This window comes from Lytechinus pictus, chromosome 2, assembly GCF_037042905.1.
Source record: "Lytechinus pictus isolate F3 Inbred chromosome 2, Lp3.0, whole genome shotgun sequence".
Taxonomy (NCBI): domain Eukaryota; kingdom Metazoa; phylum Echinodermata; class Echinoidea; order Temnopleuroida; family Toxopneustidae; genus Lytechinus; species Lytechinus pictus.
In genome coordinates, this window is record NC_087246.1 from 29,940,966 (window position 1) to 30,013,054 (window position 72,089).

A 72,089-nucleotide genomic window follows, 5' to 3' on the forward strand; every position below is an offset into this window, starting at 1 on the left:
GACCTCAAGTTCGTGAGGCGGGTGCTCCACTGAGCAACCATGTCCGGTTAACCTATCAATCTTTACAAATCTACCTATTCTCTCCATCTATTTATCACTATATATTTATCTATATATTTTTATATCAACCTATTTGTTTTGTTTTTTGTATGAATGTTGTCTGTCCAAATTCTATTCAAATACACATTTTTTTCCCCATAAGATATCATCTATTTATCTTTCTACTTGTAAATGTCTATGTAGGTCACTCTCTATTATATATATATTTATCTTTATTTCAAAATAACTTTCTGCCCATATCTTTTTTAAAATAATTTCACCTATTTTTCTTCCATCTCTTTATTCTATACTCACATCTTGCCCTCATTGTTACTGTTCGTATAATTTTTTTTTTTAACCCGTACCCCATTCCCTGACTCCCTCCCCCTACTCCCTCCACCCCCCACACACACACACTTTCACCCCCGCGTCTCTCTGCCAGTGGTTTCCTACAGACTGAAACTGCTGTGGGTCTGGTAATAATAAAAACGACAGGAACTGGAAAGAGGGCATTGGGTCATTATAATGCATGACAAAACCGTCTTCTCAACAACCCTCTCCTATATTCCACATACTATTAATACACCGATTCTTCTGAGTCTGCGCTTCCTCCAAATTTCAACTCGGAAGCCATGCAATGCATTCTTACCTCCTGCTCTATGACTCTCTCCACAATACCTCACATCATACTCCAACACAAAATAAAACACAGTACAGTAGAATCACAATAGGAGGAAGAGATGCTAAGGAATGATGGAGGGAAATTGCTTTATTATATGTCTTTGTTTTTTATCTTCGTTTCGGGCAATGTGAGGCGAGATATTTTCAGATGGATATCTCCCATCCGATTGGAGTGACAACTCATAATTTGACCGAATTTCGCAGTGTGAATATTCGGTTAACACTAACATCTTGTCCTATAGCGTATTGCCCTCAGATGGTGATGAAAATTGAAATTTTCGAACATGTTCATATATTGCAGAACAATTGCTTTTTCTTTATTTTTGTCAATCGCTTTGAATAAAGAAATGACATTGATTGATTTATTCCTATATTATTCTATGTTACATCTTCTTATCACACATCCATTAATCTTTTAAACTATTTTCTTATTTCAGTAATTCTATTCGATCATTCTTTCATTCAATCATTTAATTTGTTCGTTACCTTGTGGGGTAATTTCACTTTCTAATTCATCCTACATTTAACAGCTTAAATCTATATTTAAATCGGGGGAGGGGTCATTCCCCATCTAGCAGAAACATTCACCTTCTTTTCATTTCAATATTTAACGTATTTAAATCGTATTTTCTTGTAGTTTTATCTTTCAGTATATAAATATCTTTGTATTTTGATCAGTAGTGTTATTAATAATTAATGTTGCATTCATTTTTATGTGCAGTTTAAGTTCAGTTGCATATAAAGTGATGTCCACATGTTGCAACTAAATTGATTTCGTCTGTTATGTTTATGTACCGCAACCATTTTCCCATTATATCTTCATTAAACGAGAGTTGTTCTAATTTCTGTGTAAGAATAATAATAATAAAAAATCTAATTATTTGTATAATTCATGCCATCCAGTTAGAAAGAGAAAATAAATAAGGAACTTGATTTATATCTCGTAGCTATTCTACACCCTTAAAAAGGACTGGTCAGAAGAATCACTTTTTTATTTAAAATCTTTAAAATACAAGAATATCTGTGATATTGACCACTTTTATCGGTCGGTTACATATTCAATAACAGATTGGTTACTCTAAACAATCCTTTTTTCAGGGTGTATGAATAACATAAATGATTATTTTTTTAGACTTCATCAATCGTTGAATTTCATATCTAGGAGAAAAAAAGGGATGAGGTTAATTCTACATTACATAAATATTGCTTTGTCATCATAATTCCCCTGCGTCAGAATAAGCCTACATTTTATTAGAGAAGCTCGCGGACACCCTACTTCATTAACCTCTTGTAGGTTCTCTTTGGATGAACATAATTGATTAATTTCTTCCTTTCACATAGCCCAACATAATTCATCTGCCTTTATAAAACCATGTTCCTTGCTTGTGGAGAGGAAGGGCCTGGAAATTAAAGATGTCAATGTTTGGACTACATTATGTCCAGTTATTTCCGTCTTTTCGGTTATAGGCCGTGTCAATGGGTAAGACTATAGCATGACTTGCGCCCCGTATATTACCTTCATCACTTCCGTTTCGGGCGAGCCCTTTATACTTAAAAGGAAGTCAAAAGATGCGTCTTTCATCTTTTATACATTAAATATATTCGTTCTGATATTTTTCATGTATTGCTTTGAACGCCTAAGATATCATGAGGGTTTGCTCGTTTGAAGATTCTACCGAATCCCGATCGACTCTTTAAAAAGTGTTTTACTCATAAGTTGTATTTAAGAAAAATGTATTGTGTATATTTATCCTTACGAACGTTCCTCTAAATTTGCTATTAATTTGCTTATTATTCAACGGATCTTTGGCTGATAATGTGCATTAAAAATCCATGCTATTTAGCATAAGATATATAACAAACAATGTGTTTTTAATGAGATAATTCTGTTCGATTAAACAAAAAAACTTCGCCACCTGACACCGGTACTGTATCAGAGTTGAACCAATAAAGATTAATGCTTTGTGAGTCTTTTTTTACACATAGCTTCACCCTAAGAGGAACAGTTGTAGGAAAAGGTTACCACGAATAAAAAACTAAAAGTAGAATAAGAAAAAAAAAAAATTGAAATGTTATTCATCGCACACACTGTATATTATTATGACAAATATGCTTATTCAAGTGAAAAATTAAATAGGAAAGAGATTAAGGTAAAATTTGCAACATCGATATTTTGGTAAAGCTTATCTCGCACGTGTTTTAAGTGAAACAAAGATAGAAAGCTTTAAAATAATTTCAATAAGGCAGTTAAATGTTTTTTTTTATCTGCGCGTATATAACAAGTGTGTGGACAATTACATTCAGTGGTAACGCACCCTCCCTGTCTCCCAGTGATGACGCACCCTTCCCATCATATCCCAGAGTGCTCATTTCTCGCCTGTTGTGCGTGTTTGACCCTCTTGCAGTGACCCGACAAATTACTTCCTGTGTGCCCGAATGTGCATGTGACCTAGTAGGAGCGAGATCCCGGATGCCTTTATGATATCATAACCTCATTGTCTATAATCCCATAAAACATTACGAGTGATGTACTGGAAAGGGCCTTTGGAATCGAAATAACAATAATACGGTGAAAGTAAAACGTATAGGAAGGACGAAATGACAATCAATTCATTTTCTAGAAAACATTACAAATCTGACATGAAAGATTGATGTGTCTGTTTAATTGTTCAACATTGTTAGGTTTTGTCGAGAAAGAAACAATTTGGAAGGCATTTCGAACGATTGCAAAACCAAACCGTTGATTGGCATGAAGTTACTGCTAAAAATGACAAGCTATTTTGTAATGAATATTTACTTGATTTCTCGAACAAAGACGTTGCTACTAAAAATTACAATCTATTTTATAATGAATATTTACTTGATTTCTCGAACAAAGAAGATTTTCTTCAAAATAATCACAAATATTCTTTATCATAAGCTCAATTTATATTTTATGTAGAGAATGAACCACATTACCATTTATTGAACATTTTAAAGAAACTTTTTCAATGATTGACATGTTATTTTATATATATTGTTTAAGAACCCTATTTAAGATGCACTCTAAAAACAGAGAGTAAAAATTTACCCAATATTGGGTAGAAAGGGAACATGCATGTTTGCTGGGTATTTTCCCCCAATATTGGGCAAAATCCATGTTTGAAGGGCAAATTTCAACGCAACAAACATGCGTTTTCCCATTTTACCCAATATCGGGTAAACTTTTTTGAGAGTGTGATGACTAGATAGGATTTTAAGAACCAAGATTTAGATTTTCATTGCATTTTATCACGTAATTATGATAATACATGAAATTATTAGAATTAAAGTGAAGTCGCGAATATTTGTTTGGATAATGGCCAACATGTCTGAGCTTTCAAGGAAGCGATGAGGTCCTGTGAAAGGGGTGAAAAGGGCATCGAAATCGGTTCAGATCGCATACTGATTTGTCACAAATATGAATTATACAGAATTGGGGACAATACATTAAAACATAACTTTGCATCGGCCTATCCTGCCTCACTATTATATTCTTTCTTTCATACTCTTTCTTCTGGTTCTTTTTTTTTTTTTTTCTTTTTCTTCTTCTTTCTTAATCTGTCGAAAATTGGTGAACCGGAACAGCAGGCTCGTCCAAAGTTTCGGATCTGACGAAAATTTGCAAATGTGTCGTTTTCCCATAGTCCATGGCGAAACTGCTGTTTTGATTCGCTAATTGCGACAAAGACTTCTCTGTTGTGCTTTGTCATGAAGAGCATTTGACAGTACATTGTCTATGTTCTTGAATCTGTCGAGCGTCGTGAAGCGAACACTCGGTAGATTATCGCACCTTTACACTGTAAAAACGATGTTTAAAATTTTTAAACAACTGTAACAACTTTTCAAACAACTGTTTAAACAACTACAAACAGTTTTAAATTTTAAGCACGTTGTTTAAGCCCGGCACTCTAACAAGTATTGTTTAAACTTTTTAAACAACTGTTTAATCTTTTTAAACAACTGTTCAAACTGTTTAAACAAGTTGTTTACAAATTTTAAACAATTACAACAAGTTTAAACAACTTGTTGTTAGAATGACAGGCTTTTTTTTTTACTGTGTAATGCAGTTAAAATGGGCTATCATTCTCTCACTAACTTCTTTTGAAAAAAAAAAAAAAGAATTAAGACATGATGCCTATAAGCTGCTGGGCAGATACTACACTTTCAAATGCAATCACGTGATTAAGTGAAAATTACTTAATATAAAATCATCATTAGTGCTCTATATCTCCGCACACGAGGTGTCCAACTTTCGGGTATATTGATTTATTTACAAGATGTAAATCTCAATTACTCGTCTGGTTAAACATTAAAACGGTTAACAAACAAGGTTAAATAACTTATTTTTCACAAATTAATCAAATGATATACATGTAAATAAATTGCTAAATGACCAAATAAGTTAATTGATAAATGAATATATTGCATACATAGGGAAATAGAGGAAACATATATGCATAAATTAACAAACGGATATAGGTAGATAGATAGGTAAAAAAAAATGTGTATTAATTGATAAATGAATAGATACTGTTGACTGGACGTTGAGGATTTCATTACTGATTAAAAAACACCAATACAGTTTTATAGACCTTCTAAATGGCGTTGTATATTTTTAATACATTCGTCATATCTATGATTGAATGAATCAATAAACGATTATTTTCCAGAAGTTGCATATTCGAGTTAAAATTGTTCCTCATCCGAACAGAAAATGAAACAGATTGTATACGCATGCTCTTAAATTGGTACCATTGTTTGCTGAGATATATAGCACTGATGATGTTTAATTTGTTATTCTTCAATGTCATCACCTTTGGTTAATCTCGTAGAATGTACAAGGAAAGAGGACCCTAAGCAAATGGCGCCAGTGCTATCGTTTTTTATCACACCCTAAGCGACACCATAAGATAGTCCCAAGTAGTGTTGTTTCTTTTTATCACATTAGTTGTTTTACCACTCCGATAACCTTCTCAATGTTGATCTTCAAACAAAGCCGCACAAATCATCCTCTTTCAGAAACGAATTACGTCATCACCAGTGGAAACAGAAACATGCATTTACCTGAAAAGAAATTTCATAATTCTGTTTCATGGAACCCCCTTTCTACCACCACCTCCCCCCCCCCCAAAAAAAAAAAAATAATAATAAATAAATAAATAACAAATCTCACGATTTCCAAATGATCAAACACTTCAGACATATGGCGGTTTATTGTCATTAAAGGAGAATGAAACTCTTGGAGCAGGTTAGCTTTTGTGAAAGCAGACAAATCAAAGAATAAGATCAACAAAAGTTTGAGTAAAATAGGACTAGCAATAGAAGAGTTATGAGCATTTGAATATTGAGATCACTAATACTATGGAGATCCTCCCATTGGCAATGCGACCAAGATCTATGATGTCACAGATGAACAACTCTCCCCTTTTGGACACTAAAAATATACCCCAAAACATCTCATTTTGCTTATTCTAATCATATGACAAACGATTCATCAATGATATAATGTTGTGAAACCTCTGTACTTGTCCTCTCATAAAGAGAACACCTCACCTTGTGATAGACTCTATAAAAGTGAGAATATAAGTGAAATAAGTACTAAAGTAATGAGGGAGTTGTACGTGTGTGACATCACAGATCTTGGTCGCATTGCCAATTGGAGGATCTACATTGCATTAGTGATCTCAATATTCAAATGCTCATAACTTTCTTATTATTCATTCAATCTTCCTCAAATTTTCAACAATATGTTTTTTTGATTTTTCTCTTTTATATGGATTCAGCTGGTTTCAAGGGTTTCATTCTCCTTTAAATGATTAATGTTTTCCATAAACGTCATAAACATGATGAAAAAAAAGAAAGAAATTTTCTAGTCTCCCAGAACTTTTTATTATGATACTCGTACGACGATTTAAAACTTTTGAAGATCATATTGTTTCTTAATTGTTCATGTTTTAACGTTCTAAGCAAGAATCATAACATAGTTTTAACATCTGAACACAGATTTTAGCATTTAATGGGTTTCAAACCAATCATGTCTGATTCGTCAAATGTTTAAACAGTCACGGAGAATTATCATTTAACTTGCTCTGTTTGTTTTTTTCCTGTTCATTTCGATATATTCATTCCAGATAACGTAGTCGATTTAATCGGTCTGTGGTCGACTAAGTTGATGTGACTAGGGCTCAAGCTGTGGCGGTCTATGCATGTGGTATAATTTGCAAATAAAATGTTACTAGAACAATACTTTTTTTCTTATCGACGAAAGTACAAAGGGACATAACATTTATCTTCAAAGATATATAATACCCTTTTTACACAGGATTTTCTTAGCTCCGGACTATCGCTAACCCCGTACTATCCTTAACCCCGTACTATTTTTTTTCCTTTTTACACATGCCAAATTGTGATTGCTAACCCCGGATAAGGAATGCTTGCTTTTCACACACGAAACTCGCTAACCCCGGACTAGTGGTTTTTGTCGATCATTCGTAGTACAAGTACTTCACTCGTACCTTTTTACACACGCTACAATTTCCTTAACCCCGTACTATAGGTGGGGCCAAATTGCCATTTAGCCCCACCTATAGTACGGGGTTAAGCTTAGCCCACTTTCGTTTTACACTAGCGATCTTAACCCCGTACTATCGCTCTTAGCACCGCAATTGCTGGGATAACCCTGCTTTTTTGCAGGGCCAAATAATCCCGTACTAAAGGTGGGGTTAGCCCACTTTGCAAAAATGCTGTGTAAAAAGAAAGTGGGCTAAGCTTAACCCCGTACTATAGGTGGGGCTAAAAGGCAATTTAGCCCCACCTATAGTACGGGGTTAAGGAAATTTTAGCGTGTGTAAAAAGGGTATAAGATAAAGGCGTTGAGAGGCTTCTTTATCTATTTTTCTCGTTCATACTATGGACGAGCACTCATCATATTTTGTTTATCATCTTCATATTTAGTGGGATTTAAGAGGTAACGACTTAATAACCTCTGAATGATGATGCATTGTTTGTTTCTTTTTGATATATAGAAGAAGTGTGACCATTCTTCTTGTTTCTTCTCCTTGTCATTTCTTACTCTCAGAGCTTAATTCTTACACTCTAAATAATATTGAGTAAAAATTTACCCAATATTGGGTAGAAAGGGAACAAGCATTTTTGCTGCGTAATTTCACCCTCATATTGGGTAAAATGCACGTTTAAAGGGTAAATTTCAAAGCAACATTATTGCGTAAAATTTACAAAGTATTTGGTATCTTTTTACCCTACAAACATGCATGTTCCCGTTTTACCCAATATTGGGTAATTTTTTTAAGTGTGTAATTCTGAAACTGTATATTCTGAAAGGGATGATAACTTGTGACTCACAAGTGGTGAGCATTTGCAGTTTTTTCTCACATGCTAACTTCCTTATCAATCACAATATCGATAGCAAATCATCATGCTGGCCCTAGGAAGCGGGGGTGCTGAGGGTTCTGGGGTTGGTGCGTATGAGCAGCACCCCTTGGAAAATTAGGTTGGTATGCTATAATTTGACCAAAGTCTCTATTATGGGGGGAGGGGGTTGGTGATTTTTTGCCGATCAAACTCGCCTTCCTTTAGCAGCAAATTTCTCAGTGATAAAGCCCTGCTGAAACGATAAACGAATTCCTTTTCTGTGTATGTACGTGCAATGTTATCTCATCAGAATTATGTTGCATTAAGCCAACTTTCCACACACAAAAATGATGGAATAAAAACATGCAAACTTGTGGGATGAAACAGTAGAAACGCCATGTCGAGAAACCTCCATATAAGCTTATTTCTAATTATATCAAACGTAATTACACCTCGAAATATCACAAGTGTTTTACAGTGACGCCAATTGCTCTTTTCTCTGTGATAGTTTTGGAATATGGGTAAGAAAATGTTCCGAAATGGTAGATTGAGGAACTTTTGAACGGCATTGTTCAAAGTGTAGCCTTAATTATCGCATGTGCCACCTGGGTTGTTCTTGAGACAGGTTACACAAACCACCAGCGTGTTTGTAAGCCACCTGCTTCCAGCGCGCCAAGTGTCCCTTTACTTCGTTTCGCAGCTGAACAGCAACGCTTCGAAGTTTAACGTGGTACCCGGCTTTTAGGTGAAGTGAATCATACTTCACTGATCCCAAATCGTGAACAGTCCGGAAATATAGTTTTATACTTACAAAATATTAGACATTTATTTTGTTTTCTCGTGGTATTATAACGTTTTTGGGATTTCACGTCATCCGCAAACCTTTTTTTTTTTCTTATGGATGGAAACAGATCCAAAGAGATGAGTTCATAGCAGACCTTTGGCATGTTTTGCGGGCATATTTTTCAAATTAGCGTGCAATGAGATTTCCGAAGCGAATGAGATAGGCGGAAACCTAATACTGACACAAGAAGATCTTTACCAGTCCAAAACAACACATGGTAAAGAAATCGGATATCATAATATAATCTCAACTCCCGCTAAAATCCAGTAAATGTCGTCGTTTAAAACGAATTATTTCATTCTGTCAACTTCGATGATTTCGAACTTGAATGTTTGGATGGATCTGTAAGCCGATATCCCAAGAAGTTTACATTCATGTCTGGGACACGGTAGCTTAATACCAGGGGATCGAAGACTATGGAGCATGTGGCACAATGACTGGAATCGTGTCATCTGAACCAGAATGTGTCTATAGAAGACATTGCATACGACAACTGGTTGGATCTTTGTACATGAGGGAACACAGAAACGAGAAACCAAAGGGGGTATTTTACAGAGGGGCAGTGGTCCACCGTGACAGGGGCGGCCACTCTCCAGTGATTTTATTTCAAGTAGTAAACAAGAAAAATAAGAGGAGAAAAAGCAGAAAAGAAAGAATAAAAGGAAGAAAGAAGAATAATAATAGAAAGATCTGGTTAGTATAAATCTATATTACTCAGGTTATTTCCAAATCCAAAGAGTCAAATATATTATACATATATATGAAGAGCTTGATTCTAAAACGGTCTAAATCCACTTGTGACCAAATTGATTTTGTTTAATATATGCGTGGGAATTAAATGCACCATATCGCATTTGATTTTTTTTTTTTGGGGGGGTGGTAAAAAATGTATTGCAAATTTTAATTTTATTCCAAAAGGAGCTAAATCCACTATGTGTTTATCTAAAAAAAAAAATTTTTGCTACTTTACATAAGGTAATGCATTCATTTTTAGGTACATGTTGTGGATAGAAGTTCACACCATTAGTGCAAATTTTGATGAAAATAACAGAATTTACAATTCTTATGAATATTTTTGGATTTAGCTCCTTTTGGAATTAGATATTTAAAAAAGTCTCCATTCTTAGACAAGATGAAAAAATAACTTTTTTTTTTTTTTATTATTTTCAATGGACAAACGCCAGGAAAAAATGTGAAATGTACTCTGCTAGCAATTTTATGTGTTCCGTGTTCGATTTCCAATATCAAGCATGCCTAAATTGGCAAGAATTGACATTCTATTAAGGTTTGTTCCAAAAGAAGCTATACCCTTGAAAGATGAAATTTTTAAAAATTCTTTAAAAATGAAAATGAATGCTAGATTGTTGAAAGCATGATTTGATCAATCTAAGATCATAGCACTATCGTATATATCAAAATAAATCAGCAGTGGATAAGGAGAAGTGGTGAATTAAAACCTTAGTTTACAGAAAAATGCCGAAAATTGATTTAGCCCCTTTTGGAATAAAACTCTTCATTATGTAAAGATAAATAAAATTCCATATAATAAAATACAAAAGAATAATTCGTGATATGACAGGATCTGGTTGCTCATTGCATATTCATAAAAACATGCATGGAACTGTTTCAGCGAAATAGTGCATAACTTTAAAATGTCATAACTTTGTTATTCCGCGTGTCCGATGTTAATGAATTTTTTATTGTTTGTCGGATTATACTTTTACTGTTCAAATCATATGATGTTTAGCTTGGAGTACCCTCTTTAAGCTAATGTTTTTCTGTTCTTTCAATTGTGTTATGTTCACAAGCAGGCTTTGAACAAAAGATTTACACCTTTTTAAAGATGATTTTAATGTTGCCACTCGTACGACTTTTGACCTATCACAAGTAAATCATACCTCCGCGCAAAAACAATCGTCAACAAGTTTATCTTCCTCCTCGCCCCCCCTCATACCCACCTCATTATAATTTATATACATATTTGTGTATTTTGACCTTTCTAGTTTATTTCTTTATTTAACCATCTCTTTCTCTTATCTTCTCTCTCACTCTCCCTCTCTCCCTCTCTCTCACCTTTACTTCCCCTTATCTCTCTCTAGTTTTTTAAAATTGGTTAATGCCCTATTAAAATTTTGTCTTTCACATATCTTCTTTGATATTCCAGTTTTAATAAACCAATGTTTACCTTTTTTTCTACTTCACTATTCTTATCATCTCGTATTTTTTCTTCTATCTTTCTTCAATTCCTTCTTCTCCTTCTTTTTCTTCCAACTTGTCCTTCTCTTTCCCATTCATGCCTAACATTTTCTGTATCTTCAAAGCACCTTCATATTAGTCTCTATCACTCTTACATAAACTTACACACATAAACTTTCTCTGTCTGCCTGCCTATCTCCTATCTCTCTCTCTCTCTCGCTTACTCTCTGCCTTCTTCACATCTCTTTATCTCATGTGTATGGAACACTAAACAAATTATCATGTAAAACAGAAAGAAGTTCATTTTTTGCTGTAGTTGAACACATTCTTGGGAGATCATCCCGAGAGTTGGACTTTATTTCTTCATTGCAACATTTCATTTCTTTTTCTCTCAAATTTCAACCAAGACACAAACTCAGTTACTATTGACGGATCACTGAAATACATTTTGTTCGAAATTTACATCCATATTCCCTATGAATTCTAAAAACCTAAAATAATTGCATAATTCAGAAATAATTATTACACTGGATCATACACGTTGGTACAACTTTTTGAAATTAGATTTAAAAGCGAGTGGAGACGTTTTAAGAAATGATAGAAAAATGGATGAGAGTAAAACATCAGAAATGACCCATGATGGTGTGCTTTTCTTATTTCCCCCCATATTTTTAGATTGTTGTATTTCATTCAATTATTGACGGCCCATGCACAGGTATAGTATTCGAACAAAATCCATTTATCTTTTCTTAAGGTCGCTGTTCATTGAAAAATCTAGCAACACCCCCATATAAAGGCTGTTGAAATGCACAATGTACGAAGAATATAAGTCAAATGTTATATTCAATATTTCATATAAATAAGTATCAATTTACAGTACATAATGTATTCTTTTAAAAAACAAATAACTTTCTTTTCTACATCCACAATCTTTGAGCGCATATTAATCCTGCAGATACAACTAGCGCTGCACAGATAGAGGAGAACATAAATAAGCTCGAGTTTTCAAAAAACTCGACTCTAATTTTGTACAAATCGACAAACACTTATTCTATATTAGGGAGAGAAGCTCACTGACAAACACAATCTTCTTCTAAAGACAAGATAAATTGGCCAAAATTTACAAACTGCTATCAACTTTCTTTAACAAACGGAAATCTTTTACAGCAGAGCCACTGTGATAAAGATTTCCAATTATTTACCTTTTTACATGAAATAAAAATTTTCAGGAGAGATAAAAATGACAACATAAGTTGTCAGGTAGAATTTAATCCAACCCGATACTTGGAAGTTTTTCTCATGTTGTTGTTACGTCATCAATCCGACAAGTTTTCGTTTCGATTTGAAAGCTTCCAATGGAACACACACAAAACACCAATACAAAAAACAGATGAACAGAATACAGATTTGAAGATGAAAATATTGTCAAAAAGACATGTTTCTCCATCCAAATATACATCTATATCTCCTTAATGTTTTGAATATTTCTCTTTTCCATATTTGAACAATGGTGTTCATCATTTCGAAATATTAATCAAAATAATTTTCTTGAAAATGTGAACAATATTGTTCTCTAAAATATTTAAATGTCAATTGTGACTTAAAGACAATAAACTGTAGAGTCCAATTGACAACTGTCAGGAATTACAAATGATGAAACTTGATATGAAAATTTAAACACTGTATCAAATTGGCAACATCAAAATGTAATCCTATCACGCTTGTCTTGACGCTCCAAAGTCCCACTGCCTTATAGGGGCTGACGAGTCGTCAAAATCAAACAAGTATATGGACTACTTTGAAATCGCAAGATACACATACCATTGTCAATCATGGTTAATATCTTAGATATTTCACAGGAATGAAACTTCATTATCATACAATACATTATGATGACTATGTGCCCACTTTTTTATATTTAGATTGTGGATTAAGCATTTTATTTCAAAAGAATGCTTGTGATGCAATTGTATACCCTGTTTTACTGAATACTTCCACAACTGTTGAATTAATAAATTATATTTTTCTCAGAATGATATCAGTTGAATTTAAAGGAGAATATCTTGTAATATAATAATTGAAGATGAAAATGTTTTGATGATATCTGACCACCGGGTCAGCGCTTCCAACCATGGATCAGGGGTAGACACAGAAGAGAGATAATTTACTGCCTCTAATATAGGACTTAAATCGGATGCATGTAATTCAGAGGGCCCTTGATAGTTCATCGTGTGTGTGGTAACAACTCCCCGTATTTTAAGATTGCCCGAACACATGTTCTTCTCAATCCAGATATATTATATATTAAATCGGGATTGAAAACTTTAAAGAGGACACTGATTGTTTGCACGGGGGCATGTATTCATAGAGACTACCCAGATTGGTGTTACATATCATGGCAGCGGATTCAACCCCACCCACAACCAATGATTTTTTAGCACATGGACTTCCATACATACAGCACGGAGCTATTCATACAGTGTTCTGAATACACAGCTTTCAAAAGGATTGTGAGCTTTCTCCTCATAAATGCTTGGGTCACGTGACCACACGGCTGGCGTCGCCCTGTCAGTTTGACGGCGTACATCTCGTAATTCTCTTACACACGTCAGCTGTCTCTCTCACCGCCTCCGTGTAGGCAACTCTTTTGCCTTTTAGGCTTGCACCAAGAAAAGAAGAAAAAATAACCCTGAGTTTTTAATGCAGAAAGGTTGATTAAAACATCGATGAAATGTATAAATCACTACTGCTCACACGCGGCAAACGTCATAATACCTTCTTTCACCTACAGATGACATTTTGCGATAACAAACAATTGCAACGTATGAAATATCGATTAGCCGCGTTACAATATTTTGTCTTTGATACATAAAGTCTATATATTGTCCATCATGACGCATCTGGCAGTCATTTTTGTGATTTATCGAGTCCACTGACCATCTTTTGTATGCTTTGGAGTTCGTTCGTGGCAGCGCTGACCGACCTCGCAGGCGACGTCGGCACGTCTTTACTGGCTGGAAGTGAAGATGACGACGATGTCGGTGAAGTGGATGCCGAGGCCGCCGTGAGCAGTGATGGCCCACCGAACGCTGAGAGCGATGAATGTAACGCGCTTTCGTATGGGATAGGTGTGGCTAGAGGGTTAGCAGTGGTGACCATAGTCGTGCTGGTGACTGGTAGGTGATAAGGAGAGAACCTTAATCTTGGATGTCCATTTAATATTGCACTAGTACACGGGTTGCTGGCATACATTGAGCTAAGGGCGGCGGCCTCTGAATAGAGACTGCCAAAGCTGGCGGCGCCACCTTGCGAGGAAAGGAGTCCTGAAGCATGCGCTGCTCCAAACGCGAAAGGATGGGCGTCTAAATAACTAGGGTGTCCTGAAGGGGAATGAGAGGAGCTACTTGGGAGGGGTAACATGTGATGCATTGCTCCAAGTCCTGGTACAGCACCATGTAGCGCATGGGGATTGAGAAATAACTGCTGAGGTGTAGGGTAGATTGGCGTCACAACAGGTGGATGGGAACCGTGTAATGACGAGAAGGATGAGCCGGCAGAACCAAGGTGTAGACTTGGAGGAGAAAGTCTTGAACTGGGTCCGTCACTTTTCCGCGAATCTGATCGCTCATTGTGATCGGTTTTCTTGTCAATTGAACTGTCATCCTGACTTAATCTATGTTTACTCTCCATCCTCCTCTCGTGGTCTTTACAGCTCACATCCCTCATCTCCACGTCATCTTTGGAGCTTGAACTTCCATGTGGCCCTTCCTTCATGTCCGAGGGTTTACACTTGTTCAGGCCAGGTCCGTTCAAGCGGCCCTCGCTGGCTAGCCTTGCAAGCTCGTGTGACGAATGACCTGTCATGGCACAGAAAGAAAAACAAAAGAAGGAAAAGAAAAACCCGTTATAAATCATATATCCTGTGAATTCTTTGCAGACGATTAGCTCGCGAGAAAATTTCACGCTAGGTGCAAAACACACAGCGTTGCGCGCCTCCCAGTCGCCCACACCGTCTCTGGGCTTGACGCGAGGAGGCGGCAATCGTGACAGCTTCGAGTTTCGCTCAACCCCTCATTTAGAAGCTCATAAAATATACACTATCTGTGTCTACCAAAATAACTCATTAACATCGACAAGATATATATCACTATCCCTACAAGGGCGCGAAATGCCAGGAGAGACGTTTCAAAGAAATAATAGAAGAAATAGGTGATGGAGACTGGGAGAGGAGGGGAGTTAATGATGTGGGAGGGGAGGGGGTATTCATGAGTTTGGAAGCGTGTGGATATTACAGTGTATACAAAGTGTCTGTGTTCCACCAGCAGAGTGTCACTATTTGAAGTCAGAGTTGTGAAAATCTCCGCGGGCATATCTGGGTGATGAATGAGCTAACGTTTACTCCGTTCCTCATAGACTCAACTGACAAGATTCCCCAATTCTCTTTTACTCTCTCTCACTTTCTCTACCATCTTCTTTCCCCGTCTCCCAACCTCCCATCATGCCACATTACCGTCCCATTCATACACTTCCCTGCTTCTTAAGAGTAGGATGGGTAAGGGAGGAGAGGACTCGGTGATGATGAATCGGTAGACATTTTGTTACGTCTTCCGTGTCGAGGAGCGTAACATCTAGCCGCCACCCTGGCTACCACAAGAGCATCTTCGTTTGGGAGATGATTCAGTTCTCTGGCTCTCTCATTTTTCTCAATTATTTACCTCTTTCTTATCTAACTCTATCTGTATTTACTTTGCCTTTTTTTTGAAAATTAGAATATCCATGGTTCCATCGCCATGTATGATATGTGTCTATTATGTATTGCTATTTTCTTAAAGGTCCTTAGAAGCAATCCTTTGCAGCTTCCCAGCAAAACTCCCTTTGGCACCCCTCCCTCTCTCCCCCTCTCTCTTTCTCTCTTCCTCTCTATCTGCCTCTCTCTGTCTCTCTCTGTCCCTCTCTATCTCCCTTCCATCATTTCTCTCCAACCTATACCCAATCCCATTTCCCTATCTTGCGAATAGACGGGGCTCCTTGAATGACAAACATTGATCTAAAGTCGCCACTTTTCTTCAACAGTCAAGAAAGAAATATATATACACTCCCGGCATTTCGGTGGAGAGAGATTGCCTCTATTAATCGTTGTTTTCTATGTTTTTTCTCTATACCGTTAGCGATTGTCGAAGATCAAGGTTATTGAACCAAGTTCCAGCTGATAACTATTCCTCCATATAACTTAAATGTGATTCGAGTAATCATTAAACTGACAAAAAATAACATCTAGCTCATCTTTTCAGTGACATATCTATTGGAAACGCCATTATCATGGCTGTGTTTTAAATATTCAAAATCATTTTGCTCGGACGAAGAATACATTATAAATATGAGATTATAAGAGTTCAATTTTCATTTTTAAGTATTATCAGAAAATTTACAATACATTGATTCATGTGTAAGTGGAGATAAACGTTTATCTCTTAAACTGATACATAACGATTCATCCCAAAAATCTAGGACTGATGATGCCGGTGACATCATTGATGACGTGACACTCACCTCTTTCGTCATGTCTGTCGTTGCTGGTTGTGCTGACCTCGGCGGCCTCAGTCTCCTGGTCGCTTGGGATGTCATCGCCGTCTCGATGGTCGATTTCATAGGTACCAGTTGCACCAATGTATTTCCTGTAATGGGAGGTAAGATAGAAAAAATGGTTGGTTGCTTGGTAACGAAATCAAAATCATCAGCGGCAACATCATTATTATTTGTTTGTATTACCATGACAAAGCCCGCCCCCAATTGATCAGCGGAATCCCCAAAATCATCATCATCATCATCATTACTTCCAACGCCACCATCATCATTATCGCAATCCCAACCAGATCAAATACACAAATCGTATTGTTAGTGTTCCCTTTTAGCATTTCTATCAAAATATCGTATTTTCTTGATCAACAACTTTCCTGATTTTCCTCTATTTTCACACCTGTAAGAAGGATTAAAACAATCACCTCTTTATTGTTTTGTATACTACCAGGACAAAATTCGAATTCTTAATTGATTAAGGAAGCGAAAGAAGCAGCGCTGCCATTGAAAGTACTTCACACACGATAATTATGTATGAATATATACTGGGTTTCGTCTGGCGCCAGTGTTCCATTTATGTTATGTAATCAAGTGCACTAGAGAGACAAATCGGGGTAAAATGGTGTAGTATTTCGCATCCGTTCACCAAAAAGTGCTTCATCAGCCACCCTGCTTTTACCCATCTCCCTCTTAAATCCTTTCTTATGGAATAATGGTGGACACATATGCAGGTTGTATGATGCAATGATATTTGACAAACATAAAACTTGAAGATATTTCATGGGTCTTTTTAAAAGACCCTTTTTTTTAATCACTTATGAAGTTCTGAAGAGAAACGTTGGGGACGTTGAATGTATAGTAATGATTCGCAGTACTCATTAAACATAGCGTTGGATCAGGGGTGTGAGTGGTCACTAATAAAAAGATCTGAAAAAAGCTGAAGAGTGTTGAAAAAGTCTGAAATAGAAAGAGCTCCCATACTTTTAGTACAGAGGAAGGCAAAAAATAAGCTGAAATTAAGCTGGAAAAAAAAATCTGAAATCAGATAAAAATCTGAACTCTCACTCCCCTGGTTGGATACAAAACGTATATACATTACAATGAGATTCCAATAATTACACTTCAATACAATCGGATTTGGATTAATGTATACTAGTGCAGCCTCTTTCCTGTACAAACTACACATGATAAGCATGATAAAGGGCTCGATGTTTGTACGGTATTCAGCATGAGACAATAAGAGGATAAAATTGAGAGTCATGAAATAGGCCTACATGTACGACTGTGGGGTTATGTTAACTATAATAAAGATGATAGAGAAAATCAATTTTTATTTGAGGAATTATCATTAAGACTCATATTTTAAACTAAATAACACCAATCTTAGTTGTAGATCGTACTTTTTTAATGTGAAATAGCTGGTGCCCTTGGTACAACGAAATCTAGTGACACGTACGTATGTAATTTAAAGTGAATAAAAAGTGCAAGTGAACTATAGGTTAGCGTGGATTAAAGTGCGAAAAACATTGCGTCGTAAAAAAAGGAAAGTAATGTTAGAATCAAAGAAAGGTAAGAGCGATCGATAGGTAGACTTTTCGGTGGGCGCTTCGATGATTTCAACGTTTTTGTTGTTGTTGTTGGTGTCATTACATAATGATCACAGGGAGCCCGTATAATTCAATATAATTAAACTCATCAGCAGATCACTGCTCCTGAGACAGCATACTATGGCCCATCACTTGAGCAATCATTCACTTCTTGAAAGTACGACCAACCCCACAATAAATTAATAACCAATACAGACACCAATAATGATTTGGTAATTTATCATAAAAGTACAATTAATGCAAAATAATAGGTGTCAAACCTGAATAAGTTGGAGACCTGTATCTATTGTAGTATTTTCTTTTATAAACCATGAATATTATAGAATATTCAATTTGTGAATGCTCATCATCTTCCAGTATTTAATTAATGAGATAATAATAGCATAAATGGGGCACATAAACATCTTTTCCACGTTAGAAATGAAAATTTACTTCATTTCTTGCATAATCAAAAGTACGGCTATTACTTAGCATTACCATTTTCCTATTGACGGCGGGGTATCAAGTTTATATTATGGTCATTCATCCTAGTCCATTGGTTTGGTCGTACTTTACAAGAAGATAATATTTCAATTTTATACCAGCAAAATACCCCTTCCACACACACCCTCGCACACACACACACACACACACACACCCACACGCACAACCCGCAACCCTCTCCATAATGATCATATGAGAGGTGTCGACAATGTTAATTGTTTACAGGTGGCTCCGAATGGTATATGCTTTTGTGCTAAATGTAAATGCTGATTTATCACTCGGAAGAAAAATGATTACATAATCAAGTCACAAGATACACTTAAACTCGATTGCTCTTTCCCTGTACTTTTTCGATTCCATTTGTATTTTTATTTTCCTTTCGCATGGTGGTTGGTCGAGTAACTCGCGGTCATGTATTAAAACACCCTCATAATTATCTACTATTCGTTCCATGGCAACATGAAAAATAAAACATCAAAATACATCATTTCATAACATGAATTTCATTGAGTTTGTGTAGTTGATGTGTGGGGGTGTGTCGCGTGTGTGTGTGTGTGCTAATGAGAGTGCGCGCGTGTTAAGTATAAGTCGAAATTACATAGAAAAGAGTGTATTTATCGCCTTCATCTAATCCCCATTAAAAAATGATCCGAATCGTGTAAAAAAGAAAACGCTCGAAAACCTTAGCCTACAGAGAAATATAAAGGGTTTATATCATCTGATCATGTTATTGTTATAATTGTTTTTATAGTTACTTTATTCAAGTATTTGCTCATACTTATTGTTGTAATCTGGTTCAATTCTAAATAATATTGTCATTAACAAATATGAAAAAAGGAACAAAAAATATATAGAAATCGATAGATGAATTACAGCTACATGCATATTTTTTTGTCAGCAGAGGTCATTTTCATTCAATATTTGGAGTTAAAAAGTGCGTGTGATTCATAGCAACGCGTCGCACCCTCATTATGATAGGTGAGTTAGTTTTACTCATCCAATGTTCCCATTATGGTCAGATGGATACAGGCTGCTATGTTAAGTGTGCCAACGAGCTGTGGCTAATTTCCTGTGTGGACATTATCAGGGGGGTATCCTGACACCTATTATCAAGAGGGGTGGTGGTATAAGAAGTGACAGGGGGTGGGGGGAGGGGGGCAAGAATCACAATAGAACTGCACCAATTTGCTGTAGCAGGTTCCAAGGAAGGGGAACTGTGCACTCGTGCCATAAAATTACCCCCCCCCCAAAAAAAAAAAATATATATATATTTTAGCGAGTTCCATGAGGAGGGATTATAAGATCCCCCCACCCTTTCCTAGCTATCATGATTACTACCCCCCTTCCCCTACTTGCCAGTTGGTGTAAGGGGGTAAATCCCCCCCCCCCCACCTTGAACACCAAAGACCATTCTTATAATAGAATATATGTGGCGTAGCTTGGTGCTTTTATTAGAAAAGACTCAATAATTCTTAAAAACTTCTATACCGTAATGATTTAATCAAGATTTTACCCAAAATAAATTGTGCTTATCATTGCTTTATTCATAAATTAACCTGTACCATGCATACTCTGTTGTGCTTTTAAATTATTAAAGTTTTCATTTTAATTTTCTTTTTATTCAAATGTTTGTCTCATTCAAAAATCAACTCATATTTTTATCATTCATTCAATCTTTATTTTAAGTTTTCTTACCTCTTTTCCCTTTTCCCTGCACCAGTATCTCTGAAACCTTTAGCGAATGGGTTGTAGTCGATTTTAAGTTGCGTAATCTGGAAAAGGAAAATAAATAAATATATACATTACATTTCTAAATTAGAGTGTATTTAATATACATGCCCATACATACTCTCTGTATCATAATATCATTACAAATACAGTCAGGATACATTTAAAGAATTGCATGTGCTATCAAGCGTGTCAAGGCCTATCTTTCGTTTTCTTCAATTGTTGTTATTCTTTGTTTCATTTCTTGAACAGTTGGGAAGGGGTACGGGGAATGGTTAATACATAATTTCAGCCCCTGCTTTTGTAATGCCTTATTGTTAATCGTAACGATTTTCGACTGAAAGTGATACGAGGATCACACTTCGTCCCGTTTGGTATTAGCAGTACTTCAGTTTGTAATTGAAATAATATCCTCGAATTGGGAATCAGTAAATGACTCCCGAGCGATATCTTACGGCGAAATCCAATCGCTTTTTCAATTTGCTTTACGCCCAAAAAGACATGCTTCCGTGACACCTCCGTATATTGGCCGAATCTCACACTTCAGAATGTGCTAGGTTTTTCCCCCTATAAGCAATCATTATTGGTGGGGATGTAACGTATGAGAATCGGTTTATATCTGCGGAGTCGTAGAAAAGAGTGTGTGTGTGTGTGTGTGTAGCAAGGAATGACACAGATGTCAGCATGAGACTTTATGGGTGTGTGGAGGAAAGGAAAGTGATAAAAGGTGATAATTTAAGTGTTTCACGTTTCTATTTGCCCTGTAATGAGAGTTATATGTCCTAACCTGATACAGAAAGCGTGATTTTTATATAATTTAGAGAGTGGGAGGGTGCTAGAGGAGGAAAGCGACAGGAATGGGAAGTTTCCGTCGGAAGATTGTATTTCTTGTTTTCTCCGCCCTCGCCTCCCAATTTATCAAGTCAGTCGTTCAATCATCGCCATCTCCACCAGCGCAGTTTCTAATCTACTTTCATTTTGAAGGAGTCAGGCCGCGGCAGCGCGCGCGAGAAGATGCAATCGAGTCCGGAATGCTAAGTAATGTCTACCTGACACAGTCGGCGGGAATATTCTCCCCTGAGAGTGACATCATGAGTAGGAGGTGTTGGGGCAGACAGACACGAAGGATTGGGCAAGCCGAAACGGAGCTTGCGACGCGATCGCGTGAGGAAGACGGCGCGGATAGCGCCGACGAGAAAATTGCTTCATCTAATGAACAAGGTCCCCATGCAACACTTTCCATAATTTTCACTCCTCTCTCGTCTTCACACACATATGAATTTGTTGGCTTGGCTTTGAATAGAGAACCCCCATAAGTATGAGAATGAGATGAGAAAAGGTGCGTGACAGAGACAGGGGAACATAGAGAGAGGTAAAGAGAGAGAGAAAATGAAAAAGCCGGAGAGACGGATTAAACAAAAACAACTCCTTGAAGCTTCCGTATTGTTTGGCACTCGCCCACTTTCAATTATCACAAGTGCTTGTCTTATACTTGAATATCGTTTTTATGTTTCTGGTAAGACCAAAACATACAGCTTACAAAAGGTTTTTAAAGAAGTTTTTGGTCATGAAAACGAGCTCTTAAGAGTAGATACAAGATAAAAGAGAAGACGGATTGGATGAGAGGGAAAGGGGGAAAAGAGTGCTGTATAGCGGCGTCGTGGACACGTAATGCGTTAATTTCAACTCGAGCGCGCGACGTTTTAATGAGCTCCGTCACTTTCAAGTGCGATCAACATGGCGCGCAAATGGGTGTTTGGGAGGGAGAAAACGGTGTCACAATTTAGCAGCACGAGATCGTCTGCGCATCATTACACAAATAGCCGCCTTTAGAGCCAAGCCGACACCCATCTCTGAATACAAATTATCTTATGTGGCGATCGGTCAGAAAAAGGCAACACAATTTAACTCCTCGTCCCTCTGTTATTTCTTTTTGCTTAATGTCTTTGGCCATTTCCTTGATGTGTGAATCTTAGCAAAATGAAATGTGTATGCAAACGGGGGTCATTCAGGCAAACCATCTCCTTTGCTTTTGAATGAAGGTAAAACATTTACATTAAGATCACAAAGTTAGAAAACATAAAACCGAATAATATACAAATATGACTATGGACAGAAACTGACGCAAATTCCAAGGACCTTAACCTAGGCAACTCGTCGTGAGATCTTTTTTTTTATAATGAGAATATTCTCGATATTGTAGGTGTCACAATCTGTTTCATACAGTCACTGTATTATATCCAAAAACATATCTTCCATTTGAGTAAACCTAAGTTAACGAATAATTTGGATCCTCACAAAGTAATAATCAGATGACGATGAATGACGCATCACACGGGTGACCATACAATTGAGATGTTTGGTGGATGGAACTTAGAGTTATGTTCCTCCTTTGAATATATATATACATATATATATATTGCACGAAACCCCTAATTTGCCCATGCTTTTCTTGAATTTGAAGTAAGATGGGGCTATAAACATTTTGATTGAACGTTTCGGGCTCGGCAATGCAAGAAAGGTGTTAAGGATATTTCTGAATGATTACATTACACTATAAGAAACATTATGCAATTAGGTGTAATAATGTCTATTGCTAAAGGAAAGTAAAATCGATTACTTGTGCTAATTTGTGCTTTATAACCTGACCTATTTTTTTTTTTTACATAACTTAACTGGGAAATATAATATTCGTAAAGTCAGTCAAACAGTACTAATGGAGTCACAACTGCACTTGTAGAGGGTTATTTCTAGAATTGATTCCCCAAAGGGCTTTCGTTGTAGTCAAAGGAGAAATACTGTTGATTGGGCGTGCAAATTGAACCGCATATCTTGTGTTTCTGTTTCGATTACAGCTTCCAAGAAGATATGGCAAGACTTGGTGCGGTTAGCCAGCCCCCCAAAAAAATTCGGTCATAATGGGGACCAAGTCCTACTCCATAATCCAATGTCATAAATCCGAGGGCGCTTGCTACTGATCCGTCTCATTTTTGCTTCCCAATCTCTAGCTTCATGTCTCGTCGTAAGACCCCGTCTATCGTAGATGATTGTCAGGACATTCTATGACTTGGATTTAAAATGATATTTTTTGTATTCATATTGCGTAGAGAAGTAATGCGACACTTTACGGTCGTGATACATTTAAATCATCTGCATAACCCATTGTTAAGATTATGAGAATTTGACATAATGTATGTTGTCCAAGAGTAGAGGGGTTAAGTTCAAATTGTGTTGTTTTTTAGGAAAAATCAGATAGTCAACTCGTTATGAGCAAGCAAGAAGATAATATAATGAAAATGGATTGATAGACAGATAAATCTAGGTGGAATCTGTGTTTGGTAGAAAGGGATATGGAAGTGAGATGAAGTGATGAGCGTATGGAGCATGGAGAGCTAAATCCCTTAGGCGTCATCCTCCCGTAGGAGGCGCCAGTTTGCAAGACCCGGCTAATCACAACCCGCGACGACTAGGAAATTAAAAATTATTAAACTGGTATCGCTCATGACGCGAAGCGCGAAATCCACTTTCAATTTCATTTAATCGTTTATAGCGGGAGGGTGAAGTTATTTATTCCAACAGTGGCACTGCCATTATCACTACTTAATACCAATGCATGCAAATGCGTTTTTCACTTTCGAATCGCGGGCGTGGAGATAATTCGCAATTACCAACATGGAAAAAAGTCTTCAAGGCACGATAAATTGATTGGAATTTGGTAGGATGACATGTCATTATAACACGAATGCATAATCATCTAAATAGGAACGTCATGTCAAATTCGGAATCACCCATCGCCTGATAAACTAAAGAAAAAACTGTCTAAAATAATTTGAAATGAGGGTAAAACCATTAGCGTGTTTGCGCTGTATACTAAACGAAATGCTAATCCCGCGCGTGACAACCAGAGAGTGATAAAAACGACTTGTTTACAGCTTGCATCGGCTATACAGTCCACTATTACTTTTCCTCTCATCTTTCACGTATTTCTAATTTGATAAATAGTATATTTTAGTCCAGTTAAACTAGAACATTTTTATCGCAATTCAATACATTGGGTCGACACTGTAACCACATCCACCAATTTTTTTATTAGTAGAGAGTGATATCCATGCGTCTACATCCTAAGGAGATGGTGCCCTATATGTCCTAAAACTTTACTTCACTGACAGTATTTAATACTTGAATCTTAATTCTTTCTTTACATATAATATCCTGTGGTCAGGAGATTGACCATCAAGAGCTGCTATGTTGGCCACTTAAAACATAAGTAAGGGACAGGGATACATGTGTGCACTTCTGTTCAGGTTAACATAAATCCCACAATCACTTATTACATCAATAATTGTGTTCCCCCCATGATTATCCGTGCATTCCGTGCCCTGAAAAAAAAATTATGTTTTCCTTATTTATGGGGGTGGAATAAGTAGAATTTCTCACCTTTTCGTTTTGATAGGCAGTGACAGCGATGAAGACGGTCTCGACGAATACGAAGGTCCTGAATTGGCTCCAGGGAAGCTTGAGGATGTCATTGGCCTTGACAATGTGGAAACGAGGTTGGTACTTGTGCATCGAATTCAGAATGGTCTGCTTGAAAGAGAAGAAAAAGGGAGAGGAAAATATTTAATTCGGCTGCAGATATTTAACCAGGTCTTGGGTTAAAAGAACCAGCATTTTGCTTATGATATCAATATTTAATTTGGTATCTTCCAGTGTCTTTAATTCTCCTCTACAGTCCATGTTTTGAAAATTTATTAAATAATGTATAATTATTTCAAAATCGCGCTTTCCTTAGAGTCAATGTAGTTCAATGGACTGCGGGGTATGATTTAGTTCATACACAATTTATTACAAGCGAGCTAAGCATTGCGAAGTATATATGAAACAAGGGGCAAGATTATAATTCAATTATAGCAACAATCTAACAACAAGTCAAACATGCAATGAAATTATACAAATTCAAACCATTTTTAAAACACATGCATAAATGTGTTGTGATCAAATTTGAAATTTTCTGAATTATCATTTAAGTTGTTCGGATCTGCTTGTTACGAAATTAACTCATACTTCTTTTCAAGATTATAATGCGTGGAACATATCACAAAATCATGTAACAATTTGCCGTCATTTGTACAATCGACGCGACTCGAAAATGATGATTTGGAAACCTTATACGATTGACAATTTGCCAGATATAGTTAGCACCAGTTACAGTATATCTAATGGATCTTCAAGTCGTGAACATCACACGATTTGTTCATTTGCTATCTCAAGATTTAAAATGTCACCTCTGTGACACAGACATGACATCCACCGATCACTCTAAAATTGGCAAGTAAATTGTAAAAGCAGAATTCATGACAATGAGACTCGCTGAAACCTATTTGTGGTATGTCTAAAACGGGGGGCGCTATGATATAGGGTTAACGACATATCATTGGAAATGTTACACATTCACAAGTCATGATTCGGTTGAGGGCATTTAATGTCGTAGTTTCTGGGTTTTTGCTTCCGACTGTACCAGATTTGGGGAATTCATGCTACAAGGCACTGATCCAAAATTCAAAGACTTTTGAGAAGCCCATTGATTCAATACGCTTCTAGAAACCTATCACCCACCCACACACGTATATGCGAGAATTATACTGACATTCCCATTAGTCAACTCTGAACTAAAGACACCAGGTGATTTTGAACAAATTTCTAATAATAATTCAAACGATATGAACAATTTTTAATAATCTAAATATACAGAAAACGGGCATACCGTATATGGCTTTTGTCTGTATTCTTGCTTGAACAATGCAAATGGACGTCATTTGAGGGTGTGATCTTTAACTAAACACCTAAACCCAATGACAAAGCATACATTGCCAGAAACCTGAAGGTGTCAAAACCAAGAAAAAACCTGTCATTTCGACACCTCCACCGCACAGCTTCGTGCATCTTTACCATGGTTTTGAGCGCATTTTGTGCAGCGAGAAACCCCACACTTTGCAAGACATCGCCGGTTAAATTTAGCGCCCTCGATAGGCAGGCTGCGACCCAACCCGATTGTTCGAGCTGCGAAAATCGTCAACGTTTTTCACCAAACAAGGACATATGTCTCGCTAGTTGACACATTTCTGCGAAAGAAAAATAACACCAACTTCGAATTTCAAGCCTCAGGCCTGCCCCTTTCATCCAATTTTCATTGCTAAAAAGCACAGCAAAACTAAACAAAGAGAGAAGACAAAAAACATCAATTATCGCGGTGTCCTTCGCGAACTATTATTGACGAAAATACCAAGAACATAACTTTCCCGCGTAAGTCAGAAATTATAATCGCGTAATTATCTTCAGCAAACAGGAGAAAGAAAAAAAAGCTTTCCGAGTGTGATCTAATTAGAACTTTGATCATGTCTGTGTCACTATTCTCTCTCCTATACCATCCCGATTCACAGGACGGACTTCGAACTCTAAGTTATGATAAAAACATATTTTAACAGGAGATTAGACACAATCTTTTTCCTCTTGATAAGAGGAAGCGAATGTTCGAGTGACCCTTTGATGCGGGTTCTGTTGGGGTTCAGGAGGATGTTATGGTTTTGTGGAAGGGTGTCCTTTAAGATGTCTTGAACGTCTTCCAGACTGTAATACGGTCAAGGTTAAGACGAGTCTACCTCCGAGAAGTTTCCAGGGACTACATCCTCACCTCAACAACCTTTGAACTTCAAAAACTCAAGTTTGTCTTAGTCTATACTTCAGGACGCAGCACAATCCGAAAACATTCGTATTTAAAGGGTTGTCACCATCCCCATAGTATTCTTCTCTTAAAGGGGATGTGCTATTGGGATAAGACGAGTCAAGTCTTTGTATTTGGGGATGCAAAGAAATCAAGATGGAAATGAAATCAAATCCTTAAATTGGTCTTAGGGGATGTTGCAAGAAAACATTTGCAATCAATTGCAAATTTCCGTTGTAATTTTACAATTGATAGATCAATAATTCCTGGGGGCCGTTTCATTAAGCTGTTCGTAAGTTAAGAGTGACTTTAAGAACGACTGGTGATCCTTTCTAGTGGTAAATGATATTCACTATTAAATGTTCATTCATTTAGGGTGTAAGAAAGGTTCACCAGTTGTTCTTAAAGTGGCTCTTAACAGCTTTATGAAACACTCACCAGTAGCAAACCAGTCTGTACTCCTTGTCGCGAGAAGCAGATCAGCAATCAATTTATTGTAACTTTGCAATTACTTGCAGGACATATGACTGATTTCAACCCCCCCCCCCCCAAATAGATTCACAATTGATCGTAAGTTTCATGCAATGACCCATACCAGACATAAAGCATGGCATGTTTTATCGTAGAGTTGTTTGCCCCTTTTCGCCAAGCACTGTCATGACTGTATTGAGATATCGTATCCGTGTGGGGTTTATGTTGTGTGTGTGAGTGTGTGTGTGTGTATTTTGAAAGATATGTATAAGTTAAATTTTGATGACAATAGATTACTCTTATTTAGAAAAGAAAAATGATTTAAAACGTTTTCTGCTTTAACATGTATTTGTTTAAAATGCAACATGGTGAAAGGCACTAAAACCAAATTGTTCACCCCTTGATCTAAAGAAGATCTATAATTTGTATGGCTATAATTACGCATGCGGGATCGAAACTAGGTCATAATTATTTTCATCATTCTGAGATACATTTCACATGATGTTTCCTCTTATAACTCGGCAATAATTACTTCATATGTTTTGGTGTTCATATGTTGTGTTGTGGCAAAGATATAGGCCGAAACTTGTCTAAACTCCCAGACAAAAAAGAGAAGACAAGCTGAATAACAGGTAAAATCCCTTTGATCCTTATTTGGAACACTGTTAAGTGTGATCTTTCGATTGAAGTTAGAGTTAATGGTATGGATGGAGACGTTGTTCTGTTTTTCTCATCGACACCTTCTACCATCTTCAGCAAGTCTTCGACCACACATTCATCTTGAACTAGAAACAGATTCCTAGGTCAAAGTTCAGCTTCAAGATGCTACCGAATGACCATCAAGCTATTCACCAGGTTTGAAGGATTCTGCTAGAAATATGTTACTAAATATTTTAGAGTTACAATCTTAAGTGCTTCCTATTATGTCTAGGAATAAAATTATGAGTGACATCTAAGTAATAAGGCTATGAGCAGAAGTAGCCGTGCCAAAACAGCCGATAGTGTGAATAATTAGAACAGTTTATTGTAACTCCGAAACAGAATCCCAGGGTAAATGTCTTCAAGGCGTATAAGGTTTGGTACATAATTATGAACACTAAGCTGTAATCCATTTTCGGATCTTTTTTCAAACATTTTTATGTATTAAATCTGAGAGATTTATTTATCAGTAATTAATCTACTTATTAGAAATCAATATATATAACAAAAGTAAGTCCTTTGCAATGCAATAGAATGAATGCGCTCATAACCTAAATGAACAAAATGTTGGGAAAACAAAAGTGACTGGGTTTTATTTCTTGAGATTAATCACGTTAATAGGTATCTGTGAATGGGATTATTATCAATGAATCCTTTAAGACAAGAGGGCAATGCTGTTGTTTATTCCGAATAATTTCCTGCCGTCAGATCTCCCATCCTTCTAATGGCACTGATCTTGAACTCTCAAGATGCTATTTGCAATCAACGTCCATTCTCTCTGTCTCTCTCTCTCTTTCTCTCTGTTCCATATCTAGTTGCCCCGTCTTGTTAAAATCACTCCAGGTGCCCCGCTTCGATTTTGCTAATCATTGTATGGTGAATTCTAATACTGCACAACAGCGTGTAGCGCTTGACTCGAACGTCCGTAGCGAGACAAGTCAGCAGTTGGTCTGCGAGTACGACGAGAGTGATGCAGCTATCCAGCCCTGTCCCCTCCCGGCCCGCTGGGCTGGCCTTGGCATTGAGTCGCCGCCCCATGCAGGAAAACATGCTGCGACGATAATGCAAAATGTGTATACAACACACGAACAAACCGACTCGTGTACATCAGCCAATCTTAGCTCACAGAAATCATCCACTATACTTTTTTTTCTAGTACCGATACCCTGTGAGAAAATATTTTGGAATGAATCTATACACGCCGTATATATGTTTTCATCAATGTCAAGGGTAGATAAAATAGATTTGAAACCGGTTTCTCTTTGACAAACAAGGCCATGCTGAATCTACGCCTATATTGGATATGGCTGAATTAGAAAGGGAAATGTTTTAGCGAGGATGGTTGGGAATATACGGTTATGCTGGATTTATATAAAACACGTCGATGACACAGAGACAGGTCATAATTTGGGGAGGTACTCTGGCAACACGCTTGAACCCACGTCAAACCGAAGAGAAAGTGAGAAATGTAGTGAGATCGGACACAAGTCGAATAACGTCAAGTTCGATACCTCTCCCTCAAAACGACATTTGCCCTAGCACGGTTTCATGAATTCTTGTTTGGAACCAGAAGAGGGTCGAGGATTGTCAGCCAAATCTGTGGCACTGACGCCTTCTGGCCGAATTGCGGCCGGGGAAAAATGGGTGTCGGAAACAAAAAATATAACCAAAAAAAATGTGGCTCTAAAAGTAAAAGGTGGCTCTACATAGACAAAGCTCTAGAAAGATAAAATATTTTGGAGATAATTCAATGATAATTTTAAGTGATGTGGTATGATTATTTATGAATGGGGATTAACAGAGGAATACACTGAGGAAACTAAAGGGAGTGTAAAAGGGGAAAGCGAAATGAAACACACAAACATATTTTGTTTGAAAATGAGTCATAATTCAAGATGGCGCTTACATGGCGTACATGGATACAGCGATCGCCGACAGAGGCCAACGTTATAGTGGCTTCCGGGAGTATAACTATCTCTCGTAAATGACAAGCCCGAAATCCGTGGTTAGGGCTTTATAACAAACTGATGAGTTAAAAGAAATAAAGATATATAACACAACAATCTATTTAAATTTATTGATTTCATGGAAAAGAATCAGATCGTTGCTGTGGTGTTGGCGATCGAAACGAATAACCTCAAGCTATACTCGGTAAATTATAATTGACATGAAGCAATGAATATTTACAATAAATATATCCCATAATGTACCCTTGTCAAAATAAGAAAAATCGAGAGTGTGACACGAAAATCGCCTGAGGTATCATTTTCCCCACTAACAGACGACATAATCAGTGTAAATTAATCCAACTGTCAAAATGATATACAAATCAACACCAAGAAGCGATCCCGAAGACTTAATGACCTATTTTCCATCCGCATTTTCAATCCTATACTTGCAATTCGTAATTATAAAAACTCTCACGGTTTATTTAAAAAACACCAATTAATATGCTCCACTGGTTCACGAAACCTAGATATCTTTGTCACCCTTGATTTTAAATTTCTAATGGTCCAATTATTTTGAATTAATAAATCCAATACCATGTTATTTTCACCCGATTTTGGATATTCGACCTCTAACTTTCCCTAAAAGCGAGAACATTTTGTTTTCAAATGAATTAAAAAAACCTAGAAAAATTATTTTAATTTAAATAAGAATTAATTTCGATGTATTCAACCTGTTTGCTTTAAGCATTTTATGTGCAAAATAAATCCTGCAGACGATTCGTCGTACTGTGAATAGATTACAAAAACTTTAAATCAGATGTGATATGATAGATAAAAATAATTCGGAATGTGAAACGAAACGATTAAGAATTCCGATAAACCCTGATGAAATGAAGTTATTCTGTGTTACTTTTATGTTGTTTACTATATGGTTCTCTGTTCGTTTCTTCACTCTAAGCTTGGCATGAAGCAATCAAAGTTTCAGGATCAACATCGCATCATGTCTCTTTTAAACAAAATAGACTAGACATAATCCGCCCTGAGTTTACATGGAAATAAGATAACAACTTAATATTACATTTCAAATTTTTACCATGTCTATGAATATGATGAGGATGCCAGGCTTATAAACTCGATTCTAGGGGTGATTATTCCTGACTTATCATGTATTATCATCTTCAATTCATGTCTCTACATTTATTCATTTATGCTCTCTACAGACTATCTCAGTTAATTGAAAGTAAATCTTTTAAGAAGAAAAATCTCAGTCAGAATGCTTACCTCTCATTTGTTTCTTTGGATGAAAAAAGGTGTGATGGGAGAGAATGAGCGATATTTCGGGAGAGGAAGAGAGAAGAGGATGGGTAGGATGGGGAGAGGCATGGGGTTTAAAAGGGATGAAGGAATTAAAAAAAAGAAAAGAAAAGGAGAGACTCCGAGAGAGTGTGATTTTGATATTCCGAGTATGTTGGCAGGTTGAGAAAGAGCCAAAAAAAAGAAGAGTTTTATTGATTCTTTGTGGCGCCTCTTTCGTCAACACGCTCAAGTCTGGGGAAGCAAGTGGGCAAATATTGGGTCTCTCTCATCTAACACTCACCCCCCCCCCACCTTCTCCCCCCCCCCTCTCTCTCTCTATCTCTCTCTCTCTCTCTCTCTGTCACTTTCGAACAAACCGACTTGTATATAGGGAATGAAGAGAAGATAGACGCTTAAAATTAGATATATTCGCCATGTTCATATTGAGTTAAAAGTATTTAAATCATACCTCTTTGCACAGTGAACCACATGGTGCTTTGACTCTTTCGCCTCAGTGGTCAATTTTAAAGTAATCAACATGATCAATGAGAAATAGTTGCAATTCAAAATCATCGCTTTTTAGATTTGGATTTATTTTGATTATATTATATAATTAATCTATTTATACTTTTATAGCAACTTCAAAATTTCGCATCGAAATAAATCACGCTTTGTCGTTGAAAAGAAATGGAGCTGAGATTGTACTCAAATTTTAAAACCATTTCTTGTCAGAGCCAACAGTTTCAGGTGATGAAGTTCCACAATTGAAATATAGTTTGCTTGAATAGTTTCAGTTCTTAGTTTTCTTCCTATGCTTATATTTAACATCCACTTTAACTATTTTCTCACTCAAGCTAATCGGTTAAGTGCCCACAATTGTATTCGTTCATTTTTCCATTCGTTGAAAAGGGGGTCTAAAACAAATCAGCCACAAAATCCTTTATCCAAACTCCAAGCTGACGTGAGCAACCAGTAGTCCTGTATGGCTAATCAAACTTTAATCGTCGTAAGTAGGGTTCTGAGCAAACTCATATGGTTCAAATACCCCTCCTCTTATTATCGCTCTTGAGTTGGTTCTGACCGACGTATTGAAATACCTTGCAGTTCTTTATCTGTTTGGTGGCGGCGCCACGGTGTCGCGTGTCTGATCACTTAAGTCAAGAATGATATCAACTGGTAGCTTGGCTTTGGGTCTGTCCTGATCAGGAGCGATGAAATGGTTGATGAATCCAATGTTAAGTGGTGTCATATCTGACACAGTTCTTGCTTATAATCCGTCAGTAGGCATATCATTATCCGCCATATCACCTACACCAGCTTAACTATAAGCGAAACAAATAATATCAATAACGATTTTATCTTTTCATGACGCGTCTAAAGACAATGTACCTTATTCCCATCTGGTTGAGTGGTTAGTCGATCATGATACACTTCCAAAAATAAATCTCCCATTTTAATATCGTATTCAATGAGATGGTTAAGTAATGTTAGGCACTCTTTCGACTGATGCGTCGAGCTCCTTTGTTTAAAACTGTTTATTATAATTGCGGATTGACGATTTTTTTTTCACATGGTTAGTCATTAGGGAAAACTGTTCTGTAACGTTCTCAGTGAAGCTTAAAATTAGTGTCCTTCAAATCGTACTCTGATTCGCCTTCAAATGCTATTTCTCTGTCATAGTCACCGATACGACATTAAAACTAATATCAAAATCTATGTCTGCAAAACGTAATGTATCATTCATGGTTAGTATTTTGGTGGGAAATGCTACAAAGACTTTAAGAATTGTTTAACTTGCTTTCCCTTTTTTTTCGAACTTCCGAGTTTGACCAAGAAGTCACGATCAAAACCTTTAAAGGAGAATGAAACCCTTGAAACTAGCTGAATCCATATCAAAGAGAAAAATCAAAGAAACATATTGTTGAAAGTTTGAGGAAGATTGAATGAATAATAAGAAAGTTATGAGCATTTGAATATTGAGATCACTAGTGCCATGTAGATCCTCACATCGGCAATGCGACCAAGATCTGTGATATCACACACGTACAACTCCCTCATTACTTTAGTACTTATTTCACTTATATTCTCATTTTTTATAGAGTCTATGACAAGGTTAGGTGTTTTCTTTATGAGATGACAAGTACAGAGGTTTCACAACATTATATCATTGATGAATCGTTTGTCATATGATTAGAATGAGCAAAAAGAGATGTTTTGGGGTATATTTTCAGTGTCCGAATGGGAGAGTTGTACGTGTGTGACATCACAGATCTTGGTCGCATTGCCAATGGGAGGATCTCCATAGCATTAGTGATCTCGACATTCAAATGCTCATAACTCTTTTATTGCTAGTCCTATTTTACTCAAAGTTTTGTTGATCTTATTCTTTGATTTTTCTGCTTTCACAAAAGCTAACTTGCTCCAAGAGTTTCATTCTCCTTTAACACTTGTTGTTTGCTTCTTCAGTTTGCCATCAAATATTTGGCGGCCGTGTGGAATGACCCAAAATCATCCGACAAAAACCAACTTGATACACCTCGTATGAATGGCCAAAAACCTACAAAATATCCCTAATCTTCGGTATCATATTACACGAGTTGTTTTGCGAACGTAGTTTTTTTTTGTTATGGTAACTGGAAACGAGATTCCGTATACCAGCTATGTCCCATTTCGCGATTTTCACAAGATATTTTTTTTCCAATAGTAAATATACTTTTCAATGATTTGAGTTTGAAAAAAAGTATCATAAGTTATCATATTTCTCAAAGATTCCAAAATCGACTTGTTCCTTATCTTGGCTATAACAAACTTATTATTTTACTGGGATGGAAATAAACCATAATACATTAAATTCTTATGGTATTTTGCATTATGAATAACTCAATATACTGATATATCAAACCAGTGTGGATGTGAAATTGTCATTCAAATTATTGTTCAAGGTATCAATTATAGATTAAAGAAGATTTTAGCAATGATATGTACCAGAGATTGGAAATGGAAAACAAAAACTTATCAAAACGCCGCAATATTCCACAATTACAATTTTGCAACCACCATAGTTGTTTTTTTCTTCCGTTGGAAACGCACGCTCTGACAGTGTATACTTCGTCCTCGTCATCGAATGGCGCTGTGGTCGCATCTGCATCTCTACTCAAGGCTAGACTGTTATCTCTTCTTAATGGACGATTACAGGTGAATACCTGGTAGGAGGCAATGAGGCAGGTAAGGAGAACAGGTGTACGTCTGGCAAGGTTGTTGCCCTGTCGTTTGGAATTCTCGTTATGAATTACCTGCATGGCGCAATTTAAATACCGTCTTCTTCTATGGCGTAACCGAGTAAGTATAAAATGGAGTGAAGATAGGGTTTTGCCTGAGCTTGCTTGATGTTGGTGTTTATGATAAAAAGGTAATTCGGTGTATAGAGTAAGAAGCAGGATATATAGACGCCATAATAATTGACTTGATACATACCAATAATATTTTATCTTAAGGATCAATAAAGTGCATTGCACTTGCAATTTTTTGAAGTGTTAGTTGGTCTTTTGGATGATTAAGTTGCACCCCCACGATTGCGGGTTAGTAACATATCAGATAGGACTAAACGTGATGATTCCCGTACAATAAAAGATGATTAAAATGATCACAGATCTATGATAGGGGGAGAAATAGAACAAGGAAAATTGTTTTGTCGGCGGAGTCCATGAACTTCTGCGACGCCTGCCGACGCGACTGGTAATGACTCCGGTACCTATTACAGTGCCTGGTCTCTCAAAAGGCGTGATAATGCCCGAGGGGGATTGTCTCCGGCTCGATCACCACCAAAGCTCCGACTCCAGAGAGGGAACAAAGCTCCAGAACATCGACAAAGTGTACCGGCCCACACCACCCGACATAGAGAATAGACATTTATGAAGAAAATAGAGTTTTAAAGAAAACCCCCTTCGTGTTTGTGTGGCTAAGTACTATTGTTGAAAATGTATTATGATAGAAGAGAAAATAGTCCGATCTCTGAAAAGCGCCAATGTCGGAAATGTTTACACCAACACCTCTCCTTACCGTCACCTTCCCTTGTCTGTCTGCATTGTTGTTGCTTATAATCAAAGCATGGGAGTTTTCTTTTAAATTTTCACAAAATACGAAGAGACTGCAGTAAGCCAGTCACCGGAACGTAGATATGATGAGTGTGATAATAGGCTCAGGCGCCGCTAAATCTAACGATGATTGAATCAGAACAAAAAGGTCTCCCCTTTTTCTCTTTTTTTCGGATAATGAAAGAAAAAACAGAGGATATTGTCGCCGTTGCTCATGACGCGTCTATTCAATTTTGGCGTAACCTTAACATAAGGGGGAAAAAACGAAAATATCTATCAAAAGGGGAGTCAAGTTGTAGGATAACCTATCCATCATTTCGTTCAGTGACAGGTAGATATAGAAAGATTTCTGGTGCCGCGGCACACGACTGCTACCATCTCTGTACCACCCCCCCCCCCCCTCATCCCATCCCCCCTTTCATTGCTCTTTCTCCCTCTCTCCCTCTCTTTCCCTCCCTCCCTCTTTCTTTTTCTCTGCTAAAGGGTAGTTGACTCTTCATCCAAATCGAGGGCCATGTGCGACGATTGTTAGGTGCATGGACATCGTCTGGAAGCTGGCTTCTGTGTGTTTACCTGCTCAAACATTTGAGTCAAGACTATATACCACGCAATAATAATCATGATGGTTCAAGAAAGAGAGTGAGAAATAAAGAACGGGGGAGAGTGTTAGAGAGACTGGTTCCTCTTTGAGCAATGACTGGTTCCTTAAATGTTTGTGCAGAGGGGGAGAGAGAGACACGAAACAGGATAGAGACGATTCATGTCAAATATAAGTCCGACAATTAATAGACCGCGAGTAAAGTCGAATTTTGAATAATCATTTGCATTTAGGCGACAAAACCATCATACGTGAATCTTGAGTGTATATCGTTTTTAAATAAGGTCAAAACAATAACAAATATTCCGGGATCTAAAAATATAATCCGTATGATATGGCAGTATTTTCGTACAGTTTAGAGTTTTCTACTGTGATAGGTAACATCATAAATGTAAAACCCTCTAATTTTTGTTTGTATCGTCACTTAGTTCCTTTGTGCAGGTATGTAGTAATTAATATTTGGTCATAAATCGAAAAAATACATAGACGTACATATCTGAGTAATCAATTTGCTGTGCTCAAAATGCTCGAAGGATATCAACCTTGAACTGAATCATAAAGAATCTAAATATCAAAAAATATATTAAAATTTATTTTTGAAATTACTACAGGATTTGTCGCGGATTTTTTTTAAAGTTTCATATCTTCTACGTTTGAAATTAATATGTTAAGAATTCGGTCGTCTATTAGCTTTTTTATTCAATATAAATTAACACAAACTGATAAATATTTTTTTTAAACGTATAAACTGTATATATAAAGAGGCCTATCTAAATAGGATTTATGCTTTTCTTGAATGACTGTGCTTTGTATATTCTGTTCATCATCTCTATTTCGATATTGTTTCATCTATCAAGGATGTCCATGTAAAGGTTAAATTAAGCTTTTCAACATCATTTTACGACCTTGTCATCACGTGATCACTCAAGGGTGTGAGTGGTGCACGCATCCATCTTGAAGATATTTACGCAAGATCATCCGAAAGGAAATATGAAAGAAATGGTCACCATTTCTGTGGGATGCGACAGGCTCGAGAGCCAGGCTCGTTTTGCTTTTAAACCAACCATGATGAATGAAATCGGAAAATTGCAACATTTACTTAGGGGTTTTATTGATATTATCAGGTGCTCTATCCTTTTTGACGTAGTTGGATTGAATAAGATCAGTGTCTGCTGTTAATTTGAGCGTGTAAGATGAGGGGCTGCGGGATAATAAGGTGCTCAATTTTATACTTTTCTTCTCTTTTCATTCAGCCACCCTATGCCCCGAGGTTCCATTGCTTGGGGCTGCTTAGCGTAAATAAAACGTTTTGCCCAGAAACAAACACGATAGAGCCGTGAATGAGAGCTGGAAATACAATATCATATTTTTTTTCTCTCTGGCTTTTGTTCGCTGGGATGCAATAGAGGCTCGCAGTTTTAGCCTTAAGGATCCTCCTTCGCCACAAAGTGTAAGTGTGTGTGTTTTATTAACGCGCGCTTGGGCAGGTCATATAATTATGTATCACCTTGTAAGGAGCCCGCGCGCAGTCAGCACGCGCAAGAACACATCTTATGACAACGAACGATATAGGTACGTGGAGGAGGGGGGGGGGGGTTGTGTGGATCTTATTTCATTTCACTTCTATGTTTGGCGAAAAATTTGTGAAAAACCTGTATAATTCTAAAAGTTATGTCATTAGCCAGTATATTTATTTATGTGATTTATTGCACTATTAAAATATTAAAAAAAGGCTCTTTAAAGCAACACAATAAACATGTGAATACTTGAAATAAAGAAATTTAACATGATTTAAACAGTTTATGAATTTTACTGCAAGTCTGTATAGTTGGCTTAGTTGCATGCATGGATATGTTATACGATGCAGCTGTTGAGCAGGAAAATGACTGTTCATGATTTTACTTGCACTCGCACTATAGCCTACTGGTGTGATATGTATTTCTTGATAATCTATTTATAATAAAATTTCTTTAATTCAAAGAATCAATGATAGAATAGAAAGTCATCTCCAACGAAGCTATACATCAGCACTTAGCATCAAGCGCGCATTTGTACTTCACATCCTTTCGTGTAATTCAACGGCGAATTGAGCATTCAAAACTCGCTCAATAAATCCTATTGATTCGAGTGTGAAAAGGAATATTCGCCCATAATAGCCGCAGCACTCCCCTATTGCCATACTAACTAAGGCTCCATCCAATCATCATAATATGTCCAATTTAAGTGCTACATAATATCAAAACAAAAAAAAATAGACTGCCATTCGACACAATAAGAAGGCGAAAAGCCAGGAAATATCACATTTTACATCACTTCCTGAGTAATCTTTCTCCAATATTTCGCTTTCTTCAACCCCTTCTCATTTTTTTTAGTTTTCCTGCGTTGCCATGCCAAAGCGATTTGATAAATCCTCTTTTACATTCGAACATAAATGGTTTTTTAAAGGGTGTTTAGGAAATCGAAGATAGAAATGAATAAGCAACATTAGTACAGTGAAAATATATGATGTTAATAAAAAGTATTTCCGAGTGGTGTTTTACCATGAAAAATAACAAAATGTGTGTACTTCATATATTACGGTTTAGATTCCTTTTAAAGTATATATTTCGAGATTTGTTTGTATAGTAAATGGATTTATACCAACAATCACATACCCTAAATATAAATAATAAACGTTATGATATTCATCTCCGCTACAACTCATCTCATATATTTAAATCATTTTCTATTGTTTTTTTAATCGAAATATTCGTCATTATAAACTTCACGATTTTATATCGAAATTAGGAGTCCAATAATACTCAAAGTTCGTCCTTCCTTATGATTAGAAGGGCGATAAAAATACTCCCAACAATCATGACAATAGAGATATTCTATGGGAAGATATCCATTCGTTCTTGTGCAGACAAATCTATTTAGCGTATATTGATTTGAACTGACTTAACAGAAAGAAAAACCTACAATCAATAGTAAGAAAAGGCAAACCAATCAAAAAAGGCGACCCGTGACACCAGGCTTTATAGGCTTTAACAAGGAATATCGAAGGCCAAATTAGCAAATAAACACAATAGCAATAAAAAGGGTACGTGTCCTTTATTTTGGAGGTACAGTATGTTGTGGTTTTATCCCTTATACACAGGATTCTTCTGCGAAGTCGGGGCAAGTCTCATGGGGAAATTGACCTATTTCAATGTCCGATTTTCAGATCCATAATAACCACTCCCCCGATGAAAGAGCCAAGGCTTTATTATGAATGTCCGAATAATAAAATGACCGATATAGGGTAGTTGAAAGAATGACCTGGGTAAATTAGGCCTCTAATTACCAGGGGACTACCCAGCGTAAACTGCAATAATTCAAGCACAAAATACTTTAAGGTATTAAAACTAAACTTGAAAAATGGAAGCCCAACTTGTCTGTATACCGCTGAAGGCTTGATTAATTCCTTGAAATAATTCCACGTGTAATACTCGAGAATTTTTTTACCTCACTATGATTATTAATATTCCTCAGAAGTCAGATCATTTACGTGATCTTACTGCCCTGACTTTTCACACCCAAACGACATACAATATTTTTTCATTAAGTATATATTTACCATCTTTATATAATCTTTTAAAAACAATGGCGATGGTGTATATAGAAGATGGTAACGAGCATGAAAGTGACATTGGAATATGTTTGTCTGGATCATACTTTGAATAGTATTTCAAATCATTTTATCAGTGGCAATAATGTTTCACAAAAATAGGAAACGTGTTCAGCTTCGTAAATTGACGTTCTATCGTGTTGACGATTAACCCCTTAAAGAGTTATAAAACTGCTTCAAACAAACAATTATGATATTTTAGATGATGGACTTTGGTATCATTTATATCCTCAGAGTTCCTTCAATTGCTTGACAGACAGTTCAATTTCATTTCTAAATTCTCAGCCGTCCGTCTATATATATATATAAGGTCATAAGTACGACTTTTCAGTTACATTTGTAATGTAATTCGTTCGAGAAGAGATCTATTGCACTTGACCTGCGTTTAATCTTCATTTTTTTTTTACTAATACAGATTTATACAGTCATCCTCATATGTATTTCTATCATTTCACAAGCAGAACTAGTTTCTTTTTAAATCAGGCAACAGATTTTACAAATATTAAATTTGTGGTCATTATTTTGATTTGTTTTATTGTATTGTATTATCGATATATTGGATTCCATATTAATGAGTTAAAATATTATATTAAAGTAATTGTATATTTTTCATGTGTAAAAATATCCCGAGGATACTGAAATGAAAATTGTAGGGGATACTTTCAATTATAGGTTCCAGTTATCACATGGTCTGCTTTCAATTTTATACTTTATAACTTTCGTCTAAAGATACCGTATTTAATTGTCAAACATATTTTGATTTTTCAAATTTTATTTTTATATTTTCTATGATTTAATTTTAAATATATCTAATTGGCAAAGACAAATTTCAACTCATTATTCTGAAAAACGAATTAATTTCATATTGAAATTATTTATCTGAATGTCAATGCAATTCCTAACTTATAACATGGTATACCTATAGATACAAATAGTAATTGAATAATCTTTCGTTTAATTTTAACTTTACAATTAGTTTTCATAAACTGATATTTACAGAATAATTCAACAAACACAAATTTGATTAACATTTTTGTAAGAGCCTGGATTGGTATCGTGTTTTTTGTTTATTATTATTAGTATTTTATTACATGAATGTTTGATCTTGCAGCATTAGTGTACTCTATTCTTTAAGTCTTATTGAATAAAATAATATTATATAAATTGTAGTAATTATTCTTCAGGTATTAACAAATAAACAGAACTTTGATGCAATTCTATCGCTTTGTAGCATTACAAACGAACAGGAATTTAATATTTCGTTTTCAGAACACCGCAAAAAAGATGATAGGATAAGATTTGATTTAGGTGAACTTACGAATCCATGCTTGTCGGAGATGTTATTTGTGAGTTTGAGCTTATGGAATGAAACACATTTCTGCATCCATTGTTCCCCTGTGCTCGGAGAATCCGGGTGTATATACATCCGTTTGGGCATCTCGGGGTCGGCCTTGCCAGCGACCATCCAGCGGGAATTGTGAAACTTGTACCGGCAGTCGTCGGCGGCGACGATGTCCATTAAAAGGATGTACTTGGCCTTCTTGTCCAGCCCAGATACACGGACTTTGAAAGAAGGGAACATCCGCCTGTCACAAAGAAAAGAAAAAGATATAAGGAAATGATAATCAAATTGAGACAAAACTTCCCACATTTAAATGAGTTTTTAACATTTTCAGTTATAGACCAATAAGAGTATGCATGGTGTCTTTTACTTTAGAATTCTAACTTTACAAAACTTATTTTATCATAATGAAACCGGAAGGAGTATAGCTGGTATGTAGGTAATAAGTAAAACATTTAAAAACCAAACATACATGAACGGATTTTCGTAAGGTAGGGCGAATCACATAACGTCAAGAGGAATAAAAAGTACAGAAGAAAAAGGAATACAAAACGGATAACAAGTTTAAAGAGTTCGGTTTACTGTAGTGATATCATCACAAGAACTATAAATGAATATACCTTCAATTACAAATAACACTGTATTAAAAACTGATAAAATTATTTTTCAATGTCGTGGATAGTTGCAATTTTTTTTCGTGTATTACTATTTTGAAAATTCTTTTTTATCATACATATAGAAAAGGAAAAGAGAATAATACATTGCCTATATGAGTAGGACTGTCCTATCGTACTTTATTCATCCTTGTAGGGCCTATTTTTCATATTGTTGGGGAATAGATTATAAAGAAACTGTTGGTGCCATCAATTAGAAAATATCAAATCAATCCATATCAGTCATTTATTTCAGTCCTCTTACTTATTCTTTGTGATATTAAGCTTCTTTTTGTTCACAAACTGCTCAATTATTACAATGATTATACAGATTTATTATCATTTTACCTTGTTATGCTCCTTAAATTAATTTCAATTTACAAACATGTACTACTGAAGCCCTCATATCGGATCGATTTTCTTGCAGAGAAAAGTAAATGAATATATTAGATTTTAACAGTTTTCAATTTTCGTTCAGATTATCTTCCGATATTTTTACTTCTGAATTAGCAGGTACGTTCAAACCGATTGAAGTTTGCCACCGTTGCTACTACGGGTATAACGACGGTAGGCTTAAGTGGATTTTTTGGCGTAAAATCCCGTGATTGTAGTTATCAAAACTACAAATTGAACATAGTGATTTCATAAATCACACATACAAAAACGATATGAATGCGTAAGCTGAAATATATTTGGAATGCATAGGCTCCGATCCGTCAAATCCTCTCCAAATGATATCAAAATTGTGATGGAAATTTTTATCAGAGATCTTATTCGTATGTACCACCGATGATGAATTTCTTGGCCAAATACAAGCAATATTACTGTCTCCATTATCTTCATTATCCGCGTTGTTTTTTTTCCTCTGCTTTGGTCGACACAACATCGACAAACCTCCTATCTATCCATTTCCCGTCGCCCCAATAACCCAGATTTACTGCAAAAAAGGCCCCGTATCAGTTGTTATTAGACATCCCCGTTTTACCCCAATAGAATTTGAACAAAAAAGGAGGAAGAGTTACATACACAAACGAGGTGTGTTGTATTAAAGATATGCCCGACACCTGCAAAGAAGAAACGCACTTTCTCTTGTATAACGTCTTCACACATTGATTAGTATAACAGTCTTATTCTCACTGCCAAATGAGAAAAACTGCTCAAGAACTAGATCAAGTGTCTGCGCTTCGTTCCACTTCTTTATCATTTTCTTCGTCTAGGCGACAAATTATCACCAAATAACAAAATATCAACCTTGTTAGGTCTTCAAGGGAGAGGTGATTTCACAGAATTTTTTTTCTCCCTTCCACCAGATAAGTGTGATTTATTAATTACGAGAATAAGAAAGGCGCATAATGGAAAAAGATCGTACTAGGGTGAATATTTTCTAGGCCTTCCGAGGGAATTAATTAATACAAATCCCAGCTAGTGAAAACAACGTTCACTTTACCCAAATAAAATCTTCAAAAATGTTTTTTTTTCAAATAATCACAGTATATTCATCAATGTCCATCTTCTAGGGTGCCATTTAAATTAAATACCTATTATTTCAACCATGGACCTACTACTAGGTCCATGTTTCAACTCATTCGAGAGTACTATCTGAGAAAACTTAAGAAGATAAAAAAAGATAAACCCACATGCATGACTTTATATAGGAATGATGGTCCTTATAAGGGCTCTGAGTCATTACGTATAGGCCTATACCCACTCTCGTTTTATTCCCCACTCAAAACACAAGTCTTGAAGGTACCACTCTAAACGGTAGTTTACAGCACAGTCAAAAATAATAATAATAACCAACGTATCATTTGAGTGGTAATTACAACGATTCAAGTATGTTTATATGGAAACCATCGTTCATTCTGCGGTCAGCAGTAGGACAACAGAAAATGCAGCCCACATCGACCAAAAAAAGAAAAGAAATACTCAGATGCAAATTGATAATTTTCCTATAATATGAACTTTTCGAATTTTCTGACTGTCTGAATAAAAGTGTTGTTTTCAAGTTTTTTTCCTACATGAACATAATATTCCTGCCTACTATAGTGTAAATGACATGTAGAAGTGAAACGCAGTAACGTATATCTAGGACTGTTTGTTTGGACGCTAGAACAAATTGACTCCAAAATTTCACCTTCCTCTCGACCTCTGGAAAAATTAGTTTAGATCAGGCTCAAAATAAGATTGATTCACCTCCTCGATGACCAGAGCAACTCGTAAAATATATCTTTCCCTTTTCAAATACACACTGTCAAGGGTCCCATATTCAGAAGCCAACACGTTTTCGGTATATACTGGACATGCAAAATGTGATCACAAATGTTGAGAAGTAAAATGATAATGGTAATAGTGTATGTCCTATGGAAACAGAGGAAGGATATTCTTTATTTTTTATGTATATATACATGGACATAATTGAGTGTTTTATTGATTTTCATTATTCATAAAGCTTATAAAATATACACCAAATATACTCCACCCTGTGTAGGCGCGAGATTACTGACTAACAAAAGCTACCTTATTCGGTACAAATCGTTTCAAACGAAGTTTGAAGTTCTTCCAAACTTTACCGTTATATTCGACTACAATGATGTTATCCTATTATTGAAAAATTACATTCATATTATTAGAGAAATTATATCAAAGTACAGAAAGCATACAATATAGTAATGATAGTAACAATTTTAGAATTAAAGACTGCACCTATACACAACATGGCACCGACTCATAAATTATGTTTGGTAAGATACAAAAAAGCTTAGAATAAGGTGTTAAATATATTATAATCACCATAACACATCCTATTTTCATTATTTTATTTTCCCATATTATTCGGCAGAGGCCTAGCAACTGGGAAGCTTTGCTTTTCATCAAATTGAACTTAAGTTCAATGCCTTTTCAACTACTTATCATCCTTTGAAAAGTCTCGGTAAAAGCTTATAACAATAGATAAAAGGGGTATCATGGCTTCAATACCCCGTGTGCATTTCTATTGTTAGTGTATCTTTATACAGTAACAAATACAACTCGGACAGCCAAGCGTGAACGCTGTTAAATCCATATCTTACAGTAACAAAATATGGCCTTAATAGTGAAAAATAGTGATATGAATATGCGAAAAGTTTGATCAAATGCACTATGGGATGTGTTGATCTCTCTCTTAGAGTCGAGGTTATTCCAAAGTAATGACTGTATTGGCGCACGGAATCAATTCTTGAGCCCTAACAGTGACAGGGGGTACTGGTTGTGCACCACGCCCGGACTTGCGGGTGCCGGGTGCCGCAGTGTCCTGTTCGACGTCTCAATTGTTTCTTTTCAATAACAATCTTATAAGCTTATCATACAACAGCCATTTAAATTGTTTTAGTCGATGAGAAATACCATAAAATCCCACTAGCATCATACAGTTACACTTTCATCATAGCTATATTCTAAATCATGCACATGTTATATTTTCATTCAAACAGTAGGCTTATACTTGTTACTTACAAATCATTTCAATAATTTTAAATTCCTCCCCTTTTCACAATCCTTTTAAAGTAAGTAGTACAAATAAATAAGCAATTATTGATGCTGTAGCTTACATTATTCTAAAACAAGAGGCTATAATAACTCTAACGTATCCAAGATAACAACAATTTCTATTTGTAACACAGTACATTATTTATTTAATGACTACATTTTGAGTTGACAATGTTTCCAGAAAGGTGCTGATGTTAAATTAAAAAATACTATCTAAAATTATGAATATCAAGCACCACTTGGTTGCCTTGAAAATAATATTATTCATTAAATAATACACTCAGTCATTTATCTGATTGATGTTGCTTCATAAAAATGAAAACTTCCGTGGAGCTGTCACTTACAATCCACTTGCTTTTATAATATCAACATTTTTTTAGGGGGGGGGGCTTGGCAAACTATGAATGAGATGAACTTGAAACTTGTCGAGACCTTATTTATATCCTCATGTATTTATTGATATTTTAAGGATACTTTTCGACACAAGTAACACAGACATTCTTCATGTTGCACAGCTTATCCTCCACTACTTCACAATTACAAGTAAAACTATAAATTGGGTCTCCAAATAATGCAGTGTGTAATTATTGAAAGACTTGTTTCTATCACAAAGTGTTTCAGTCATTAAACGCATCTATAAATGCATCAGTTTAAAAGGACGCAGAATTATAGAAAATACATTATTTGACAAGCCATCCAGCAGTTAGATGGGAAAGTGTTTTCCACTTTGGAAAGTGAATGACTATCTTCGAATAAATGTTGGCTCGAATAATAAATAATTATTAATTTTAACTGAGCAATCTCTTTAATTATACCAAATTGATGTAAGGGTAAAGAAATAACTAAAATATTCCAGAAATGGGAGCTAAATTATTACTCACCGGCCTGATTTTGTGATGACCATTTCCGTTCCTCTTTTGTGAAATTTCTCCCAAAGTTCTTTAGATTCGAGTGTAACTTGTGGATCATCCGAATCGTCGCTCTGTGTTTCCATAGGGTGTAAGGGGCCCAATGCTGAGCGATGAGCGTGTGCTGCCAACAAGTCATGCGGGGAGTACGCCGCTGGATGTTCGCCGAATTTCGGCAGGGGAAAGCCCGGCAGCCCGGCGCCTGGCAAACAGGCCTGTCCGCGGAACATCCCCGGGAAGAATTGGGGCGGTGTGAGGAGGGAGTTGACGGAGAAGTCGCTGAGACGAGGCGGCAGTAAAGGTGCATAGGCCATCGTGTGGTGGTCGTTCGATGCCGGTTTCATAGAGAAAGACGATGTCGGCGAGCTCGACGGACCACCAGAACTTGAGCTATAGGCTCCAGGTGTATCCAGTAAAATCGGTTAAAGTCTCCGAGCAGGTATGAAGGTAATTCAAAGAACACTCGGATTGAAATATCCTGAAATATGGAAAAATAAATATTCGGAGTAGTATTGAGGGTGTACGTAGTCGCCCCACTGGATGAAAAATATTGAAGTGTTTTGATGGATGGTATAGTAGTAAATGCTCCACAAGAATCTTGGGATCTTTCACAAAATAGCAGTGTCTCTATCCCTATAAACATGTGAGGGCTTAGCCACCCAGATACACGTCTAGCAGTGGCCAGCTGTATTATTGTGTAGACTTTGCTTACAATAATCACCCCCTAGTCTAAATGCTCTCTCATCCTCTCTCCCCTCTATCCTTCTCTCTCCGTCGATTTCTCGCTAGCTTCGCACGAGTTACCGGCTTGTGTGTTGTAGCGTATAGCTTCGTGCAGCCGAGAACGATTTCACATGTTTCGCCAGCCGGTGACGCCTTTTGATTGGTCGTTGTGTACTGAGCACTCGTAAGCCAATCACTGCGCTCCTAAAGATGCTTGGCTACTACTCTTTTTTTATATTTTACTTTACACTTACCCTTGCTCACTTACACCCCCCCCCCCATTTTTTTATTCTCTCTCTCCCTATCTTCTCTCACCTTCAGGGTACCAGAATTCCCTGGCAGACCTTACAACCTTGGAGAACTTTTTGTACAACACAGAAGCAAAGTACTTTGAGAGGCTATTTCTCACCTATTTTGGTCCTTTCGGACGCTTCAGGTCCAGTGCTAGCGAGGAGGTGTCGAAATACACACATTTTTTGTTCTTTCTGTGACGTAACAATAGGCATGCTAAGTCAGAGGGAATCGAACTAAATGGTCGCCAAATTCAGATCACATCAATATCGTAAGACAGCATGAATTGCATTCCGATATGAAATTTGTCTTTGTCGTGTTTATACTTGCCATTGTCACTTACTTCAACCCTTTCAAAATGATATTTAATAATTTGTTTTGGATGAACTTGTCTATTATTATATCATTAAAGATTAGATTTTAAAGGTTTTTTTTCGAATATCAACAATATAATTTCCAGGATAGTTGAACTATCGAAAAATATTATGATATTGTACTAAATAAGGGCTTTGTGTTTAAGATTTATGGGAAAAACATATCTAAACAAAAAACCTTTTTATTAATATCAATCTCAAAATCAAAAGATAAACTGATACTCAACATTACTTTAAAAGCCGGAATATTTATTTTAAGTTAAAGCCGCTCAAAGGTCTACCCCCGCCCCGCCCTTCCCCCTTATGGTTAACTGGCCTTAGATCGACATTACTGAACATATCAACCTATAAAAGTGTTGGGAACAACTGACTAAATTATCCTCCTGTTCTTTGTGATTTCATGGTAATTTCTTGATTTGACAATTTTGAATTAAAAAGCCGTCCCGTTTTATCACTCAATCTAAAGATCACAGCTTTTTTTATGTCTGTCCCTTTCTTTAGCAATAAGGCCCTTGTGGTAGGCGGGTATGTTAAAAGCGCGAGAAATAATGTGGCGAAACAGCTAAAGGTGATTAGTTATTTGGTGCATTCCTTTCTGACTACGCTGTGTAAGAATCGGTGGCGCCAGTTATGGTGACGACACACAATAAAGTCTGCTTACTATCTGTTTTCATTCATTGCTTTCGGATCATTGGCTAGTCTCGCCCTTCTACACCCTATTCAGTGTTATTAGCTCTTCAACGCGGGTATGTCAGGACATAATTACGCGTAGTTAGTCAACTTAGTAGCTTAAATGCGATATAAGGGTGTTTCATAATTCTTTCCAATTTAAGAACACTTCAAGGATAGGTCGCAAGTAAGGGGGTAGAGAGTGGTGGATTATGTTGTATGATCAGCGCTCCGCGAGCTCTCCAGACTTCTCGAATTGTGTTTCGGGACTGTGCGAGGTTTGATTCAATGCGGGCGCTCTTTCGATTTAGTGATCGGTGTGCCGCCTTTTTTTCTGGGCTCGAAGATGAACAAACACGGAAGACAAATAGACGTGATGTGACTGAGAACTCAAAACACTGCCAGAAAAACCATCCACATGGCTCATCATCATATTCTTTAAAATATGATATGAAGGTGAAATGGGAGACGGCTGCGGCCAGTGGTCCGATCAATTTCAGGCAATAAGTGGAATGTTTTCCGAGGCGGTTACAGCAATTTGCCAGTGGGTTTTGGTGGACGCCGGCATTATCGACGGTATTGATCTGTAGTTTCCGGGCTGTAAGAGACTGATGAGGGCTGATCCGATTGACTGCCCACACTGGCACCTACTCTCTTGTTTGTATGCTTAACATCAGACTAAAAGGCAATTCACACCCTCTTCTGACACTTCCTATTCAATAGCTAAGGCCACAGTGTAATACCAGTCTATTTGAAAGGAGAGAAAAATGTCCTTAAACAATCCAAACCATTCCCACCTTAAATGGTGTGATACCCACCAAGGCCTGTTTTTCTCGACATAGTTGTGGAATTAGCCATCGATGTTTGGGATGTTGGCTTTTTTAAGAGAGAGAGAGAAAAAACTACCACATCGGGAGTAATAACCTGGGTTGATTGGCATATTGAGGGGCAATCGACCACGCCTACTCCTACTCGTATTTCGCGGATAATTGTTGTTGACTTGCCGAAGTGTTAACATAATTAATAAGCGCGGTAGAAAACACGTGAGGTGTGAAGGCTTATTGTATTCTCCACGGCTACCTATTCATGTACCCTTTACGACTAAAGCTGGCTGGCGCCAGCCTGTGTGGTGGATGATTAATTTCTATACAAACACCAAGTAGAGCCATTGCTGCAAAGCATACCCCCTCTTCTAACTCTGATACTAATCCACATTGTTTCAAGCAACCTAGCAGACATGTCTTTTCATCGCCTCGTCACTTCATTCCACTAAGCTATTTTACACCAACAATTGGGGGCGATTTGTTCTCAAAAGAAGTGGTGCTGAGCTTTAGGTATTCTTTCTTTTTTCACCCTTCTTTTATAGGTGTAATAGATTTTCGATCGGGGAAAGCTCCGTGTCGCCGGCATGTCGCGCGGAGCCGAGGGATAACTGTATAGAGAGTGTAAAACATATTGGTAATTGGTGGTGATCGTAGCACGGCTTATGGCGCTCCGTGTTAAGAACCTTTCCCAATTTCAATAGAGCTTTTCAGCTACCAAACCACCTCTTTTCACACCCCTAAACTGCCCCAATCGTTATGGAATTGCACTTTGTAAGGGGAAAGGAAAAGGGTGACTGAGAAAGAAAAGGTTCGCTGTCAAAATTGAATCTAGTGTTTTCACAGTGGGGGGAAGGGTGTCGGCACATTATTTACATTAATCTCGGATACTAACACTCTCAATAGTGGACATCGGATCAAACTAAATGCCGAACATTGACATCAAAAATGGGTAACAAAACCTATGTTAAGGAGTATTGATCAATCTCGACCACACAGCGAAATTCGCCACTTCTATGGTAATTTTCGTCACCTCAGAATCTCAGATGGATAAAAAGATCAGCAAAGAGCAGTTTTAGTATTGGGATGGAAGAATTGCCCGTAATTCCCTTTCAAAACTTTACATTTTTAGCGAGTTATTCACAATGAAGACTTGCACTGATGTCTTCAAGGAAACTAATTGATTTCCTCTATAAAAAAATCCTTTTCGATTTTGTACATAATTACATTCGGCGAGTGCTTTCTTCTAAACATAGAGTGGTCATGTTACAATTTAGAAAAAAAATGTTTACTGACTTGCATACAACATCACCAAAGCTAATGGACTGATTTCAAATAAATAACTATCATTACTTTTCTTAGTTGTTTTGCTCTATTTATGTTTGTTTATTTTTTCCAGGGGTTATCGTTTTTATACTATTTGGGGTGGTGCTTTTACCTGTTCACATTTTCATTTCTTTTGAGAACGTTATATTATTTCATATTAACTCAGTTTCATTAACATGAAACATAGCGTCAACTCGGCACTTATCAACGCTTATATTGTCGTTAGCGCCACATATCGGTCTGGTAAGTTCTCATGGGGTAAAAAGAAAAAGAAGACGACCCCTTCCTCCTCCACATTTCCTCGTCCTTCCCATCTCACACCTCTCACGACATAATAGACTTCAAATTAACTCCTCCATCTTGACCATTGTCTAGCGAGATTAATCGATGTGTAAACGTGATACATAACGATACCGTCATCTACACCGTTATGTTGACAGGGGGTCAGACGATTACCCCCTTGTTAAAACGTTGCACCCCTTGGATTCCCTCAAATCAGACCTGTGACTGGCGACTGTTCAGCAGGATATCACAGGAAGATGATACCATTTTCCTCTCTCGCTTGATAACCATCGAATTTCTATCAAAGAGTTGTACAGCACATTCTCTTTCAGGGACGGGTCCATCTAAAATATTAAATAATATGTTTATTAAGATAATGAACAGTTCATGGAAATATGATACACAAGGTTGGAATACTATACCATGTCATGAACACGCATGAAATAATTTCAATTTGTCAATGGTTCGTGATGACTTATTTTTGTTTTCTTTGTACGTACAGGTGTGAAATGATTTGTCTATTGATATACTGAAGGTACAGTTGATTGTTTACCATACGATATAGAGGAAAGCTGCTCGCATATGACGTCACAAATAAAATAATCAAAATTCGAATGGCTTTTTTATCCTTTGATGGATTTTTATCAAACCTTCGGCAAGATTTTTAATCATTTCAAAATTAACATTTTGTCAGGGCGAACTTCCCCTTAAAGAATATTTGATTCATAGTCGTTCGTATCCTTAAAGAATTTGTAAGATCATTATTACTGTCACTTTATAGTTTGATAACAGGGAGAGAATGTTTATACACCTCTGAAACGATGACAATCGTTCTCAAATATGATGTATTTTTCACGGTGATGAAAGTAACGGTTTCGATCAGGCGCCCACCTTTCCGTATGTATATATATATATATATATATATATATATATATATTTCTATCGTTTCCTTTCCCAGTTTCACAATTTTTTACTCATATTCTTGTAGTTTGACCCTATTGATTCTAATCTACATGCATGTACCTCTAACTTGTCCAATGCCAGGAACCCTCTAAACATGTTAAAGGAAGAATTGGAAGAAAACGATCCAATCACTGCCAGACCGTTTTGATACCTGCCGTCGTGTACACACAGAGATCCTCTCATTTCTTCAGGAGTTTGCACCCCCTCCTGGATGCCCTGTAGACCAGTGGCTAGAGTCTGAAGGGGGTGTCAGGAGACACCCCTGGATGCCCTGTAGACCAGTGGCTAGAGTCTGTAGGGGGGTATCAGAGGACACCCCTGGATGCCCTGTAGACCAGTGGCTAGGGTCTGAAGGGGGTATCAGAGGACACCCCTGGATGCCCTGTAGACCAGTGGCTAGAGTCTGTAGGGGGGTATCAGAGGACACCCCTGGATGCCCTGTAGACCAGTGGCTAGGGTCTGAAGGGGGTATCAGAGACACCCCTGGATGCCCTGTAGACCAGTGGCTAGGGCCTGAAGGGGGTAATCGGAGGATACACTTTGACACCCTCACCATGTTTGGTAGACACACATTAACGTGAATGCCATCTCATTTTCACGCGTCTCTTGACAACAACGTGTGAAGTGACAAATACGAGAGGTTTTTGGCGCCTCGAATAATAGCACTATCAATACCGTCTGCCACCCGAGCTCTCCAAAACTAACATTTACATTTTCTCTTCGGTATACTTCTTGTTCTCACTTTTCACCCGCTTTTGTTTTTCATGAACGAATAAGCCACATATTGGCTCAATTTGAAAAAGAAAAACTGTACTGAAGTGAACGTTAATAGGCATGGTATGAGGGTGTATGTACACTTAATTTCAAACTCTGGTATAAGAGATTCTGTACAAACAGTGACCATATAGTGATTTTATTATTGTTGTTATTATTGCTATTATTATTATTATCGTTATTATTTACTTTTTTGCGTTTACTGTCGATACAGCTGGTCAGCGAAAGTGAAATAGGAAGAAAAAATAGCCAAAGTGTTACCGTGTCAAATTTTATTTATCAATACCAGTTCGAATTCATAGAATTTAGTTATAACATAAAAAAAATCGTTGTCGTTTATTCTATCTTGAGTTCTTGTAAGCTATCTAAGAATAGACTCATTTGGGAGATTATAAAATCCAAAGCTTGTTTGTGGATTCGTATACTGTATGCAAATCTGGATACATACGGTTTCGATGTCATAAATTATAATAGACTTTCAAGAAAACATCAACTGTTATATTTTCCCTTCTCTTTCCTTTAAGGAGAAAGAAACGGAAATCCAAGCCTGCCAGAAAGAAAGGTATTCGCCAACAAAAGGAGAGAAAACACGACTTGGAAAAGAGCATTTAAAAGAACGAACACCCACAACCTGAAAAATAATCATTTATCAAAACTGGTAAACCTTTAATGACAAGATTTCAAAGAACAAGTAAATGTTTAAGGGTAAGAAGTCCATCATTAATTCAACACTGGATCAGTGTGCACATTTATTAGGATATGTCATCGAAGAATGGCGGATAAAATAGGTTTAAAATGGTGTATTCAGACGTTTATATCAAGAACAGCATACAACGTTCTGTTTAAACGATACTTCACAACATTTTAATCGTCATTAGACCATGAATAGACCCGTATAATTGCTATGAAATAGATTGTAACATACATTCATGACTACAATCTAGCTTTTAATGCTAAAATTGGGAGGCATGGGAGGGGAGAGTCAAATGTGTTCATATCTTCTTCATTGTTCTCCTGTCCGTAATGCCTCTACTTTACCACCATGATCAATAATGTCAGCATCAACATGATGAGAAGAGAAGGAAACGGGAAAACAGAAGGGGCAGAAGAAGAAGAAAAGGAAGAAGGAGGCGGAGGAGGAGAATAAGGAGAAGAAGGAGGAGGGGAGGATGAGAAGGAGGAGGAGAAGAAGAAGAAGAAGAAGAAGAGAAAGAAGATGAAGAAGAGGAATAAGAAGAAGAAGAAGGAGGAGGAGGAGGAGAATAAGAAGAAGAAGAAGAGGAAGAAGAGGAAGCAGAGGAAGAAGGAGGAAGAGGAGGAGGAGAATAAGAAGAAGAAGGAGGAGGAGGAGAATAATAATAAGAAGAAGAAGAAGAAGAAGGAGGAGGAGAAGGAGGAGGGGAAGAGGAGGAGGAGGGGGTGGAGAAGAAGAAGAAGAAGAAGAATGTGAAGTAGAAAAAAAATGGTAAAAAAATGGTTTAAAGGTAGAATATTAAAGAAGAGTGAGACATTTTGTGGAAGAGAAAATTTGAATACTAACAGTATTTACCTGTTGAAAATAGAAATAGAGATGAATTGTGAGAGGGGGGAGAAGATAAGAGTGAAAAGGGGGATGATAGTAGAGGGTGATGATTACATGTATATACAGCTATAAAGATATAAATATGATACACTCTAAAAAAAAATATATATTGGGTAAAAGTGCTCCATGAGGGTAATTATGTGTCCAACCAACATTGGGCATTTCTTTTGGGAATTTTTATTTATCCAGTGTGATGAATAGTTTGCCCTTTCTAAAGTAATTGCTGCTAATTTTTTTTTTAACCCTACTGGACAATATTCTTCCCGCATCGGGTAAAATACTGCCCCAAATTGGTTGGACACATAATTACCCTCGTGGTGGTGAAAATTTTACCCAATTATTTTACAGTGTAATAGATTGATAGCAAAATGAGGGCGACGATTTTTTTTTTGCGCAGCTATGATGTACATATGATAGGTCAAAACTTGTACAAGTGGCAACATTAAAATAATCTTTAAAAAGGTGCAAATCTTTTGTTCAAAATAACACATGCAAATACTCCGAAAGTTCGATATTCCGAAGCTTCTTTGATTCAAAGTTTTGTTATTCCGAAAACAAAATTAGGATCGTAATTTATGGTTCGATAGTTCGAAAAGGAAATAAGATTTGTAAGGTTCATTAGTTGCTTTTTTTCTCGTACTAACGATGCTAATGGATCGTATTTAATTTGACGTTCTATCCGAGGGACAATGTATTTTCACTGTAACTGTAAGATAGCCTGCGTCTATGAAACAAGGGAGGGACACATTAACACACAATGCATGCGAGATGTATTGAGGACTGGGGGCCTGATCCCCCCCCCCCCTCCTTCTGATCTCGGCCGCAATCGCGCCGAAATTTGGCATGAATATTCGTTACCACATAAACTACAAGCCAGTAAATAATGAAAATAATTATTTTTTTTACTTATTATGAATAAAAATGCAAATTTATTCGTGAAAAAATTATATGCATATTTAACACCCAATTTCACTTCAAATTTTCTTCTTTTTTCCAGATGTCATCTTTGGAATCTAATTTAAAGGTTTCCACACATAAAATTTGCGAAAGCCAATTTTTCTCCTAATGTACAGTATTTCTTTGTTTTTAGAATTTATGTATTTCTTTTTTTTTATTATTACAGACCATTTAACAAGTAAATTGAACCCTAATTTAATTAAGCAGAACAATTAGAATGAAACAAAATCACCCTTTTATGAATTTCATCTCCCATGGACTTTGTACACAAAGTATAAAAAAATGAGCTATTTTCGGCATGACATTGTCTCGTAAAAAGTCATGTGGTGTCCCGATTCTATACCCGTATGTCCCAAATTTGGTCTCAAAAATTGTGCGAAACTTCAAAGAAAAAACCCTAAAATTTTACGGCGCTATCTTTTTGCGTTTCGGAAATATCGTGCAAAACTTTGAGGGAGGGGCCATCATGGCCCCACTCCTTTTAAGGTAAGTGATCCGCTCGTTAACTTTATATGTGATGTTTTGTAAATTATCGTTTAAAACATTCAATACACCATGTAAGAATATTATGCAAAATGAGAACACAAATATGAATACTTGGTCTAACGTTAATATCAAATAAGGGATAAATTATACTATAGTCCGCTATTGCATTGATATATCATTGTACTGTAATGCGTATTGCTATATCATATAGCAACGTTTGTCTCTAAAATGGCGTTGGCAACTAATTCTACCACATTTAGAGGAAAACTTGAGAAATTCCTTTTGTTTTCATTTTTCATAAGACATCGCTTTAAATCAACTCTGCATACAGTTCCTTGATCCCTTTTTTTATTAACTGCAAAGCAAGTAAACGTCATCCTTCAGCGCACAGCCTAAGAAAGCCAGTAAAAATCTCCCCTTTTGTCTGTGTTCCATTTTACCTGATCGTATTAACTTGTCCACCTCAACCCCTCTAAATCCCGTTGTTACACAAACAAAGGGAAGAACATAATAAAACGAGACAAAGTGCTAAATGGTTTGATCCTCAATTCAAGCACTCGTTATAACAATTGCAATGCTATACGTAATGAACTCGTACATCGTCCACACGCTGCGACATTACGACGCAGGCGGCGCCATTGTTTTGTCTAAACAAATAAAACAGTAGCCTGGCGCCAACTCGCCTTTGCTCAGTGTATATACGATCCTATACACTACACACCTTGTTTTGTGCGCGTGAAAAGACGGTTCATACTCCTTGCTATTCTTCCTGAAGACAAGAAAGGGTTTGACGCGTTGGTTTTTTGCACTTTGCGAAAGCCCACTCCTCTATCAAATCCTATTACAACTTCGATGCATTATTCATGAAAGAGTATAATAGGTGGCGACTCGTTATTTAGTGATTGGTGAGAAGTAGTTAAGTGTTGGTAATTGTGACGTTTGTTGGTTTTTATACACTCCCCTTCTTCAATAGTTCCTGAACCCGAGTGAAAAAAAGAGATCAGCAGACAATGGAGGGCGACCAAGAGAGACAGGTAAGGTTCTAGGCTCCCTTTAATTGGCAGAGTTTTTTCTGGACCCAAAATGGCGTCTGAATCCTTTATAATATTGATGATATTAAGCAAGTACCCTTGAACTTGACTAGATAAATTGCGTAACAGTGAGGGTTAAATGGCGTTCACACCGTGATGTTGCTTCTCTTCTTCAAACAGGTACCAGAACCTGATGTTGCATAGTTTTGCCAATCTCAATGCAGTCTCGGGTAAAACATGGCGGATTGCTTTGTCGGGCAAGCGTTGGACGAAAAAACACACACAAAGATACATCTTAATAGCTACACAATTGGTCACAGTCATTCATAAAAATGGTTCAATGGGGGATGTATCGTTTCCGGGTCAGATTAATTGGAAGTTTATATCACTATTTTTAAAACGAAATGCGAGAAACGTGATTATATGTCATGACATATTGTGATCGATTATCATAACATCAAAAAAACCTCCAGAATACAATTCAAGCTTTTACATCTCTTCCAAATATCTTTTTTAATAATACATTTTCATGATAAAAAGAAAAAATGAATAAATCCAGAAGATTTGTAAATCCGACATTTTTTTTACGCGGTTCTGTCAAGTACGATTGGTATTTTATGGAATATTTGTTCACAGCGGTCTTACAGCGGCCTTTGGGGATATGAATCAGAGAAATAAGACAATACTTCGTTCGTGGTAGATGGGAAGGTAACTACTCTGTAATGCGTATAATGCAGATGTAAATACTGTATCCATGGTAATTAAGCATGTACGCTAGATATTATAAGATCATGATATCATATTCGTTTCATATATATATATATATATATATATATATATATATATAAAAGAAGAGGGCCCTTTGCATAACGTGTATTACAGCGCGTCATGTTCTATGTACACTTGTAAATAATTCAGCATCAACGCAAGACGTAGCTTCCATGTATCTCTTTATTACTTAATTACTTTATTACTATTATTACTTAATAAAGAGATACATGGAAGCTACGTCTTGCGTTGATGCTGAATTATTTACAAGTATATATATATATATATATATATATATATATTTCCTCCTCATCAACATTTTGTTCAAAACTGAATTGCGTGTTTCATCAATGAGAACTGCCACCAGCTCGGTTGAAACAACTATAAACGCAAATCGGAATCTCCATCTTGTGGTCTTACCAAATCCCCTAGCACACAAGATATGCCACGGATATGAAAATACAGATAAATGATTATTCCGGAGATGGGGTAATACAGTGTTAGCAGTGACGTTCACAAGCGAGCAAGACAAATTGGAGGATCATGTCAGAATATGTTGGATAAAATGAATCCCCATCGAGACTCAATCAAAGATAACTGCTTTCTAACACCACCTGGTCATAAAAGAGATCACAGTTACCCCCCATTTGAAGCCGAAACCGATTCTACAAATCTTATTAGCAGTCGTTTTCCACAGATATCTCCCCTCTGTTTCCCCTGTTAGCGTTTGAAACGAGTGTTTTGAAGAGATTATGTCCTCTGCATTGACGATAGGAGATGACGCGCTCCTGAAAGCGTCTCCGAAGGATCTAGGTTTAAGCCATTTTCCCGAATGCAAAGATTGGATTTTTATGGACGTGCTTGGTATTTGATGTGCTGATTTTGGTGGGCATATTCTCATGATTTCTCATAGAATGATGTCTGAATTAAAATTCATGTTCCAACATTTCCCTTTTCTTTATTGTCATGAAACATAAGGATGCTATCTGGTACCGTCCTTCGTGCTACGATCATAATGATTTCATATCGTATACGGAAAGAGACTTCAGCGATCAGGAACAGGGAGCTTATAGAAACCCATTTAAAAGTTTGCAGTTTAGGCGATGTTAAGACTAGCAATTGTAGGATGAAGAATTTTGAAAGCGTGGAGTCAGTGGCGTACCGTGTGTCACGGCAAACGGGGGGGGGGGGGCAACGGCAAATTTTGACTCACTTAGTGGGCGCGCGAAGCGCGCTCAATTACCAGACTGACATAAAAATACATTTTTTAAAGGACTGTGCCATTAAACATGTTAAATGGATATGTATCTTACTAATCAAATAATGCGAAAGCGGAGCGTGAGCTGAAAATTTTTGATATTCAGACGTAAAAAAGGGACATTATAAACAATTTTTGTAATCATGATATATACCTATTTAACTAAACAAACAATGCGAGCGCGAAGCACGAGCTGATTTTTTTTTAATATATTGACCCCAAACAGGGACATTTTATAACAATTTTTTAGTAATTCATGAAGAGCATAAATATCTCACCATAGTCATCTAATGCGAGCGCCAAGCGCTTGCTGATTTTGTTAGAATTACACTTCCATTAGTCATTGTAATCATGAACATTATATGTATCCCAGTATTTTTTTTATCAAATATTGCGAGCGCGAAGCGCGAGGTGGAAATTTTTTAAATTCAGACCTAAGGAGGGGCATTCTGAGGCTTGTTTGCAGGAATTCACTGAGACCATTCGTATTTCACTAATGATGCGAGCGCGAATTGCGAGCTGAAAATTGTTAATATTCAGACCAGGAAAAGCGAAATTTTAAGGACTGTTTTTAGGAATTCATGAAGAGCAGACATATCTCACCAATCCACTACCTGTCCGTAAGCACGGACAGGAAATGTTTTACATTCAGACCTTAAAAGGGGGTCATCACTTTAAGAAACCATTAAAAATATGCACATGTCACTGTATAAATCATAAAACAATAATAAGTCGAAGTGCGAGGAAATATATTTGGTGTATATTGACTTGAAACGGCATGTTTCCGTGCAACAGGATTATACATCTCTTTAAAGAGACAATGCGAGCACCAGGAATGATGAACACAAGCAAAAATTGCAAGCAAATTATGTTTCATAATAATAATAATATAGGTATATTTACCCAGGGAAGCCACTTCAGTTCTGAAAAATGTTCTCCCAGCGGGCCCTGCTATTATTATTACCCCGGCTTTAGCTGGGCTGCCTAGGCGCTCAAGCATTCAAGGAATTTCTTCCTACCGGGTATCCATTCACCTCACCTGGGTTGAGTGCAGCACAATGTGGATAAATTTCTTGCTGAAGGAAATTACGCCATAGCTGGGATTCGAACCCAGGACCCTCTGTTTCAAAGTCAGAAGACTAATCCAGTGGGCCAAAACGCTCCACGCTTCATTGAGTTATGAAAAAAAATCGTATGTAATGTAAAATGATGTATAATATAACATAATATAATACAATATACAATAATTTCTTCTTTTCCACTACGTTTCTCTTCCTTTCATATTTCCCCCTTTTTTTTGGGGGGGGGGGCAGCCGATGGGGGGGCACGTGCCCCCTACCCCGTAGTTACGCCACTGCGTGGAGTGATTTTAAGGGGAAAACATGCAAAGTACATCGCGTTATCTTACAATCCTATGCCAACAAATAATTCTAAAAACCCAACAGCCACAATGAACAAAAAGGAGGCAAATGGCCTGATAATTAGTTTTATGCACCTATGTCATATCCCGAAAGGCCTGAAAGTTGTCAATATTTTGGCATTAAAGTAATGGCTAGATATGTCTTGCGTTATATCATCGTTGCTCTTCCCGATGTTTTCTTAAAGTACCACGAATATGTATATATATATATATTCGTTTCATGTACATGAAAATCGGTTATTCATGTAAATACATACTGTGAACTCGATGAACTTTATCATATTTGCACCACCTACCTATCCCTCTCTTCTCCCCCCCCCCCCCCATCTCTCTCTTTCGCTCCCTCTCACCTCTCTCTCTCTCTCACTCTCTCTTTCTTTCTCATTCTCTTTTTTTCTCCCTTTATCCATCTATCTATTTATATTTTAGCAGCTAATCACACATCATTCTTACCCTGTCACCTCGCGTTCTCTTCCATACTTAACCCATTTCTTTGCTATGCTATTTTCTACACTTTCCCCCTTTTTACCGCTTCTATCTCTTTCCTAATATCATCTCAAAATAAACACATCCGTGTCGTTGCCCTCTCTCATGTATGCTATCCCATCCACACCCCCACTTCATCATTCCCCATGCAAATTACCCCTCCCTATCCCACCCGACTTCTTCCCCACCCTGTCCCACTCCACATTGCGCATAACCCATCTTACCACACGATCACCCCCTCCCCCATCTTGCCCCACCCCCAAACCAGCATCTTCTATCCTCGCATCTTCCTTTATTTGTCTTAAGCCTGACAAGACATCGCCTTCCAGTCGGCCGAGCTGGCGACGCCGGGTTTGACGGCCTGGAAGCCGCTGACACACCAGAGGAAATTGCCTTTATCGGTTATGGTGTGGGAAAACAGACGCAGGGATGGACCATCTCGACAAGAGTGACTGGATATTAATTGTTTTTTCGTTGATTGGTATTATTATGAAATTAAAGAAAGCATGACCTAACCCGGTCAGAACGTGCCTACGCACCCGGTTCAAATTTCATCCCTCTAATATGAATGCCTGTGCTTGCTTGCTTCATTGGCTCGACTGATGTGAATGAGAGCTGATCAGATAAATGTGTGTTTAGCGCAGTGCGTGATAAAACAATGTGCAGTTTTTATTAATATAACCCCAATGGGAGTTGAGGTGACAGGCAAATATCTCATGTATCATAAGACATTTCCCTTGATTTTTTTTTCTCGTAACTTCCATTCATAGTTTGCTCTTCTCTTCATAAGCCCATCACTGTTCTATTCTTTATCAATAGACAAATAGTGAGCTGTATATCAAATCATAATCGATGATTCCCTAATATATTCTCGATACACATGAGTAAAATTCATACATCGAATGAGTTAAAACTGTGAAAATGAATTGAATTGGAACAGAATCCAACAAAAATAATGACCGCCAAAATATTTTCATAATTACAGGGGCGTAGACAGCGGGGGATGGGGGTGTATCCCCCCAAAAAAATAGGTGGGGGATACTGTGAACAATCAACCCCTCCCTTCGCAGATGCCAAGGTAGATTTTTTTTAATGTAATGATATTCTATAATGTTAGCATATACAGTCGTTATTATCATTATTACTACTGTCAATATTATTTACATTTTCTAATGAAACATATTACTTGCTCGCTTCCAAAATTATTGATAAACAATAATTAGGAGGGTGTCTGTCCCTGTGTATGTGTGCACACACTCGTACATGTCATATAGATATGCATGTATATATACAAATACACACACACTGGCGTTGGCCAAGGGGGAATTTGGGAACTTCCACCCCCCCCCCCCCCCATTAATTTCCACGACTCTATAGACTAACAAAAGTGATGACATTATGTGATTCCATTGGTGTGTTTCTAGCATTACAATTTATTTCAATTTCAACACATATAAATTAGAGATTTTCTCTTGAAATCTGTGCTAACTGCGACTTCTGCATGGGCTTTTAATCTACACGAACGATATGATAGGATTTGTGAGTATCTGAATTTCAGTTATATACATATAGCCATTCATAGTCATCTACAATTAATTTTTATTTCAAATAAAATCTTATTTGAAGATCGTTCACAATAAACACCACCTAGCCAGATCTCAACTGTTCAGGAAATGGACTCAGTTGAGATGGGAGTTGTCGACTTCCTATCTCACTAGTCGCTAAGTAAAACGCCTTTGGAGATTATTAGCACAATATCCGATACCATTCCTTCCTTTTATTTCACTTGAAGAGATGTTTGAAGAAACAAGAATTGACCCACTTTCACCCTGATCGCCGAAGACGAATGTTGATTCACATTTCTATGTTTCATGTGTCTTTTCTATAGAACTGTTTAGAGAAATTAGTGATCATAAACTAAGATCAGAATTATTTAAATAATCTTAATCTTGGGAACAGCTTATGATCTAGTCGGGGCCCCGGAAGCAATATGGCGTACAGGTCACGACCCATGAGCAAGACACCGTGTCAAAGGGCACCTTGTTCTCTTTAATACCGATGGCCGATTCATGTGTTTGGCCCTCTACGGCGATGCCACTACCGAAGTGTCCACGCATGCTCAATGCATCCTAAGTGGAAATGTTCCGCTGATGTATACATGCGAAAGATAGGACAGGCAGGACTCAACTTTAAGGGTGAGGACTGGTCTATTCGGACCATTTAGGACCTACACACTGAAAATCTAGTGTTGAACACGGTCCAATAGCATATCCTGTGCTTCGAGTATATATCACAAAATAACACTTTCATATCTCAGTAAGATCGACCTTAAGGGCAAAATACTCTATTGGAAAGATGTAAACAATAATTATTAGTTATCCAGTTCTATTCAAAGTATATAGAGAAAATTTTAAAGTATCTTGCAAAGAATTACTTCACAGATACCCTGACATTTAATCTTTAACCCAACGAGCTGATATGATGGGGTAGTCACAGAGGCCGCGGAAACCGTGTAAAATAAAACGTAAATAACGCCATCTGATTGTGATTTTTGGGGGGATGGTCAGCACCCCCCCCCCTCCACACACACACTTCCGGTTCAGCCGCCTTCCCACTTTTAACCCCCCCCCCCCCGAATCAAACATTTAGGTGTTGTCCCGTTCATGCGAATTTGTGTGCAGTGCATGTAAACGAATCCTTTTTATTTTGATGACGTTCAAATGTCCAAGAAATATAATTATTCTTTTTCGCGAATGCTAATCAATCATTGTCATGACCAGAAGGAAATTATCTTTAACAACAACTTCAAATTAGCTGGGGCTTGAGATTTTGTGTGTAAGTAGAATAGAAATACCTATAATCTTGGCACGTGAATGCATAAAAGACAGCTGGAAAGGGTAATGTGTACGGTTTATTTCCAATTCGTCTAATACCAATTCGTCCTATTGCCATTTAGTCCATATACCATTTGGTCTTTTTGGACTAAGTGTTAAACTGTGCAAAATGAATGTAAATGAAATTGATATTAAACCAACTGGTTATAAGACGAAATGGTCATGGACGAAATGGTGATTAGACGAAGTGATGATTGGACCAAATAGTTGTTAGACGAAATGTTGATGGACGGAATGGCATTAAACTAAATGAAAGTAGACCATGTGGTGAGGGGACGAGTTGGCAGTAGACGAATAGGCAATTACCGTGTGTACATTGCGTGTTCATAGTGTTATCAAGGCGTGTTGGCATAGTAAGACTAGGTGGCGATATTATTCACAGTGATAGTTCCACACTATGGACATCACCTAAAGAGTGTGGGTGTTCATGGTGTGTTCACAGAGTAGACTCAAAGCTGCCCTCTCGGATCCTTAACCGCTGTGATAGTCATACAGTGTTGACATTACCAGGGAAATTCGGAATGGGACGGATGATCAATTGGCCACATTATGGTTATATTTGGATGGGTTAAACTAACAATGAGTGCAGATCTTAGCAGGAAACACAACGCCTTCATTCGATTTCATTTCTCTAGCAAACATAAAAAAGAAAACAATTACCTCCTTTCCAACACGCACCACAGTTTAATACGACCTGGATTTGTTGGTTTTATCATTGTGATATTCAGGTTAGTTCAATGTTTAGATATCCAAACGGTGATTTTCACATAAACTTCCTGGATTGTAAACTTGCAATGTCCGACTGTGTCCGGGGTATGGGCTGGCGGAGAAATATTCGCGGGTTGGTTGTCATTTCTGACAATAGCTAACATGCATGTGACCCAGAAATCCAATATAAATGTCTTGTAACCCATTTATGGAATAAGCAGACTATGTTTAGCGGCACATATGTACAGTGAGCAAAGAGAGTTCTTAGGGTTGGATAAGAGCTCCAACTTGGGCAACATTCTGAGAAGGAGATATCGTTTTGAGGGTAGAGGGGTAAATGAACACTGTCTGAATCACATCTGACGGCCACCACTTTGTGCTTTTCACCAACCATTCATGTCCAAATTTTTACCAATACAGTAATATCAATTACGTCAGTGAGAGAGACAGAAAGAGGGTATAATTGTTAAGGGGGAGGAAACGAACGAAAGAAGCACTTATTTGAGGGGTTGAAGCGGTGAGCGAAGAACGACGGTGTGAGTTCGGGCAAGGCAGGAGCCAGAAATGACGCTCTAATTCAAAATATGACAATTCCGTTTCGCTTGAAAAATGAGCGTGAGTGAAGCAATTCGTTACAAGGAGGAAATGGCTCGACGGGCAGTGAGGGTGTGCGTGCTGAATGTGCGAGGCCCGTGTGGTGGGTGTGTTTGTACGAGGGAGACTCCATCTATATGGGACCTCCCGCATGGATATACGGTATATGTATACTTTGTTATTGCGTTAATACTTTCCGTTTGCGCACACTAAAGGTGTAAGGAGTCTTATAATTCTACTCGATGGCTGGAATGAATGCGGGTCAGCTGGGAGAGAATATTGAAGGAATGGGCAGAGTGAAACATGAAAATATATATTAAAAAATTAAGGCCTATAAGTATAATAGAATGAGAAACACAGTCAGAACAAAATATGCAGTTCACTCCAAAAGTAGTTTAGAACAATAGCAGAAAGAATGCATGAATTTCATGTTCTTGGTGGGAATCGAGGGAGCAAAGAAAGCGAAAGAAATTGACAAAAGTAATACACGGATAATATAACAAAATGAAAAATTATATATTGGAGATGATAGGCAATACTGCTAACATTTAATAGAGCGTCTCCGCCCAAAAAATACAAAATAAAATAAAATAAAATAGAATAAAATGAATATATAAATAAATAAATAATGATAATAATCAATATATAAACAGATAGATGAATAAACACTCGATGAAAAAAATAAATAATTAGATAGGGAAGAGATTTAATAAAAAAGTCTTTTGAATAAAACGCACACACACTCACACAGACACACCCTCGCACACCCTCACTCACACAGGCAAATGCAGAGACAGACGTGCTCATCACACACATAGATCACAAGAGAACATACTTCTTCGAGAACAGACCAGCAGACATGGACATACAAATAGAGAAACGGAGAGAGGGGAAGGGAGGTGGACAAAGTAAAGTTGAAGAAACGGATGTCACGTTAGAGAAATCGAAATGGAGATAAAGCGAATGTCATGGGCCATCGTGGGTGTCATCACTTATTTCTTATCCTACCCAACACACTCCGTCAAACTTCCCGCCTCTTCAATTCTGGCAATGAAAAGCGAGCCCACATTGGGGTGATAAATCTTCAACGCGGTTCATCTGTCTGGGGTAATCCCCAAACAAGTTTGTCGGGGAAAGCGAGCACTTAACTTTGCTTGCCCCGGCCTAAGACATGACACCCTTGGCTCCTAACTTCAAACCGATTTAAAAAACATGACATTCAGTTTTGATTTCTTATTCTCATCTTTACAGTTTTCATTACGATCATTGGAAGAAAATGTTCGAAATAAACTATAAGGAGTGACAACCATGATAACGAAGGGATGGAGTTTGGTCTCGTACCTTTCATATAATATATGTCAGTATATAACAATATCGTTATTCTATGATGAAAATAACTTTACCGCTTAATGGATACATGGGACTACATCATTGACTCAGGTGAAAGTTTCCCAAGTCTATAGACTCTCAGTAAAAGAGACAGTTATTTATTTTCTCGACAGCTATATAACAAAAATGAAATAATTCTAAAGCAGATTCATCACGCCTTTAACGTTTATTTTTATCAACTGTATTATTTTTTTATAAGGAGTTGCTAATGTAAATGAGAGCAATGTACATAAAAAGACGGATGCATCCATTCGATCAGTTCACCTCGACTTGTTTATCATGCTTATGTTCGTATACTGATAAATGCTGTCGATAGTCCATACGTTTTGTTGTATGGTTTCGAATATCTATCATCTTTAAGCATTTAGAGGTAAATAAACAAGAAGGATTGACTGTAATATCAGCTACAGATAAATCATTGTTTTAGCAGAATGAAATTAGGAGATGAGTAGGATTGTCTTCTCGGCTGAAGTAAATTTCGAGAGAAAAACACATTCCTGTTTTCTGGATGGAGATCATAATAACGAAATTGTATTGCCATGCACCATTCGCGTTTTCTTTTATAATTTCCTGCCAATTTTAGTTTGATTTTTATAACACTCAAGAAAACGACTAATGTCGGTACTCTATATTGAACATGCAAAACTGGTGGTGACACCAGAAAGTTGTCCAACATTTCACCAAGAAAAGAAAGTTAGACGAAAGGTGTGACCAACAGTAGGTAAAACACCAGCAGCTGGTCTAAGTTTATTGATCAAAATATGTGCATCATAACATTGACCAACTGACCAAATCACGAGCTAATACAAGAAAAATTACCCAACCTTCTTTTGTATGTTTATATTTTGTTTGTTTGTTTTTTGTGTTGTTTGATTGGTATTTAATTGGAGGAGGGGTAAATTCAATACATAATTAATACGTGCTTCACGAATGACTATCAGTGTTATAGCCAGAGGATATTATATCATATCATTACAGCGGATTCTAGAATTTACAACGGACTTCTACGATACATCAACAACCTGGTGATCGTGGTAATTACAATAAAAAGAAATAAAAGTCATTATTGTACAACTTTGGTGTGCTCAAATATTGTGGAAATTCATTGCATTTTCTTTACATATTTATACTTTGTATAATCATGGTGCAGATATATGCCAGTCCTGTTGTGTATTTTGGGAGAAATTTCATTTTTTTTTTTACATTTTCATCTACACGCAAAAATGCCCTCCGATCGCATCTTAAACACACGGGCGCCATTGGCAATGTCTGGTGGCTATGAGGCATGTCATCGCAATCCAGAGTCTTATGAAGCAACCTCATTTATTTCCATTTGAGCCTCTGACTTGGTGCAACAAGTTAAGATCCCATCACTCACGCACAAGACGATGTTAATATTGCTCTTCTGACACATTCCAATGCTGTCGAGGAACCACCAAACACCACAGCATGCTCAGGCACACCGACGAAACCGATTCAAGACCGATCAAAGGTATTACGCTATTACCAATCACAAACCATCTATCGGTTTTGAGCCGGTGCTATGTGTGTGACCGTATCGTCACATTACCTTTGTCAATAGATGTCATCAGGTCCAGTGGCAGATCTACGATGGAGAAGAATTTTGATTAATACATGATATAAAAACTAAGTGTGAAAGAGATCATCTCCACCTTATGGTAATGGCCGGTAATGGTTGTTCTTCTCATGAGCCCCCCCCCCTCCCCCCACTAAAAGGGGCGGGTCTGGGGGTACATGTCCCCCTTTCCCCCTATTCCATATTGTTGTCATTCGCACCAAGCACAATACACCCAAACAACTCGGATAGTGAACACATCCACATGTTGTCAGAGTTGAATGTCCGTCTGTCTGTCTCTCTGTCTGTTATTGTGTTCACAATGTGTTCATAGTCTAGAACAATATGTTCACACTGTAGAACAATTATGTTATATCACGTTCACACTGTTACATTTGAGCATTTAACAGTGTGAATCACTTATTTACATTGTCCACTGTGTGAACAATGCGAACACACCATGATCACAGTGTGTGACAACTACGTTTTTTCCAAACGGGAAAGAGCTATCAGCATGCGATGTAAACATACCGGTAGCCATATCATTAAAGATGGCTTAAGATATTCATTATTTTCTGTTATAGTGGAGTATATAAAGCGTGATGAACTTCCTATTTGATCACGCCCAAAATGACTTTATACTGTATTCCCATTGAGGGAGGTATTGGGACCTTATGAATTAATAATCATTCAGCTATGATATCTCTTTATTTATTTTTTCATTTTTATACGATATTTCCACTTTTCCTATGATGTACGAAAATCAACTCGCGATTTTGTCACTTTCTCTGCCCCTCCCTTTCATTATGGGTGTCATCAGTCCAGTACCTGCAATTAATCAAGACGCCTTAATGTCCATACATTTATCATGATTTGCGCTGAACTGTGAAACAAAATAAGCCATTATAGGTTCCCATCGCGACTAGAGTGAGAAACGATGGTTTTGTAGTGTCAACCGTTTTTTTTTCACGCTGTCAAACGAAAAACAAACCCATGGAAGATAGAGTGGCACGTTGTGAATGTTTGGAAGTTTTCAGCCATTCATTTTCGTTCCTAAAATCACTCAGATGATTCTCTGTTACCATGATTATTGTCTCAAAGCATCAAGCGGTACCTTTAGGCCTACAGAACAGTGTTGTAGTATACAGTACATGGCAGGGCCTATAACAGATGCTTTATACATGTACGTGTATGAATCAAATAGAATAGAGATCTTAAGATCGCCTGTCTTCTTATTTGCCTCCTAATTAAGTATTGAATTAACAAACTTTCACGGCATATCTGATGAGTAAGACACTATTCTTCTTCCGCGCGTTCAAGGCGTGCGCACTATGTTGACACATTACAGCAGACACCGAGTTCGCTTTTTCGCGGCAGTCGCACTGTCGCCAAATTTATTGCTTTACCATCAAAATTGATTGATGGGCTTCCCCGTACCGTTTTAGGCTTTCTGTTTTCACAGGTCACGTACAGTCTTCTTCTCGCATCTTTCCTCCCATTCCCTTTTTTCTTCGTCTCACCTCATTTCTGTCTGCCCCTTTTTTGTCTCAGGCTTTCATCTATTAGAATTCATTAGATGACGATACATCTTATGCCTTGTTGTCACGGAGGTTCGCGATCACGTGACTTTGAAAGTTGGGCGGTCCGTAAGTCGAGAAGGAGCAGAGTACTGTCATTATTACGTAATAAGCGATTAGCGTAGATGCAGTCCCACTGCATCTCTTCATCTCTTGACCTTAGGAACACAGAGTGCCATAGGTTTAGCAGGCAAACTTGGCGGCTACTACTAAAGGATTTCAGCGGGAGGACAGGCGGAAGCACGGATGTCGACTTTCATCTTGTCTGTTGCCCGCGTAAATCACCAGTTGCTTGTGACCGTCCAGTCGTAAAAGAGGAAATATACTTATAACCCTTTTTACGCTTTTCAAATACTTCCACCTCATTTTTATGAATTGGTCCTCCCAGACGTCCCACTAACCCCTTTAGGTTGTATGGTCAGAATTCATAACTTCCTTGTTTCTATTAGAAATATTCTTTGCCTTCTTGTGATGCATTGCGTTATGTAATTTTAATCATGATTTGTTTTTCACATTAAAACTTGGTTTTCCCAGCATCCCTCCCTCACTCTCATACACAAACTGGCCCATATTTAGAACACTGGTCTAAAGGTGTGGTTAAACACAAATCCTTAACTGTACTTATAGTAAATGTTCAATTTACCAGCCCTATTTACTCGTGAATCAATCATTACCGTATCCATATACATACATACATACATACATACATATATGTATATATATATATATATATATATATATATGAAGGAGACCCGTACACGTACATCGCCAAGATTGATCACATTTATATATATATATATATATATATATATATATATATATATATATATATATATATATATATATAAATGTAAACAGGCATCCACTCTATAACATGACTAGTGTGTCTTGTACCAAATACTTAAACGAAAAAATGACAAGACGATTTGACGTTGCTGTAGACCACAATTTAATCCGAGCTTTCGGCCTTAGGCCTTCTTCATGGGTTCTATTTTAACAGAAACGAACGAAACATATCAATAGTATAGAGGGAAGAACAGGTGGAAATATGGGCATATACATGTACATATATAATAACTGATAATAACATATGTAACAATGACGTCGTACGTATACAATATATGCACATACATATACATACATATATACAAATATATATGTATATATTTTTCACGTTTGTACATCATATGTGTATGTCTGTGTATATGTACATATGTATGTATATATATGTATAAGTGTATTTATGTATATAGATATATATGCGTATGTGCATGTATGTATTTGTATATGTATGTATATGTATGTGCATATATTGTATACGTACGATGTCATTGTTACATATGTTATTATCAGTTATTATATATGTACATGTATATGCCCATATTTCCACCTGTTCCTCCCTCTATACTGTTGATATGTTTCGTTCGTTTCTGTTAAAATAGAACCCATGAAGAAGGCCTAAGGCCGAAAGCTCGGATTAAATTGTGGTCTACAGCAACGTCAAATCGTCTTGTCATTTTTCGCCTATATATATATATATATATATATATATAAATATATATATATATATATATATATATATGTGTGTGTGTGTCCTTGGATGAACTGGACCGTAGAATATGAGAATGTCTCACTATACATGCTATACGCGTAGCGGTGCGAAAACGCACAACTGTAGCGTAATCAAAACCTATCATAGATGCCGTATTATGTTATCGCAATATTAATGACGCACTCGAAATGTAGACTCAATTATCAGTTGCGTCAATTAGTTCTCGTCTAACTTGCCAACTTGTTAGACAAAACGCCCTTACTGTTTATACCAAGGTCGCACATCAGGGGACATCCCTAGAAACATCACGACCATTAAAATTGTATCACACTTAATTATACATGCTCCAGATGAAGTACAAAACCTTGCTTTTCATACGTCACTTTTGCGTTACAATTTATTGACTAAATTAAATGAAATCAAGAAACGATCAAGGACAGTGGTTGAGGGGAGCCTAAATGATTTTAACCACCACCACCACCAGATCTGTTTCACAACTCGAACTGCTATTCAAGTAGCACGATCTGTTTACTAGGAATATGTAAGACATGTTCTGCCTTATGTGCTTGAGGAAAGGGAGAAGACATTGCAGAATGACAATTAGAATGAGATACAATCGTCATGAGATGGATAGGGGGAAGGGGAAAAGCTGGAAAAGGCCAGGAGATGGGTGTAAATGGGTTGGTGTATTGAAAACGTGCGGGAAAGCGAGCTAAATAATTCAACTGCCTCCGCGCTGCTAATTCATCCGGCGGCGGCGTCCGCTATGGGTAAATTGTAGCGGATTGACTGTCAACTGGTTCGCGGTCACGTTCCAACAATTCACTTTGTAACCCATCTCTCCATCCAAGAATATTCACTCACTCATGCAGCCATGGCCTGCATTCATTCGATATCTATTATTCTCATAAATGCGTTATTTGAAGAAGGCTGATCAATGATATCTGATTTCTAACATGTGTTCAAAATCAACATTCAACAAAGTAATCTCGTTTCAAGCTCTTCATTTTTTTTTCTCCGTCATGGTTTTCAAAGACACCTTATACACTCTATTACATGTAAACGTGTTCACAATCCGTTCATGGAGCCTAATGAAAATGCATGAGTGTCATTGAAATACGAAACTTGTGACTTATAAG

General features: G+C 37.1%; 1 protein-coding gene across 2 annotated transcripts; it reads right to left on the reverse strand.

Annotated features, from left to right (window-relative positions):
- Positions 1-11,451: 11,451 nt before the first annotated feature.
- Positions 11,452-47,283, reverse strand: LOC129254426 (T-box transcription factor TBX2-like). 2 transcript variants are annotated; one of them, XM_064115226.1, is made up of 6 exons: positions 46,423-47,283; positions 41,343-41,610; positions 24,985-25,131; positions 20,515-20,591; positions 16,703-16,827; positions 11,452-15,009 (listed from the first exon to the last, which is right to left on the reverse strand). In XM_064115226.1, the coding sequence occupies exons 1-6, from the start codon at positions 46,791-46,793 to the stop codon at positions 14,060-14,062; spliced, it is 1,938 nt and encodes a 645-aa protein (XP_063971296.1). In that variant the 5' UTR covers positions 46,794-47,283; the 3' UTR covers positions 11,452-14,059. The 2 variants fall into 2 exon arrangements, with proteins under 2 accessions (XP_063971296.1, XP_054748865.2); XM_054892890.2 differs by having other exon boundaries at positions 24,985-25,134.
- Between the last annotated feature and the right edge of the window lie 24,806 nt (positions 47,284-72,089).

What these genes read in the sequence shown, in the direction of transcription:
- LOC129254426 (XM_054892890.2), bottom strand. Translation starts at nt 46,793, where the DNA reads ATGAAACCGGCATCGAACGACCACCACACGATGGCCTATGCACCTTTA. An exon ending in CTGCCTATCAAAACGAAAAG is followed by an intron (nt 20,592 to 24,984) that starts GTGAGAAATTCT and finishes TTCCTTTTCCAG; the next exon opens with ATTACGCAACTTAAAATCGA. An exon ending in GCAGGGAAAAGGGAAAAGAG is followed by an intron (nt 16,828 to 20,514) that starts GTAAGAAAACTT and finishes CTCCCATTACAG; the next exon opens with GAAATACATTGGTGCAACTG.